This window comes from Dermacentor silvarum, chromosome 3, assembly GCF_013339745.2.
Source record: "Dermacentor silvarum isolate Dsil-2018 chromosome 3, BIME_Dsil_1.4, whole genome shotgun sequence".
Classification (NCBI taxonomy): Eukaryota; Metazoa; Arthropoda; class Arachnida; order Ixodida; family Ixodidae; genus Dermacentor; species Dermacentor silvarum.
The window spans coordinates 135,877,575-135,949,663 of record NC_051156.1 but is presented as its reverse complement, the minus strand read 5'-3'; the positions used below and the strand labels follow the sequence as shown (position 1 = coordinate 135,949,663).

Genomic DNA, 72,089 nt, shown 5'->3' with positions numbered 1-72,089 from the left:
GCAGAATTACGAATTTGTAAACTCCGTGCCTTTATATTTTCGAACACCGATTTTCGGTTTCAATACCGTCATGTCCAACCATGAACACCGATTTTTCGGTCTCAAGAGGAAGCTATAGTTTCCTCAAGAGGAAGCTAAAGAGGAAGCTCAAGAGGAAGATAAAGTTTCCTCTTGAGACCGAAGCGTGAGTACCCGTATCCGATGTTTTTAAATCACGGCATCAGAGCCAAGGTCTTGGACATAACTGCCGCTGATGCAATCACAGGCATCAACTACCGCGGACAGCGTGGTAGGCCCATGTCATCGGTGCTGGTGACCACGTGGCTGCTCTGCTGGTCCTTCCACGGGTCCGAGCAGTCTAGAAGACACCTGCGCCGGTTCGTCGCGGGTCGCTCCCTGACGCCATTGGGATGTGAGTGGCGGTGATAAGCCGCTTCGGTACAGCTCAACGACAACTGTTCTTAGTATAGTGCCACAGTTATGGCAAATTTATTCTTAACGTTATGGCTCTGAATTCTTATTTCTTCTCAAAAACTAAATCAGACCAGTTGTGTATTGATCGTAAGAACCAGCAGCGCCGAAACTGGCTTTCAAGAAATTATTTATTACTTCAACAGACAAAGTATGGACAATGCGTCGGAGACCTCATGCTCCTTTTAATGGATCTTGTTGAAAGCCCGTCGAAAACTTGAAAGCTTCTTCGCTTGACCGGTAGTCGTGGGTGATGGATCGTAATGTTTAATAAGCGCATTTGCGTTTTCGAAACGTGGGCCACGTCTACGCGTTTTACGCGTGCGCACTTCTCAGCAGCAAGAGCTCCGCACACGCCAGTTGTCTCAACTTCGTTGCGTGGTGATGCGCATGGCATAAGTTCTAGGATAAGGCCACTTCACCGGTCACAAACTGTTTCCCTTTACGCGGTAAAAAGACCCGCTAGTTTCTAGCAGTTGCACTTTGCGTTCAGGCATCAAAAGGAGGTGTGCGTTCCGCCTGCAGGGGGCGAGTACTGCGACGGCACCAGGTGGGCTTACAAGACACCGCAGTGCGGAAACGCGACAAAGGCGGACACCGTTGATACGAAAAGTGAGTGAACCTCTGCGCTATAGGTTTGCGGCAACTATGCCGTTGGTACGAAAAATGAACGGAAGTCCGCGCTGCAGTCGAATCCAGATAAATCGAATCAACCTATAACGAATAATTGTACCCGAATGTATCAAACCCTCATATAACGAATTACTGTACAGCCGAGCCCGGATATATCGAAATCACATGTAACGAATTATTCTGTACATGGAACAGCTGTAAAATCCCCTAGAAAATTTCCGTAAAAGAAAGTTTATTTTATTATATCGAATTACCTATATATCGAACTTCTTTGTGATTCCCTTCAGATTCGATATATCCAGGTTCGACTGTATATGCCTGCGTCAACTGCGCATTGACTCGAAATGTGAACGAACGTTTGGGGCAACTATGCCGTGATGTCAAATGTGACTGAACGTCCTCATTACACTTGCTACAACAGCACCATTAATATGAAAAGTATAGCGTGTTCCCCTTGCGGCAACGAAGCCGTTGATTCGAAAAGTGAGCGAACGTCCGCGCTACACTTGTGGAAAGATCTCTGCGTGCTTCCTTTTTTTTTTTCTTTTCTTGCCCACTGTTGTGACTCGAGTCTGACAATTTTGAGATCGGGAGTCTTTACAGGGAATTACTATTATAATACGCATGCCACAGAAGACATAGGACGCTTCAGAGAAATACACAGGGCGACTCATTGTTATTCTTGGGACACAAATGTCGTTAAAAGGATTAACGAAATTAGCTTTTTGACGTTCCTAAGGCTTTTTCCCCGAGTTGCTGTATATTTCAGCTTACGAGATCATTCGTAAAGTTTATAATACGATGCTTATAACTGTAGAAGTCGGAGATCAAAACCTCCGCGCAGAAGATTAAATGTGCAACGGAGCTCTCCGTTGAGAAGCACTTACTAGAGGCTTCAAATACATGCGAGGAGATTTCCTGATTTTGAGTACAGCGCATGGAATCAAGCGTTTTTATATTTCACTTCTAAGCTAGAAAATGAAAGTACGATAAAACTTTGCTAATTTGTGCAGCTTGGTACACATCAGAAACGCGAAGATACGGAGCCAGGATGAGGACGAGCAAAGAGCTGTCGCATAAATTAACTCTGTAGCACACAATGCAATACGTACAATATCCTTCTGTATGCTACATGCTGGATCCGAAATATTGCCACTAAACCCCAACTGCCCTGTGGGCGGCTATAGACGAAGGCCCCCTGATAGTCGACACTAAGTTCAACAACGTCCTTCATTTTGTTCTCGCTAATTCTTCTAGTTTGAGAGTGAATGCACCGTGGAAGACTAACCTTTTCGATGAACGAGAAGCGGAACCAAAGGGCTTGATATTTTGTTAAATCACTGCCATATGAAACCAACAAACAATGAAGCAGTGAAACCTTGGATTCATTGTGTATTGGCCTGATATGGGTCTAACCTTAACAGTAGCGGTTATATGACGTTGTGCTGCTGATCATGAGGTCGTGGGTTCAATGCCGACCGCATACTGGTGGGGGCGAAAGGCAAGAACACCCGTGTACTTTGAATTGGGTGCACGTTAAGGAGCCCCAGATGGTCAGTGTTAATCTGGAGTACCCCACTACAGTGTGCCTCGTAATCAGCCCATGGTTTTGCCCCCGTAAATATTCAGAATTTAAGTAACCTTCTCAGCGCTGATCATTCGAAAACAGTAATGCCCTGGCGTCTTAGCTCTCACTTGAATTACTGAAGGTGAACCTCTACATACGTCATTCATGCATGGAACCTGTTCTCCGTTTCATACATAGCAGGTAACGCTACGGAGGCTAGAGAGACTACTCTCACTGCTGGCATCCGCGATCAAGAAAGAGCGCGTCACATCTGACAGAAATAAATTAAGCACGCGCCATGCAACTCGTTCTCGTACCTTTACATCGCAAATAATGACGTATATATTACATCAGAGATGTAGGAGACGTGAACCTATTTACAACCAAACGAGCGGTGTGACATGTTTCTGCGACCAGCGGCCACGGCGCATCACTTGCGCTCGCGACGAAAAACACAGCACATTACCTACTGGAAGCACAAATACGCACAAGTAATATATGATTTGACTTATACTTGCGTCAACAAGTTTTAATTACTATACATGACATATGTATTGCGTAAAAAATGTTGCAGCTCAAGCAACAACTTAAATGTGCTAACGCGCGGAGTCATACTTACATGGCCGTACTACTTGCGTAGCTTCCACAGCGTTGCCTGATATGTATGAAACGGAGTGTAAGGTGCAAAATACTTGACATAACTAGAGAACGCAAAGAGAGAGAGAGAGAGAGGAGGAGGGAGTAGAAGTGGCTACCTACACCTACTTCCTCCCTCTCTCCCTATACCTTCATCGAAGCCAAGGACGTTATTGAAAAACAGTCGTGTCTATATAGCGACACAGGAGTTGAAAGTTCTTGCTTTCGGTTCGGCTATATGTAATGCAGTGACATTGTAGATACCGGTGACATTAAAAGCGCGAGCACGTTGGCGGAGTGTTCTATCGAGTAATGATGGCACCTTCCGGAATACTCAACTGTGCAGACGAGGCGGGCTGGCCGGCCTTCGAGAGTGCGTGCGGCAGCCCAAGCCAGTCGCCAATCAACATCAACTTCTTGCAGACGAGCTTCAAGAGCTTCGGGCCCATCTCCTTCCTCGGCTACAACGTGCCCTTCCGCTTCGCTATCGAGAACGGAGGACACGCGCGTGAGTACACTAGATCCACGTTTCGGGGAGGAAGGAAGTAACTGCCTTTCCTCCGTGTCCGCTATGGTTAAGCTGCAAGGCTTGACATCACGAAGATACTTTGGCATTGCCGCAGCTTCAGTGCAGACAAATTAATTTTTCGACAATGCCTATACTCTACTTGTCTGAACTTTTTCCGAAAGGAAGGGTAACATTTGGGCAATTTTTTAGAAGCTCCTTGACGTAGACTATACCTTTCCTGTACTACGTGGGCGAAAAAGACAGGAGAAGGAAAATCGTGTTAAAGCTTAAATAAGATATTTGCTGTAGCCATCACGACACCCTAAACGACCCTCAACTGCATTTCGTCGAAGCACAGACTGCTGGCCAACACGTGTACGGATAATTTTACATAAGCACGGATAAACCAGCCTGTTAACCAAATAAATGTGAATCGAAGTGATTGAATTAACGAATGACACAGTGGTGCAATAGTCGGGAAGTTAACCGGTTAACTGCTTAATCCTGCAGTGTGAATGAGCCAGCAACGCAAAAAAAAAAAGAATGAATGCTTCCATCGGCGTCGTTTATTTAAACGTTTGTGTGGCATCTTCAGAAGCTTGCCAGCGTCTACAAAGCCATTTTTTTGTGTTGACCCACAGTGTACATCACGCCACTGTACGCCCACCTCGAGTCCTACGGCGGACCGCTGCCCGCGCGCTACAACCTGTCCAAGGGCATCTTTCATTTCGGCAACGAGACCAGCCCGCGGGGCTCTGAGCACACCATCGACGACCGAAACTTCGCCGCCGAGGTAGATGCACCACGCTTCACTGGCGCTCCCTCACGCAACCATCTTGACACTTAGCATGCAAAACCGTGGACGACACTAGTAAGATCTCACAACTGTAGCACTTCGCGCGTTACGTTGTGAAGTATATAGTATTTTAGCGCGACCCTTTGTATCGAGTTTGTGATAGGTGCTACTTTACCATGAAGAGAAAAATATATTACGCAGGTTACACGCACCGACCGTGAAAGGGAATAGGTGTAAGCCAAGCTTTCGCATCCACTCCACCACCACAGCCAACCATGCGCCGTGGTAACGTGTGCTGTCACCACTCTGCCGCCTGAGGACGTCATCGCTTGAGCCATTCAATAGGCACCGTGCTTTATCCTCATCCTATGGCGTTACGGTTTGCGCCAATCATTAGGCAAGCATTACTACCTCTCACGCCACCCCTCCTACCCTCGGCGCCGCTCCTTTCCCTATCTGCATCGCTTGCACCCTCCTCTCCACAGTCCAATCGCCACAACCGACTGCAGCATCTATACCCTTCGGGCACCGTATAGAAAGTTTCGCCTTAGATGTGAACTTCGCACTATCCCCAGGTAACGTAGAAAAAGTAACCCTCGCAGTAACCCTGTCCACCCAAACTCGTCCGACTGCAGAAAGAAAGGTTCGCTTTAAAGAAATGCTGTCAATGCCATCTATTTACCGACAGATCTATTCTGTCACCTTTCTCCACCAATCATGAAGTCTCCTTTTATATCTACAATCTGCGTCTTAACCTTCCCGCGCGGCGATTTTGAAATCCAGGTATTTCTTGTATCTGCGTGCTTGCCACATTCACTTACGGGCGAAGGAAATCACTTCATTAAAATATGTTCGAACGTTTTATTGCGATAGAAATTATATGGACACTCCAAGCGAATTTCTGCCGTCGCTGTCGTCGTCGCCTTCGCCGTGATGTTCCATATAAAGTCCAAACACGATAACATCGTCGCCGCGCGCCGTACGCTGGATCGTCGGCCAGCCGACGATCGCTGCTCATATCGAGCACGCGAAGGAGGAAGGCGGGGCGGAAGCGGCACGGCGGGGAGGCGAGGGAGAGGGGCGGGGGCCTTCTACTCTGGCGGCTGCTGCTTACGGCGTGGCCGCGCGGGCGCCGTATCCTTAAAGCGATCCACGATATGGACAAAGTGCGCCGAATGCCGGTAGCTGCGTAAGCGCTGTGCTTTCGACGTTTAGTTCACGTTGAAGCGAAAGATAACACGAAAGTCAATTCGCTCGCTGCTGCTGTCGCGCTTCCTCACTCCAGCGTTTTGACAGCAAGTTTCCGCGGTCATTGAGCGAGATGTGTTCATGTTTACCTATGCGTGCTTGACACCGTGATTATAAATTTAGTTAGTAAGCGAATGTTTACAACCTTATAGGGCCGATAAAACTACTATCCTTACTTCGTATAGCTGACTAATAGTTGCTATCACAGTCGATGCTTCGCCTTTCCGGCGAAACTGCGACTTTCTTCTGTCATGCATGCAGCATCGACTAATATTATCTACACTGTCAAGTTCTACCTGATCCATATAGGTATTAGCATGTACGGAATTGCCGAAGGCGCAGACGAAAAAAAAAAATTAAGCCCCTTGACCAAGTACGTTTACTGTACACTATAGCCGAGCAATAGACTACAGCCAGGAATTTTCAGGCGCAATTTTGAATCGACTAGCGCAATACAGGGGTAATCGGAGATCGCAGGGAGAGACCTTCGTCCTGCAGTGAACATAAATATAGGCTGATGATGATGATGATGATGATGATGATGATGATGATGATATCCGAACTGTTAATGAAATCTTGAAATGCAATGTCCAACCACAACGCACCAAAATTTTTTTCTTTGGATGATTGTTTTCGTAGAAGGAAGAAACAGAGCCATTAAACATCAATTTCATACTGTTGCAGACGCCTTTATGCCCAACAGCTAATTAGAGCGCAGTGGATTAGTTGAATAATAGTTTTGCGTGCTTTGGAACTCAGTAACGAACACAGCGCACTTACCAACGGATCGAATGTCGATGTTTATATGGCCGGTAACTCTGGCAAACTACTGATTTAAGTGATGTTACCATAATGAATTAAACAAAAAATATTTTACACATCAGTAACCTCGCTGCAATATCTATTACGCATATTTTTACCGCGCTCTTAAACATGTTGTGTGGAACAAAAGTGCAAAGATGGCTTTTGCTCATGGTGTCTAATTTTCAGCTCCAACTCCTGGTGTCCTCAGAGAAGCCCACGCCCACTGAATGCATCCGGCGGGGACAGGGGCTGGCCATTTTCGTCATACTGTTTGAGGTGAGCTACACTGCCTAATCGTGCCCGCTCGCTGTGTGATTCGCTATCCCGATTTGGTGAGCATTTATACGCTTCACTACAGCAAAGAGCAAACAAGTCCCAAACGCAAATCGCATTTGTGTAGCTGGTAGAAGGAGGCAGATTTGTGCGACAATGCTCAGGCACAACCCGGGGTGCAGCAAAGCGGATTTCGAGCTTTGAAGGAGGACGAAGTGGCAGGCATTTTCCCGGCAAAGTGACGCTTCAATTTGGCTTTTTGCTGCTCGAACGAGCGTTTTAAAGGATTCGGGGCTACTTAGTAAATTCCCACTGAAACTTCAATGTAGAGAGTTCTTATATTCACCGATAATGTACGTTTATATATTCTGTTGAGCCCTATCAGATAGAACGTGTTCCATCAAGGGGTACAATCACCTTCTACAATGGAGCTTGATTTGAAACAAGGGCTTACTCTTGCCAAAGCAATGGCCGGCACTTTGTTCTATAGTGCGTATGATCGGCCCTGGCAACACTTTGCTACCACCGTCGAATTTCTCGTGCCGTAGGTGAAGATATAGAGTGAAATGTATGGAAGGATGAGAATCAAGTAGCGTGCGAGAACGCCGGTGAAAATTTAGCCGGTCTGGACAAACCATTGCAAAGGCAGCTAGGCGAAGGGGGCTCACACGTACGGTATACCACTGAGCATGCTGTAACTGTTAAGGCCAAACGACACGTATACTCTTACCAGCGCGCGACAGCTAGCGCCTTGCGTTTGCCGTGCCTCGCGAGGAATGGCGGTTTGAACCTACAAGACGCGCGCCAGCGCTCGCCCACTTGTCTCACTATTTTCGCCTTCGTTAGACCTTGGGTTAGACATGGTTGCTTATTTTGTGAGGCAGCAACAGAGCACCGATATTTGTCTGGAGACATATATCTGTGCTCGCGTCGCGCTTCGACGTGTACGATCTAGGCTGCACCATCTGCGCATGCGTGTGGCTTGTCGGCGCGAGCTATCGCGCGCCGGCACGCGTATGCGTGTAGTTTGGCCTTTGCATCCACACCTGCAGGGCCCGTCGCGGTGCCCCAGTGGCTATGACGTTCAGCTGCTGAGCGTGATGTAGCGTGCTCGATTCCTGGCAGCAGTGCCCGAGTTTTAATAAGATCGTCTATACGTAGATTAGGTGCACGCTAAAGAACGCCAGTTGGTCGGAATTATTCCGTTGCCCGAACTATACGGGGTTGCGGTCTTCTCTCTTATCCCTGCGTTGCTTTGGCGCGTAAAATATCCTCCCGATTCGATTTTGACGTATCTGCAGAAGCAGGAGCAAAACAACCCGTTTCTGGACACGCTCGTCAACGCCTCGGAGCACATGACGTTCCGCGGCAACAAGACAGAGGTGATGATGCCCCTGGCCTACCTGCTGCCCAACACGACGCAACACTACTACATCTATCTGGGCTCGCTCAGCTTCCCGCCGTGCACCAGCGACGCCTTCGTCGTGGTCTTCAGGAGTACCGTGGCCATCGGGGAGCAGCAGGCGAGCGTCTATTTCACTTTTTGTGGTGCTGCGTGTACTGGAGGAGGGCATCGTAATCTTTATTACGATGAGGATCAGTTGATGAAGCGTTATCCTAGATCTGTACAAAAGAAAAACAATTCAGAGCGCATTGTGCCGTCCGCGATTCACCCATCGCCGCGGCAATCTTACCGTTTTCGCCATAAGGGGCCGACCAGTGAAAGCCGGTCAATGAAGAACACAGGCTCGGATTAGCGGACACATTACTTTGAGACCAGCTTCTTAATTTTTTTTTGAACGCGGCAACATGGCTAGGTGCGCTATATCGGGCACACGCAAGAAAAAAAAAATTATTATCACGGTTACGACTTGAATAAATTCCACCGTGTGGAAATTAAACGAATATTCTACTGTAACGTTGAATAAAACTTGTATAGCTGAGAATACGTCTCCTAAATTTTGCCCTTGTCCCTTCGAAATACGTTTCTCGTACGGTTCTCAAATCCGCCGCTAACAACGCTCGCGTGCGACAAGATACAATAAATGTTGGTACGCGAAGATGGTATCTGGGCCGTGTGTTGTACCGCTGACAAACTTCGAAACTGCCGACGAACGGATTAGTGTCGCTGGGAGTGTTTAGCCACATATAGCAAGTTTTTACTTTTCACAGCGTGCCTCTCTCTCCCAGTTGCTCTTCCGAGGAGTGGTCATGTTTGGCGCAAGGTGAATACACCTGGTAGCGAAGCTTCCATAGAAGCCCATACGTTTAAAACATGGTGGCTTATCGGCGGTTCATGGAGCTTAGCGCCATCTATGTGAGGTGGGAACACTTCCGGTGGAAGAAAAAATAATTTGACGTCATATCCGTTAAAAACAGAAGTGAAGTCATTTTGTTCTCCTAGGCGCGAAATTTGTTTTCGGAGGCCTACCATTACAGCTGTATATTCAAATTAACCAAGTTGCGCATTAACACCTGCTCAAGCCACAAATGCCATTACTTGTCAGTTTTTTGTCCTCATTAGTGTAACTGTACTTGCGAAACGATGTGGACCCACTCGGCAAAGCTTTCGAAGGAAATTAATCATGCGTTACGCGAGCGGGAATCTCGCATTTGCGTAGTTTTTCTGCCGTGTACTTTAGGCTGCGGCGGATGTGGTTTCACTGCAGCCTCCACTGCACACGTCACTCTCGCGTGGCTGTGGAGAGCAGCATGTACAGCGAATCGCTCGGTTAACAGAAGTAGAAATAAGCATGGAATGCCCCTCCTTCGTTGCTGGCCAAGATGACACCTCGTCCACCTTACAACAGCCTTTATATGGACGACATCAGCCATTCGCGTTACATCGACTTCTTTCGTCGATTTATCATATGTACCGAGGTTAACACACTTCTCTAGAAAGCGCGAACCACGTTTTCAGGACTGCGCTGGTACAAGTGGAGGTACAAGTGGAGCGGGTGAAACATCGGCGAAAAAAAAAAAGGAAAAAAAAACTGACGAATTGAACAATTTTACTCTATATAGATGTTTTATGTCGCACAGTGCTAGCAAAAATATTAGCGGCCAGACCTTGGAGTGTCGCCCTATCGCGAGCGACATCACGGTTAGGACGCCGCTCACTCTGGCTAGTCCGGCTGCCGCGCACGGTCATTCGCTTCGGGCATGCTGGATGTTTAGAGCGCTCCAGCCGCACTTCCTGAATGATGCTTCGGTTGCTTTCTGCAGTCACGCCTAAACCGCAGTTTCATTTTCCAAGTCGCGTGACTCTAGAAAATGTGCGACTTGGGATATCGCAAGCCATGTAGAGTTAAAGTGTCTACTGGTGTGACAATGCAGAGGTGCGCCGTGGCATAAATTAACGTAAAAAGCATGTCCGCAAACTCAGCATTTAATTTCCCAATTTCCCAATTTCCCGATTAATGACCTTTTAAACTTTGTTCCAGCGGGCTTATCGCAATTGGGAAAGTGAAGCGAGCTCTCTGTACGAGTCATGTCAACTTTTGCATTTGGAAAACATTCACCGATGATTACGATACTCCCTAATGCGAAATTTGAGCGCAGTTCTATACATGTTTTCATTTCACGATATACAGAGGCAAAGAATTTGAGAGAGACATGTCGCAGAGTCGGCGATCGTCGAAAGTCTCATCTGCGGTGTGAGCGCGTCGGCTTTTATACATGACTCGTCGAAGGTTCCAGTGTAATCGCCGGCGCCTGCGTGGCTTCCCGAAAGTGACAACAGCTAACGGATACTACTATCGATAGCATTCGAGAAACTTCTGATACATGCAGGCACGTCGTGCGGCGAGAGATAACGTTTACCGTTTGTTAGCCGGTGAAAAGCAGTGACCGAAGAAAGATAAAAAAGTCATCACTCTGGCGCCGTCTCGTAGCGGTCGTCGCCAATTGCGCGGCACTACGCGTTTCTTCTCACGCTTTCGCCATACCCTCGTCCTCCGCTTTCCGCCCCATGCTTTCCTCCTCGCGCACTCTTTTTTTTTTCCAGAGCGCGCAAAACCGTGACTGGGAGGCTGCAGCGAGAGCGAAGCCGCTTACCCTCGAGACGACATTTTGCTTACGTCACCCGTCAGCGGGCAGCCAGCGCGCGGAGGCTCTGGGCTCCTCGTTTAAAAGTTCATTAATGAAGTTTGTTTTAACTGGCGACTAATTACCACGTATCACCCGTCAGCCCGTGGTAACCACCACTGACGGCATGTCTCCGAAGGAACCGTCCTTTTATTTCAATCAATCAATCAATCAATCAAACATTTATTTATTTTTTCAAAGTAGGATTACACAAGAAGGATATGCAGAAGAGGGTCCCAAGGTCACAAGACCATACCGGGCCCTCTGTACATGATTATTGGATACAAATTGTGAAATTAGCAGAGAAATATAAAATTAACCGAACCAACAGAAGAAACGTGTACATGGGTTACAAAAGTATTACATTGATAAAAGACAGTAATACAAAAGTTTATATATACATAAATCTGTTTTGTGATGACAGAAATATTGATAGAGAAATACAAATTCACACTAACGCTGAAAATATGCAAGGAAAGTGATCATGAACAGTAACAGTGCATCGGTATCATGTAAAATATTTACAAAGCTGAATTACAAGAGAGAGAAAAAAAAGAACAGAATACATGCAATAAAGAATTCATAACATAATTATTTGTTTAAAATATGGCTTTCAAGTGTTTTTTTAATGCAGTAAGAAATGACGATGTTTTGTTGGGGTAGGAAAGAGAATTCCACATTTTAATAGCGCAGAATGAGGCTGTCATTTTACCGTAACTAGAAGTTTAGGCAGCAAGAAATTATTTTTCTGAGCAAAACGAATAGGGTTAATATTCTTCAAAGAATCCAAGGAAATAAAATTGTGTATGAGATCCTTATTAATCAACCTGAAAGGCATAGTAATTAAGTTGAGTGCGAAGAAATCAGTAGTTGTCCGTAATTTATTCTCCATAAACAGCCAAAACGGCTATTTTTAAATACTGTGGTACTTAAAGTCATTGTAGAAACATCAGGTGTACCGTTATATCTCATTACTTCAGTGGGAAACTGCAACGTCACATATTTATCAAAAGTAAACCTGGCCGCTCTGCTTCAATTCATTCGTGATCTTGAATAGTAGGCTTACTACAAGGGTATCATACTATGAGTTGAAATACAGCGCTTTATCCACTTATGCTGTTTCAACCAGCTCCAAACGCAATCCTTAATGTCAAACTATATGCCACCTCCCTACACAAATTTAGTTTGGGTTCTAATACATAAAAAGACAAGAATAAGTTTGATATATATTCTAAATTCGTAGGCCTGCAATCAAGAAAGGATAAAGAAAGCCGTGACGAGTGCTATTAGGGGCTCTATAGCAGCGTGCTGATGCGAACGCGGTCACAGGTTGGATTGTTAGTATCGATGGTCTTGATGTCAAGTTCTAAGTGATGCTCTAAGTTGACCCGGAGCGCTCTACAGCTATACGTCCCTCGCAACTCGGACATATAGTCTGGGACGTAAAAAGAAGACAAAAAAAAAGAACAATGAACCAGCACTGTTTCCTTTCTACGCTCCGTGTGCCGGCGTATAACACGTTTTCTTGTGTTCTGCGTTCGCGTGCAGCTGTCAAGACTGAGGAACAACCTGTACACCTACACAGGCGGCTGCAAGTACAGGATCGCGGGAAACCTGCGCCAGCTGCAGCCTTTGGGGAACCGCGTCGTCTATCGCTCGTTCAAATTCACCCCTTTCGCGACCAGATCGACGGCATCATCGGCGAGGCCACTGATAATTGTAGTGGCGGTGGCATCCGCACCGTTCACCATTGGCCTCGGCCTGGTATAGGTCTCGAGTCGACGGAAAGGACGTGCGAAAAGTTCAATTGACCTTTTTTTTTTTATCGTCGCCGTGAGCTCGAGCTCGCATAGGCGACTGTGTAAACTACGAACAAAAGAAAATAAAACTGAAATAATGCGCCTCCATCCCAGAATTATTGGAGGTAATCAAGCGAACTGCAAGCGGAATTAAGTATGATTCCCGTTTCATGTTTGGCTTAACTGGCCCTTTATAAACCAAGGCGAATACCATGCTCAACCTCGTATAAAAGCTAATCTAAAAAGAATTGAAAACTGGACAGAGCGCTATTTTTACTACGCAGAAGTCGTGGCGGAAGGTTTTTACGCTGTCGTACTGCAAAAAAAAAAAATAATAATAACAAAACACGTTCGTTCTCTCTCTCTTTATGCAGGAAGACTAATCTCTCTAGGTTCAAGCAAAATCAAGTCCAGTTGAAATTTACGTAATGCGTAATGAGAAGCATTACAGAGATGTCAAGTGGATTTGATTTTGTTTTTGTTTTTCCTTTAGTATAGAAGACTCTTCTATAGCGTAAAACTCGGCAAGTGCGCCTCATCATCATCAATTCATCATTCATCACTACACTTTCATTGCTCTTGTCTCTTTCCCAGTGCAGTGTAGCAGGCTATGGAGCGCACCATCTCTGCTTTTCATGTAAATAAAATTTTCTAGTACGTGATCGATTACACTACGGTGGGGGTTATTCGAATGACGCGCTACTAGCGAGAGGCGAGATAAATCTCGTCGCCCACCACCTGCTACAAATTGCTTGAACTGGCGAACCCAAATGAAAGAAAAAAAAAGAAAGAAAAAAACTCGCGATTCAAAATACTGTTTATTCGGCTAAGCTTATCATCATCATCATCATCATCATCATCATCAGCTTACATTTATGTCCACTGCAGGACGAAGGCCTCTCTCAGCGATCTCCAATTACCCTTGTCTTGCGCTAGCTGATTCTAATGGTCCACCTGTTATCGATCCTACGCATTACGTGGCCTGCCCAGCTCCATTTCTTCCGCCTAATGTCAACTAGAATATCGGCTATCCCCGTTTGCTCTCTGATCCACACCGCTCTCTTCCTGTCTCTTAACGTTAGGCCTAACATTTCTCGTTCCATCGCTCTTTGTGCGGTCCTTAACTTGTTCTCGAGCTTCTTTGTTAACCTCCAAGTTTCTGCACCATATGTTAGCACCGGTAGAATGCAATGATTGTACACTTATTTTCTCTTCAACGACAGGATTTGGCAATGCCTGCCGTAGCTTATATAATGCCCAAATCATGGCGTCCACTGCGTCAGAGCGAAGGTACAAACTGTTGTACTTTCGGGTGTAGGCCTAGTGACTAGTGTACGCCGATATATTTTATTGCGTTTAAAAAGTGTTTTGTAGTTTGTTGTCCATAGGTGACGCAACAGTCGGCAGACTCTCATCCCCTTTTCTCCCGCCTCTCCCCTCCATTGTTCCCTAATGCGTCCGGATTTTGAAACATGGGGAATTTTCCCATACTGGGAGTTTCGCTACTGGTACGAGTGGAGAGGTCGTGGCACCTTAAGTTAGAGCGAGAAACAAATGTCCCGTGCGCCAAATTTCCCGCGCTCCAAATAAGCCTTTCTTTATTGCATGGTAACTCTTTACAATTGCCTGACTGGGGAGCTTAAATTTAAAGCTTAAATTTAAAGCAATTTAATGTTTACATCCATCCATCCATTTGCTGAGTAAAAGATCCGTCGACAGCGTCGTTGAGTGTGTCGTTGAGTGTCACAGGCATTCCTGTATGGCTTGAAACTACAAGTAATTTCCCCTATGCTGTCCTTCGTGTCGTTATCTTTTTACGAAATATATATAATTCGGACAATCCACAAAAGGACTGCTCGACATAGCAGACTTCGTTAGGTTGCCGTAAACGCTTTATTCATAACTATGAGCAAGGTTACTGTAAACACTTCATGGTAAAATGTCAAGCTGGCGATCAAGGTCTCCAGTGACGCCTTGCAACGATCGGAATTGCTTTGAACGTGCCCCAGGCTTGTAGCTCACTTAAAGCCGCGTTGCTGCTTTGCTTCCTGGCACCACACATATATTATTTTATAAAGTCGAGACAACAATGTAAGAGCTAGTATGAAAGGCCGAACAGACAATGCGACGTAAGTTTAACAACATTAGACACTTCAGAGAGATTTTGAGGAGGAGAGACAAGTACACGCTGCAATCACTTTCTTGAGCTGCTGATGTTCTAGCAAACTCCTGGGAAAGAAATTGTGGAGCATGGTATTTTTCTTCTGCCGCGAATTTTACTGGATTTATTTGCGTAGTCTAGTACAAAATTGATCCTTCAAAAAATTCGTGCATACATCTATATTACGCGCACTGAACAGAGTTCCAGTTGAGAAGAAGAGAGACACCATCTTTGCCCTCTTGCTCGGAGCTGTGTCACTTGACGGGTCATGAACGGGTGCTTCCTACTTGTGTTGGCCTGGCTACTGCCGACTTGACGTTCACCAGCCTTCCAAGGCAGAACGCCACGGATCGTTCTGGCGCCCAGGTTGAATGGACATGCACACAGTGTCGTCTGTATCCCAATGCGCAACGTCCAGAAAAGCACGCATCGACACAAAGGTCCTTGGCAGTCCGTATCATAACACATCGAGGCGTGAGCTATGAGTGAAAAACACAAATACAGTTTGGCACTAATAGCCATCCCGAACAGTGCAATGCGCAACGAGGTACTAGAAGAGGAAGAGTCAATCAGCACAAAAGAGCATTTGTCGCTACAACGTATACGGTAAAAAATAAAGATGAAGCATAGCAAAACATCCAGAAGCGTGAATATAAATAAATGATTAAAAAAAACGCAAGTTACTGCGCCTCGAAAAATAAAATAAGTAAAAGATAAACGGGAGAAAATAGAACAAAATACGTTGAACATTAGACGGGGGTTTCAGAACAATTTAGTATCTATGAGGGAGGCGTTGTTGAGAGCCAACGTTATGTGCCTCGCTGCATGTGAGTCGCCCTGGAACACGATGAGGCCGATGGTGTTCATAAGGACGAATATGGCGACCACGGAGGTGCACTTGAGGAACACGCCGTAGGCCACCTGGACAGAGACACCACAGTGATATATCTTTGTCCCTTGCTTGAATCGAGATATTGCTTGCACAAAAGAGAAGGAAAGAAAAGAAAAAGATTAGTCACGTTTTGAGAGTGCAGCTCGAGTACACTGCGACTCTATGTAAGTTAGTGCGATCATTCCGAATGTACCCCTCCCACAAAAGATTTCAGAACATGGGATCCAAGCAAAATCACAATTTCATCGCAGCCTGGGCACACGTCCTCGAACCGTAAGGTAGAGTTGATACTTCTCCGTACAATCATCACATTCCTGACATACTTTTCCCACTCTGTGGTGAGTGAGGTCGCGAGAAAATTTAACTTAGTCTCATGTTCCGTGTTCCGAAAACTTCTGAGGTCGGCTGTACAGTGTGGATCCTTGTTAAAGCGAAGACGTGAATATTAGACTATGCTGATTTTTTATAAAAATGTGTATGAAAGTAACGAGCGTGGCCTCTTCGCAAGGGAGTGCCTAGCAGGGCGGACATATTTTGCCGCTACTAACGCGAGTACAAGAAGACTAACAAAAATTTGTTAACTGTTTGTATCACAGCCAAATGTTTATATGGCAAATTTCGAGGCAGTCACATTATAAGGCACCATCATTGTCTTAAAATTTTGAAAAATCACATAATTCAAGATATTCATCATCGAATTTGAACGCTCAATCCAGGCAACATCGAAACCGAGCGTGCCCCGCTGCTATGTCAGACGGTAACGTACTGAGAAATGTATGGCGAAGTTTGATTGACAGCATGTCGCTGCAAATACTGAAACGGCACATCGTGGCTGACGATTCCCAAGCAAAACGTGCCGCAACAGTATCTGCCGCGAGTGGCTATGACGTTCAGCTTCAAACTTAGTCGCGCTTTTCGTCACGGGGCGAATCTGATATCTATGTGATATTTATCTAATATGATAGCGCGTGGCGGCATGGACAGCACGCCATGCGCTCCTGCATGGCGTGCTGGATTTCGATATTCTCTGGATGTAGGTGCATTAAAATATGACTGGCCTTAAAGTTCGCCATATAAGCAGCTTCCCTCAAGGGTCTGATAACAAAGTTATTGTATTATTTTTTTATTGATCTACTGAAATCAACGTTATTTGCGGCGAAGTTTGTCCGCCTCGCCTAGGAACTACTCTGTATAGACGCCACGTTCGCTATACTTTCATAGCCTCTTTATAAAAATTATTATAGGTAAAAAAAAAGAACACCCTGTATATGTTTCGATGTCATAGAATACTGCAAAGCGTTACGACGGACATTCAAAGTTAGCCCCGAAACTTTCGCCCATGGACAACAAAGTCGTGTCTGGCAGTCATTGCGCAGAATGTCCAGAACTGGGTATACAATACCCATCCTAGGTGCTTGCAAGTTTAATCTATCAACGACAGACGAGTTACGTAGTCGTTTGGTGTGTTCCATTCCGCGGACTCGCATAGTGGGTGCAGATCGACGCTATCAAAAACGTGGATAAAAACAAGATTGAGCGCTTTTGAGTGAAGTGCCAGAAATACCGCGGACTATGTGCCACACAGCTGCTTGGAGAGGCGACATTAACAACCGCTCTGTGGGTTCAGGAAAGTACGTCATCGACACGCTCACCATCTGTGCGCATTTGGTGTGTAGGTACTCGCGCATGACGAGCAGCGGCAGCGACACGGGCAGCATCACGTTGATGGAGGCGGCCAGGCTCACCGGTACCACGTAGAAGGACACCGGTGTCTCCGTCACCACCGCCTGCGGATTCGCAATCGTAGATGCATTTTCAAACCTTCCGCTGTCAAAGTACAATTCAAAACGTTGCTACTATAGCTGCTTTCTGTTCGTTTCTCCTTTTGTTTTTTAATGTCTTGTTATAGGAATCGCAAATCTAACGGGGTGAAACCATTTCTCTTATTTTAGCCTTTTAACGCACAAAGAACACAGGGACAGTGAAATAGACGTAGACAAAATCGCTAACTTTCAACAATCAGTTATTTTCAGGAGCATCAAACGTGGATATAGGAGACAGACAACCAGATCGCGCAAGCGCATTTGTACAAGTTGACAACTCAAACAAGTACAGGACGAACAATTCTGGGGTTTTACGTGCTAAAACCAGGATATGATTATGAACATGTATACTTATTGGTGAGTGCGAGAACAACTGAGGACACAGGTGTAGAAGGACACCGGACGACTCTGTGTCCTCAGTTGTTTTCGCGCTGACCAATAAGTATGCATCCTTTCTAACTCGGCCATCTTTCTACCTTGCTACGATTATGAGGCACGCCATAGCTGGGGGCTCCGGATTAATTTTGGCCACATGGGGTTCATTAACGTCCACCCAATGCATGGTACACGCGCGTTTGGTTCACGTCTGCTTCAATATCTTTGTGCTTTTTGTGCGCTGAAAGGCTGAAATGTAACACCAACCTGTCCAAACTTACATTCTTTCATTTTTCTGAGCACCGCAGAAACATTCAATGTATTTTTATTCCCTCAAAACATTCGATTCGGTTAGCTTATATTAGCGCCAGTTGGGCTCCCTCTACACGACACGCCGAAAGACATGCTTCGAATTTTTCCAGCGTAAGTTTGAATTTTGTCGCACAACCACGTGAAGCCAGGCAACAGAAGATGAAGCCAAGGAAAACTTGTAGGAAATTCGCTGTTCTTTTAACTGAAATGATAAAACAATAAGGCAACGGGAAATGAAAGTGGACGAAAAGACAACTTGACGCCGGTGGAAGCCGAACCCACACCGTCCGCATTTCGCGAGCTGTGCTCTTTCAATTGGGCTACCCCGTCCACGTTTTTTGGCTTCACGTGGTTGCAAATAAAACCCTTTGGTTACGTTTATTATCTTTTATTTAAATAGAAATTATAGTGGCACTGCAAGTGGGTAAACCCACAGGTACAACAGTTAGCGCTGAACCTAACCTATAGCCTAATCTAAAGAAATATCTCGCAGGTATGTTGTTGCCTGACACATAAGTGCGACGTCATATGACATTCCACCACATAGATCAGCAGTGAGGAGGCCATGCTCTTACCACCCGGACAACCGTGGTCGCCATGGATCGGGCGAGCGAGTCTCCAAGAACGATCTCGGACAAGATGGCAGCCACGCTGACCAAGATGAACTGGCAGGTCTTGGTCGACCGCTGGGACCAGAAGTGGTCGTCCAACTTTGCCAGACCCACCTCTACCAGCCTGTACTCCTGTCAGGTTACACATGCACTATGTTACACATATGTATAACGTACGTAACGCAATTGCGTTATAGCGTAATTATCCCCACCGTCAGTAATACCATAGGTGATACGTATGCTTTTCCTGGGGAGGGAGCAACTAGTCAAAGTCCCGTTTCCGAGCATTATAGCTATTCATATACTTAATTTTGCTGGAAAATAAAGTCGTTATTGTAACCCTAAAAACCTGTTTTGTATTGTAACTGGCAGATCAATGGAGGTGCCGCCTGGTAGCAATAAACAGTGAAGGACAGGCCTGGTGTTGGGTCTGGGGACACATTCTGCTCTCAACCATCAACCTCTGCGGTCACTTCATCATAAGAAAACCCTCGAATAGATATCGGTTTGTCGGTGTCGTGACTCAGTTACGGCACAGAGTTTGAAAACAAAAAAAGCCAAGGTTCTAACTTAACGGATATTAATTATTTTTCGTTCCTTGTTATACTTCGGGAAACGTTAGCAGGCTCTACGATTCTCTCGCGAACCCAAAGCTTTTGGAATAGAGTATCACACAGAGTCAAACGCGCAAATCAGTTCTGCGGAAAGTACAGTACCAGGACGAGTGTTTCTTCAATTGCGAAGTGTTCTTTCTGGTATACCTGTTTCGGCTTCCTCTGTAGCTTCGTGATATACTCAGTTGCATAACAATTCTTTGTTTCCATGAAACTTCACCAACCAGGCGAATTTCAGCGGGACTGATTTGTCATATTCAGCGTGCCTATGTTTCGAGTTGTTGATTAACTCAACCGCGCTCTGACATCTGTTAGCCTCCTGTTTAGCTGAGATGGCAGAGCGGCCGCACGGGAAATGCGCTGGTGACGGGCTCGCTTTCCGGACCAGGAGGAATTTTTCAACCGGCAACAAGCAAGACAAAGTATACGCAGCCGTAATTACACGCGAAAACGGAGGCCCTATCTCGTGCTGCAGCGTCAGACATTTAGGAGCAACGGAGGCGGAAGAAGTCGCCATTGCGCTGGCTTTGACTCAAAAGAATGTGAGAGTTATTGTTAGCGATTCCAAATCTGCAATCAGAAATTTTGATGCGGGCAGGATCTCCGCCGCAGCTGTACACATATTAGTCGTCGGACAGCCCCCGGCGGAGCAGGTTTCGCTAATCTGGACACCGGCTCATCAGGGTTTGCGAGGGAACGAGAAGGCGCACGCATTGGCCCGAGGTCTCACTTTCCGGGATTCCAGCGCTGTCTCGACAACACCCCCAAGCGAGGAACCCCTACAGACCACTGACGATCTGAGCACTTTTCAAGAAATTCTTAACCATTATAAGCTGGGGCGTAAGACTTACCCGAGAGCGGATAAGAACCTTACCAAAAGCGAGGAAGTTATGTGGAGGAAACTGCAAACAGGGGTATTTCCGAACCCACAACTGTTGAGCAAATGGCATCCCTCGGTGTATAGCCCTCAGTGTACGCATTGTAATGGTATAGCGGACTTAGTCCACATGGTTTGGACCTGTCCTAACTTTGATGAGCCAGATAGATGCAGAGAATCCTGGGAGTCCTTGCTACTCAACGAAGAAGAAAATGCACAACGGCAAGTCATCGGTCTCGCCCTGACCGCCGCCGCGTCCCAAGGGATCCCGGTCGACGGTTAGGGAGGATGAGTGTGGGTTTAGGCTGAAGCCTCTACCCCGTCATCTAGTTGACGGGTGCAAATAAAGTCTCTTCTCTCTCTCTCTCTCAACCGGAAAGCCTTGTTTCTAAGCCACTTGATTAGGGGGCCTTCCTTGTTTCTCCTTTCAAAAGACAAACTGGATAAGCGTCAATATGCTGTTTACGTTTCTCTGACGTCACGTGTACTCCTTCTTCGCAGCGTCCGAAAGAGTTTGGGGAATGAAAGCGTCTCTCAGCGATTTCTATTTACCCCTGTCCTGCGCATCGGCGAGTTCCGTCCTATACCGCCAAATATATGCGCGCTTTCACTGGGGAGGAGACAACTAGTGACAGTCCAATTGCCGAGTTTTATAGCAGTCCCTATACTCGATGTTGCAACATCATCTAATCTACTGCGGCCCCAGACTGCGCTTTTCTTTCCATTGTCATCCATTATGTTACTCTGCTGTGCACTGCATCACCTGTCCACCTCAAGGGTGGACGGCTGATTCTTACCGCTCAGCTCAAGGGTGCAACTGGAAAGTACAACCCGATGGCGCAAATAAACACGGACACTTATGAACGAAAGTATATGACAACAATGTTAATATTTGGACGAATTGGTATACTAATCTATGGAAGTCGATTTCTAGAGCGCAGCTCTTAGGCTCCCGTTCCTGCGGCGAGCGTCGGTGTCGGCGTAACCGGGCGAAGGATGAAAGAGAGCGGCAGCGAAGAGAGCGCGAGGAGGAAAACGGAGGGTATTGCGAAAGCGTGAGAAGAATAGCGTAGTGCTGCGGTGAAGATGGCTACGAGATGGCGCTAGAGTAGCGCTCATCGTGTGTTCACCGATGACGCCACCGATACCATATATGGAAACAAAGCGCTGCATGAGAGGAGGTCTGTCTGCGGCGGCTGCTGCGAATCACGCCCACGCGTCACCCACGCGCTGTCTCTCGCAATCTCCCGATTGGCGGGGTAGTCGCGCCACACTTCGCTCCGTTTGCAACGTGCCGCACGAGACAGATTGTCCGCGCCAGTCAATATATCGCGGAATGAAAACACCTATAGAGCGGCGCTCAAACTTCGCATTAGGGAGTATCGTAATCGTCAGTGAATTTTTGTTTCGTCATTGTTCGTCGCGCAAGCCTCTTTTTACCATGAAAAGCATACGAACAACGGGGTGACCGAAAAGCTGCATTTATACGTTGGGCCGAAGCAACAAACTCAAATTCACGAGTGTATACTGGAAAGTTTGTAATGCTTGGGCTGCAGTCCTCGATTTCAAGTTAGAATCATAGGCGGAGAATGAAACTGTATTTATGCGGCGATATCCCCTGGTTCGCATATATACCTTTCTTTTCTCAGGGCAGTACCTGCAAAGTGTGTGCTAGCGTTCGACCAGTAACTTCGCGACATTTTGGCGTGCGAATGTTTGCTGTATGTACCCTTCCAACTGCGTAAATGGTTTCTCTTTGGAGTAGCTAACGCCAGCCTTCGTCGCAGTGGTCACTGTACATAACTATGTTGAAAGAAGCGCTATTCCCCAACAGGCGTTGTACCTCAATTGCCCTGGTCAGCGCCACAACAGCGCCCACCATCAGGATGACGTTCCACGGCATGCGGGAGCACAGTTCGCGCCAGCAGAGCATGCGATGCGTCCAGCAACGACGCAGCGAATATGCCGGCGAAACGCTCAGGCCCAGCAGCGCGAGACCCAGCAACGGGCCTTCCATGTGCCTGCGTGTATGCAACGTCACTTACTAGACTACGTCAGTGATATTGTGTTAGAAGGGCACTTCTGTCACTAACCAGACGCTAACGAATTAATTTACGATCTGTAGCCTTCAATAGCCTTATGCACGGCCGCATTCGTACTTGGCTTACGTAGTAAACTATACGACACAACAGCTTGTGAGCCGCAAATGAGTCAGCAAATAATGAATTTATGGCGGCCTTGCAGGTTGTCTCATTATTAAAGTGAACCGCCGCCGTAAAGCGGGAATAGAGAGGTGGAAAGTGAGAATAAAATAAATAGGAGGAGATATAATTGCTACAGCCACGCTAAAATAAGAACATCGAAATTTTGTCCTAAGGGCGAAGCACTGAACGCGACAGCAAGGTATTACAGGAAGTAACCCTTGTAGTTTTATGGGAACCATAAATTGTATTAAATATTCCCTTACTATAGACGCATGGTGCCAGGATTGTAGCTGAAAGTGGCCTATAACAGGCTTGTACTTCCGCCATTAAAGTCATCGATGCTAATCGAGCGCCTGAACTCTTGTCTGCGGCCAGCACATATTCGCCTATCTCCTCAAGGCAGCACAGAAAAGCCTATTTCGTCAGATGCACGTTGCTACGGACCGACATTAATTGGGGCCACCCACCTTTCCGGATGGCGGATACCATAAGCGCAGGAGGCGACGGGAACTCCCACAATCCAGTAGAACACAAGGGCTTCCCACATGCTGCAAGGGTAGACACAACGGGGTGTTGTTCGCGCTGCCGCTTACACTCGTACGTAGAAAAAAAAAAAACAGAAAGAAAGAAAGAAAAAAAAAGAAAAAAGAAACGTAACAAAGACGCCACAGGAAGATGGAATCTTGAAATGATACAGTTGACGAATTCTCGATGGAAACTGATTAAATGCTAAATAGCTAAAAAGAAATATGAAACCACCTATACTCCATCTCACAAGTCCTTTGCAGTGCTGCAGAAGGCACGGGTACGAGCCGTACACAGGCAATATCCTTCCGCAGTGGAATATAGTTCTGTGCGTAAGTCTTATTAATGGCAAGGTTAAGAGTGTTTTCTTTTTGTTTGGTAGATGATACGTTACAGCGACACGTGACGTGTTAGTACCTTTGCGCATGCACCTCGCGTACCGCGATTCAGTAGCCGCTGAGCAGACGACGCGGCGCGGATGAACACTTCTCGAGGGGAATTTCACCTTCCTATTGGCTAAGGAGTCCCGCACTTTCCACAGTGCTGCAAACTACTTGTGATATGGTGTGTAGCCTAGTCGCTTAGAACACTTTCTACGTTTCTGCGATGACTGCTTATTAGTACAGGAAAAATCCTAATTTAGTTATGGAGTTCGCGTCCTAAATGCGTCAGCGTCTAAAGGTGGTGGATTTTTTTTCGTTCTTTCTTTTTTTCGTCTTCGCATCTTTGTCTGTGAAGAAAATTCGCACAAATGACTCGTCCAGTTGTTTAATTTCGAAGCAAGATGTAATTTCATTAGTTCATAGAAAATTAGCTAGCCTCAACTGGGTGATGTATCCAGCCAGCGTTTGCGTTCGTCTTTCTTGCTAGTCTTCTTTCCGCTGGTGACCACTCTTATATTGTTATAAACAAATAAGGAAGTCTCGCCCCGAAACCAACGTTTCCAAACGGAGAGTCGTCTTCGTCAAATTTCGCTTCGTTCACTCGCTTTTAAAGGAGTGCTGATTTGACATTCTCGACTTTCTTGTGCTTATGCGTTAAATGAAGTCGGAGCAATAGCGCAAACTTTAGACAAGGACATAAGAGGCGAGACAACACAAGCGCTAACTCTCAACAAATGTTTATGTGAAGCGAAACATACCTATATACATGCATAAATGACAGTGAGTTCGCATGATCACAAAACTTTTTTAAAATCGGCATGAAGAAAAGCAAGTTATTTTCCAGATAACCCGACAGATGGGTGTGCTGACACATAGTGTGCCCAGTCTGTATCATCTCGGCCTGAATTACTTCTCTTAATAGCTTTCCTTATTCTTGACTACCACATGAGCTACCCTGAAAATATGGCTCACAAGTGCACGGGCTGCAGCTCATGGCAAGAACACCGCCATTCGACCTGCGCACATTATAACGTTGTGTTCTCTGAGACGGTCGTTTAGGCATCTAGCGGAGCGGACTGCCCGATGTGGTATTTGCCGCAGCTTACCGGGATTCTGTATACGGCATAGTCAACGTAATCAACAAACTTAAATTTATGCTTCTTTGAGCAACCTTTCGGCTTCTTATTTAGGTATGCTTCTTTCGCAGAGACCTTCGACCTCCAAATCCAACTGCATGGCGAGACTCAAAGTGCCCTAAACAATGTACTGTAATAGCTTTCTACGAAACTAGTTTTTGTTTCTTTCACAGGAAGTGTATGAGTCGTGACGTCATGACGCATAAGGTGGTAACGTGGAAGCAGGACTTCGCGATGTCTTGGAACATGCCACGGTTCACTAAGTCGTCTGCAATGCTGCTACATCGGAGCCCCCACAACAACTATTAGCAGCATACAAGCGGACCGAGCGAGCCAGAGCAAGCGCCAACATGTCGCGATGTCCTGGTCCCACGTGGCCAGCTTCTGCGTCATGAAGTCCCCACAATCACCCTCTGGGAAACTAAACAGACACTGGCTGTGGAAAGGCTATTATGTTAAATTATTTATGCCACCCCAAAAACTGTCCAGTATTTTCCTTTTGGCGGGGGGGGGGGGGGGGGGGGGGGGGGGTCGAGGTCCCTGACCTTCATTTCACATTAAAAAAATATATAGTGTATTTTTCTTTTCCAGAAAACTCACGTGTGCCGCTTCATGTTTCGATGACGGATGCGGGCACTCTTGGACATGTCGTCGTGCGTTTGCTCGTCGATATCGTCATCGCTGTGGTGGAAGAGGGGAGAAGCGAGCTTGTTAAAAGGGTGCTCTAAAAAGCAACACGAGAAACTTGTTCACGCAGTTGGTAATTAAATCTTTCAAAAACTGTGTTTCATTCACAGAATAGCGGAAGGTTGTTTGTTGCACGAGAAAGTGAAAACAGCCTTGTTATTTTCACGCTAGTATATTTAAGCACTGCGCAATAATTCTGTGTGGAAAACTGCAAATAAAAAAAAAACATTTTGCGGCTTATCCTGAGTACGTGTTCCTTGCAAATGGTGCAAAGTAGAGACTATCTCGGAAAATATTATTGTTTGAATGCTGTCTAACCTTAATTCTGCAGCATGTCCCCTAACTCATTAATTAGGTAACGATTATTAACAAAGACTTTGATGTCATCCACTGCTATGAAACTCGGTCAGCCAATTTAATCGTTTTGTCTCGAATTAGCTAAATTTAAGTAAATCATAAATGTGTCGACGCAGGGGCACGGCCGTACACGTAAGCAGGATACACCGCAAGGAAAAAAGACCTTTTCGACGGCATACATATCGCTTTACAGAGGTCACGATTCGGACTTGTTAAGACGACATAAATAAAAGTCCAGCAGCTCCACGAATGCTTTTCCAACTTTTGATATACTTCGCTTTAGCTCGAACTGCAGCAAACCGTTCGGAATATTTACCAACGTATGAACAGATATGTACACCCGTGAGCAATAGTATACGGACCAGGGATCGCGCGGAAAAGCTAATTTTCTCCTCTGCCTGTGAATGCAACTTAAAATCAAAGGCTGCAGTTCAAACTTGGCATTGCGAATTTTTTAGTCCACTCATCAGTTTCCGTTTATGCGTGTAAATTACGAAGAAATTCTGTTTTTTCGACGACCCTATGGTCCGTATACTTTTGTCCACAGGTGTAGTGCTCCAAAATGAAGAAAATGTTCAATGCTAAAGATAGCGAGAAAAAAAAGCTGATAATTTCATAACGACGTCAAAAATTGGGCTTGTTAGTACATCATCTTGAAATTTGAACAGCGCCAAACAAACTGCGTTCCTGTGCGTACTTTTCTTCTGTCAGCTGTGCGGTTCAACAAGAATTAATGTAGACTGAAATTCTGCCTCTCTCAGAACATCATGTTATATTCTCCGACAAGGTGATTTTAGCAGTGGAAATGAAGGCCAGCTCATTCCTGAAGCTCGTGTCGCAACTCAACTAATAACTTTGCTTTATTTTTCTCGCAGTTCTGTCATTCTTGTGCAGAAAACGTGCACAAATGTCTCTTTTCTCGAACACAGTGTGGTAATTTTCTTTTTAATGTAACAAACTAGCTAACCTCAGCAAGGCGACATTGCAATCTGTGGCATTACGATAAACTGGGACCAGCCGGAGGTTTAAGAGGCCAGCAACAGTCTGGCTTTCGTATTCACATCATTCACGGTACCCGAAGACTGGCCTATCTGTGTAGGCCTCGGTAGAAGTTCCAGTGAATTGGCGACTGTTGGGCATTGAGTGCAGTGTGTGAGACACTGAGTGTAATAGTCCATTCCATTCCGCCTCCCTTATTTCAGCCTTCATTCTTTAGAAAAAAGGAAGAATGCCAGGACAAAGGCGAAAAGCCGCTGTTCGGATGCGCAAAGGATTAATATTTGTATGCGCAAAAAGAAGAAAAATTAGCAATGACAGGAAGCACTGCTCTGATAAGGGATACAAGGGAATCGATATCTTGTTATTCACAACCGCACGATGTAACAGGTGATGAAGCCAGAGAGAGCATAGGGGAAGCTAATCGCTATGCTCGACTGAGATGTTGAAACAATAAGGTAAAGGGAAATGAAAGTGGGCGAAAATAAAAAACAACTTGACGCAGGTTGGGAACGAAACCCACATCTTCCGCATTAAGGGTGCGGACCTTCACCAGCCTAGGGGGCTGGTGACTGCTTGTCACGGGAAGCGTGACTGCTTGTCACGCTTCCTGGTAACTTCCTCTTTTTTGTGTGGTATCATATGTGCAACGCTTTCTTTCCTTTTCTTTTTTTACGTGAAACGTTTTTAAAAAATTGTCGCAGTTTCGCCCGAAAGGCGAAGCATCGATTGCGATAGCAAATTAGTAGAGACCTATTCGGAGTAGGGGCAGTAGTTTTATCGGCTGCATAAACTTGGACACATTCGCTTACTAACTGAATTAACAATCGTGGTGTCAGCGCGCACAAGCAAACATGAATAGATCACACTGAATGACCGCAGACAACGACTGTCAAAAGGCTGGACGCAAGCGCAGCCGCCGCAACGGGCAGGGCGAAGGTTCGTGCGGTCTATCGCTTCAACGGAAACTGAGCGGCGAATGCACAGCACATACAAAGGTCAGAGCAGTGTGGAGATAGAGACGGTGCGGGCGACCGCCACCACCGGGCAAAGTGCAGAGGAGTTGTGCAGAGAAGTTGTTGGCAGAGAAGAAGCTGCCCCCTCCCTCCCTCCCGCACTGCCTTCCCGCTTTCTTGCTTTCGCGTGGGAGATTGAGTGGCCAGTTCCCCTTGCGCCCGGCTGCAAGATAAGCATTTGGTGAAGCAGCACAGCGTCGCCCCGCCCCCCCTCCCTCCCTCCCTCCCATACCCCCACAACCTTTCGCGCGACGGTCGCGTTTGCTTTCCGCCGTGCGTTCGCTCTCCGTGATAGCGCGCGTCCTCCGCGCGCTTTCACTCGCGCATACGGCGCGCGGCGACGATTTTATCGCCCTTGGACTTTATACGGAACCTCACGGCGACGGCGACGACGCCGACGGCAGAAATACGGTTTAAGTGTCCATATAATTGCTATCGCAATAAAACGGTAATGGTCAGAGGGGGTCGCTTGCTAAAACCGCTGTGACGAAAACTTGTTATAGCACTGTTGCTCATATCTTGGTAACCATACTATACCCACGCCCCTTGTACACTTTGGTATCGTTGTGCAGAGGAAAGAAGCCATTACTAAGTCATGCATGTGGCGCGTGCGTGAATGACGCCGTTGTTGCGTCACACATGACGTATTCGGAGCTAAAGTGGACTCCTCGCTCGGCGCTCAGAGAGGCCTATCTCGGCAGTACTTTTGTCGATCCGAGCGGCAGCGGTCGCACTTCAGAGAGCTCACTTAGCCGTAATGGGTGTAGCCAATCAAAATCAAACCTGTACTCATCAGGAATTAAAAGGCCCACAAGTGTGCAATTTTGTACAAATATTTCACGCTTGCGCGGTCATGGCGCCCCCTGTTCGACGCGCAGGGTCTAGAAATGGCGTGAAGAGACTCGGCCAGCTCAAGACAAAGGGATGCCAATTCGCGCCCACCACTTTTGACCATGGCAGGCCGAATAGGGAGCGTGAACGGTTGCAAGATTATACTGTGGGACGCCCGCTAGCCGTTTCATAATTTAAGCATTCTATCTTTTTAGCACACGAATAGAAGCCATGCGCTCTACCTTGGTATCGTTGTGTAGAGGAAAGATGCCATTACTCGGCCATTCTCGTGTCACATGCGCAGATGGTGCCAATGTCGCGCCATGCATGACACAACAGAAGCAAACATTTGGAGGACGCTTAAGCTTCGCCTTTAAGAGTGGATCGCGATAGCATTCAAAGATCCCTGACTGCTTGTCACGCTTCCCGGTAACCGCAGCTTTCTTGTCTTTTCTCCACCTTCGCCTCCGCGGCAGCGGCTCGCGGAGGCGATCGCGCCATCTGGGTGGTGTTGTTGCAAGGACCCGAGAGGGGCACGCCGCTTTATGGATGGTAGACACGCTGGAAAAGGAGCTTGTGTTTCAGTTTCCGCGTAACAGAATTGAGTTTTCTCTTATATTCAAATTACACTCCGACGCTATCATGTCTGTAGGTTTTGTTTTAAGTAGTACTTTACGATTTTTCTGGCGCATTTTACTTTGAGAAATTTAATTGGTTCAGTATCGCCTCTGCGACACGCGGAGGGCCTGCGCTGGTTGTGGTTCGGAATTATTTTTCGCCGAGCGACGGTCGGCGCCGGACGCCAACACCGGATTTTTTTTTTTTTTTTGCGACACGGGGCCCTCAACGCTATCGCCTTAAAATTTTGCCTCACCCGTAGCGTTCAGCGAGGCGCAGTCCGGCAGTGCATTTGTTCATCCGAACAGGAATGGTCGCGTTTGAGAGAACTCGGTATGCCATAGTAGGTATTAACGCGAAATCGTTAAGGGTCCTGTGTCGCGGAAAATGTGGTGTCGGTGTCCGGTGTCGGCGGAAATTTCGGTATATATTTGGGTAGATGTATATGCCACGCCTTGCTGATGACATGCAGTATATGCGGGTTATAGAACCTTTCTGTGTTTACAAACAGAGCTCCCCGGTCAAGTGCTTTGTATCAACAAAACTTACAATAGCCTATAACTCTACAGAACTCGCCTTCTTGCACCAGTTTTGCTGCAGAGTAAGAATTTTCGATAAGTGAGTTTTACTGCTAGGTACAACTAGAAAGCTTAATACATGAGCTTGACGCATGAGGCACTTTCCTTGTATTTGAACGCATCAAGAACATCTGCTTATAGTATATTATGAGATAATATACTTCTTTTTTCTTGATTAACTTGATTGTCAAAAAATCGTGACTGGAAGTTTTCTGGTGTCATGGATGCACTGCTGCCAGCGGATAAAAGGGCTCTATATTGCCACACCATTCTATCACTAAAGTTGCTCACACCTTGTCTTACATTCTAGGCAAAGTTATTCGTCGGAATTTTGAAAATTACAGCCCACAAACAAATGTCATGAAACAAAACACCGACAGCACATACCTTTTATATTAAATCTTCTGAGACTAAAATATCAAAAGTGCGAAACAATAACAAAAACCTCAAAATGATGCAAGTTCTTTGGCGCGGCTGTTCACAACCTCCGGGATCGACCCACGCAAGAGGCCGCGTTTCTATCAGAAAGCACATCTTTGTGCATATGCATTCGCCACCAGCGTTTCCCGGTAAGGATTACGGTTACATAAACCGCAGTTACCGAAAAGCGTGAGAAGCAGTCAGGATCTTTGAGTGCTATCACGTTCCATTTTTAAAGGCGAAGCTTAAGCGTCTTTCAAGTTTTATTCATCAAACTCAAACTGGCGTTTATCAGGGATTATAAGGCCTACAGACGGGCAATATGTTGCAATATTTCCCCGCTTACTCGGTTCTGTCTCCAATATTATCTGTCCCAAGATCTGCCCCAACAGTAACACCCGCAGCTTAACCGATTATTCCTGCTCATTGGGCTTTGAAGGCTGGTGCTCACCAGCTGGCGAGGCTGGCACAGTAGATGGCCGTCCAGCAGGTGATGCAGCAAATCAACGCGATGGGCAGTGACACGGCCATCCAGCTCCAGAAGTTGACCGGGCATTCGTCGTCTTGGCTGGAACGAAAAGGACGTCGAGCATTTGACGCGCGCGAAATAAAGTAAAAACAAATAGACAAGAGCCATATTTACTGCCGAAAAAAAATTGCTTGTTTTTTTTTCCAGAAAAGTAGCGTGATGAATCGTGTTTCGCAAAGCCATGGGCCGATATAATGCCAAAATTTATTTCGCTCGATTTCATTTTGTTCCTATCATCCACCGTTCTCGAGCAGCCGATCCTCCTGATAACCAAGCTGGAGTAGCACTCGGTCTCTTGACCAAACACGAAAAGGAGTAGTGTTAGAACAGAGAAACAGAATATCCCGGCACATAACACCGCCGCTACACAGCCCCTGCGCCACCACGGCAGTCAGTTTGTGGGCGGTGAACCAATATATAGGACGGCATTCTCGGGTAATCACTTTCGGAGATGGTTTCACATTCTCGATATTTCGCGAGACTCAGCACTGCAGGGCTTGCTATTCTGGACATTGTAGAATTTCTCCGCATTGTCGAATTGTAGGTCAACTCTGATTGGCCCAGAGGGCTGCTACGCCCCCTCTGATTGGCCTAAAATGCTGCCATTACAGAATTTGACAACATGGCGCAATTCAACAATGTCTAGAACAGCACCCCTGAGCACGTCCATGCATACGGCCGACAGCGCTCTTGGCGCTATGTGAAGATAGCGATCTTGGTAGAGCGCTTGAAACACTGTCAGCCATCTGGTGCCGCGACCCGCGAAATCTCAGACAGTGATCGCCCGAGAATACCGCCCCTGGTGCCGCATGAACTGCAAACAAAGGTCGCACTAGAATCTCTATAGGCTGTACTGGCCCTCTCACGTGCATACGAAAAGAATGCTTTTCGGTCAGTTGGCGATTGCAATTTATTGCCACGTGCCTTTCAGGCTTTCTATCCCTAACCTCCGAGTAACGATCCGTATCGCGTTTAAACACTCGCACAAACCTACCAGGATGCCGCTGCTGTTGCAGAGCTGGGCCGCGATCATGTAACGATGCCTTTTCCGATGCTATTCCTTTTCGCTGTTTTTGCGCTTTAGCAGTAGTCAGAGCGACGCTCTGCCCGCGTTATCAATGGGATCAGCTGGCCGTGAATGGTGGAATAGAATCGAGCGGAACCCATAACTACAGAATTGTAACCCTGCAAACACAACGGCACGTGGCAAAATGACTGCATTTTATGAGTGAGAATGAACGTGCTGCTTCGCTCAGTAAAAGGTACAAACGCCCTGGGTCGATAGGAAACGAAATGGGGGCAACAGTACTAAAGTGCCTCGTGTACGAATAGTTTGTGCTGCCTTTCACCGTGCACGTTTTAGCGAGACAAAGGTAACGACAAGTTAGAAGCATGTAGGAGAAGCGCTGCCCTGCAAAAAAGAAAAAAAAAAAGAATGAAGTCTATATACTGCCTACAGACTACATGTGAACTGTTTCCCTGGTCTAGAAGGTCGTAGAATTCTCTCTATATATATTCTAAAAGCTTCACGCATGCAAAAGATGTCCCATACTATTCATTTTAGTCATCTGGAAGTCGACAAAATTCTAGTCTCGTTGCTTTCAGAAAGCCTCTAAACAATCGACCATTCTTATAAACGGCAAGGGAACATTTCTGCACTGGCTGCAGTGTCGGTGACTTAGCGAGAATGTTGCTAAATTTCGCGAGTTTTCAGTCATACTAAATGGGCCCTGAACCACCCTCGAGCTTAGATAAAATAAGCATTCCGCGGATTGAACACGGAGCTGTAAACATCTCAGGCAAATTGTGTAGGTGTGCTCGACGCGTTCAGCTCGTAAGCAGACCCTAAAATTAGGTTACCTCCCTTTCAAACAGAGGTCACCTTCTCATACGTTTCGGAGCCTTCGGCGGTATATGACGGGATCTAGCATAGTGGCATTGACTACAGCCATTGGCGATGGAAGTGAGCAGGATATTTGGATGAGTGCGCTTCCGCCTAACGATATTGTGCGTAACAGTTAACAAAGTTAACGAAACGAGTAAAACCAGCGTTTCAAGTTCTGCTTTAGGAATGACTAAACATCGCCTGCTCAAGTTCGGCCGCGTTCGCCCGCGTTGGAAAGAAACTGTCATGGTTTTCTGGACAGCACAGGGCACAGACGCGCCTTTACTGCGATCTCAGAGGACATGTTTTGGCCAAACTGTTTCGGAGAAGTGCAACCAGGGCGCATGGAGAACGCATGCGCTGATACAAGAGAGAGCGCAACGCGATACGACACGCGCGCTTTGCCCGCAAGAAAGCGTCCCTCGACCGTCCTCTTCAGCTATACGGCGGCGGACTTCATGGACGCTTACAAAAATAATGATGATAATGCGCGTCGTAGCATTTGCGTCGTTTAAACACAGTGTTAGCGAAGCGATCGCCAAAGAGTCACGAGCCTTACGATCTTAACAATCTTTGGCCCGGCGGCAGATTTTCCTAACGACCTAGTCAACCTCGAGCCATCAGGCACGCTATTCCGAGTATTATTCTTCTTTCTGGGGTTTTACGTGCGAAAACCAGTTCTGATTATGAGACACGCCGTAGTGGAGGGCTCCGGATTAATTTTGACCACCTGGGATTCGTTAACGTGCACTACAACGCAAGAACACAGGCATTTTTGCATTTCGCCTCGATCGAAATGCGGTCGCCGAGTATATATTTCGGCCTCGTTTGCTTGAAGTCGTTGCGGCTGTAACCATCAAAAATGTTTACCATCAGCCATTTTCAGAAACACACGTCCCTCATAAAAGCGCACACTTGTATTTATTCCACAAATGGCAAATATCTACAAGGATTGCACAGCAACTTTGGTTCTCCACAAGAAAAGTAGAAAGTTAGCTATCAAGAAAGGGATCAGGCAAGGACACGCCATCTCTCCAATGCTATTCACTGCATGCTTAGAAGAGCATGAACGGGAGGGGTAGGAAGGGGGGCTTGGAAGGGGGGCTTGGAAGGCCACATAATGCTACAGAAAGTTTGTGGAGCGGGGGGGGGGGGGGGGAGAGCACGGGGGGGAGGGCATGTGCCCAGTGTGCCACTTCTTGGCTATGCCACTGATCTGTTCATCTTCATATACGTATTAGTTTTGTACGCACTGTAAATAAACGTTCTCCAAACAATGACCAGACTCATCTGAACAACCTGCAACCGCTACGCTTCCGATTGTCGTCAAAGCAAAATTTCAAAAGAGCGAGCACTGAAGAAAACCTCCGAACAAACTACAAACTGCACTCGCCACAAATTACAGGTCCATCACGGAGCCACTTACTGCAAACGTTCCTTCCGTAGAGGAGAAAGAGCTCCTCGACTGTTCCTACGGCGAGGATTGTATTACGAACCCGTTGGGAACGGTCAAGTTAAATCGACATGGAACCCCACATCCACCAGGCATGTCAGATCCGGGGGGACGAGAAACGATAAGCTACCCTTCAAAATCTATAGGGAATACTTCCCATGTGGTTGCCACTCATGTATTTCGGCCTGAATGATTGTGGGTTTCTTACCAGCCGAGGGTGGCGAGCAGGGTCTTCCGCGTAGACACCGTGTTGAAGTTAACGAGGTTACCAAAGATGGCGGTGTACGCGGCTCCGGCAATAAAAGCCGGGCGGGCAGAGTTGGTGAGGCTGCACAAGTAAAAAAATGAAAAATAAAGTAAGCGCGTAAGTGGCGGGTCATCGAGCGAACGGACTTACGCTCGTACTCTTAATGATGACGTCTGCTGCTCCGCTCCGGTGAAATCTGGAAAGGGCAAGATTCGATTCTCAGAAGAGGGTCCTCAGTATAAACGAGAGTGAGTGCCGGTGAACGTGAGTACGAACGAAAGCAAGTGAGGGTGATGTTTAGTGGATCTGAGTACATAAACGCGAGTGACTGTCAGCGAGTGTGAGTGGACGTGTGTATGAGTGAGCGCCGGCGATATGGAGTAAACACGAGCATGAGTGTTAGTAGAAAGAGAGAGAGGCGGGGTGGGGAAGGCAGGGAGGTAAACCCGAAAATATTCTGGTTTGCTACCCTGCACTGGGGGAAGGGTAAGGGTAAGGGGAAATGAAAGGCGGAAAGAATAGGGGAGAGAAAAATCGTACCGGTAGTGGGAATTTGGTATGAACGGCGAGTGAGTGTTGGTGTGCATGAGTAGGCGTGAAGTGGAACGTGAGTGAGTGCCGACGAGTGCTTACAGAAACTTGAGACCCTATCTGCGGGTGCCCTCGAGTCGCTCAGGGGAGTCGGCGGTGCGAGGAGGTTCCTCCGCTCCGTCACGTTGTCCAGCGAGGCCCGCGATAACTGCGGCTTCCTGCCAAGCACGCTGTCGCGGCGACTGGCCAGGCTGGGCTGTAGCGATGGGTTTCGTTTCTTGAGCACTCCGCGCACTTCCTGTGGCCTCGGCTCAGGGTCTTGCTGCTGCTCCGCTCCAAGTTCTAGATTATTGGCCTCCGGCATTGCCTCGGGTATGACGACGCATTTCGTCGTCGTAGTGGATTCGATCTTCGGCTCAGGCTTCGGCTCGGCAGCGGTCGCCCTTTGCGTCGCCTTCGCCGAGCGCTGTGAGCCGTGCTTTTTCTGCGCCGATGGCGTCGAGTGACTAGCAGTTTGATGCTCACGTGGTAGCTGGGTTTCATCGGCTGGTGGCGTATGAACTTGGCTTCGGGCCTGCATGGAATTGGCGCGGGAAATTACGATGCCCGGCGGCACATGAAAACCTAAAAACACATTTGACGAGATCTGCGGTACATTCAGCAGATGCACGAGATAAGACCGAAAACGGTTGTTATGTCGTAGCTGAACTAATGACACACAGACAGGGAATAAAGTTTTTCGCATAGTGAAATTCATAACAATAATCTTGGGTTTGCTTTATTTATAGACCTCAAAATCCATTCGACACAATGAACCATGATCGATTTATAGATAAGCAAGACAGTTATGGATTTCAAGGAACAGTTTTAGTCTGTTAAGGACTACCTTAAAGACCGCTACAAATTGGACGCGTACAAGACTGTTTCGTTTCGTTTCGCAGTTGAAAACACGTGTTACACGTGGGTCAGTTCTTCGGCCCCTGCTGTTAATTTTTACCATATGTTTATGGCTTAGCTAGCCTACAAATTACCTCCAGAACATTTATGTACGCTGGCGATAACACTTAAGCATTACCCGGTACACATTATAATGTGGGAGCCAGTGTACTACAGGTGAACGTTTTTCGCATACCCTACAAGAGGCTGACATCACGCACACCTCTTATTTTGCATGGTAGTGATCAATGCTAAAAATTCAGCACATGTTTATTTACCCACGGGCAAATTTTCATGACACTGTAAACTAGAATCTTCACTTGTAATATGTGGCGAGGCGTCTTTGCGCGGTTTCATTTTATTGAGATAGCTTGCGCTCTATTTGTCACGAAGGAGTAGGAAAATTAGCTTACAACAGTATCGAACATACCGCATCACAGATGGATTCTTCCACTTCTTACAAGTTAAACATTTCATGCAGTATAAAAAAATATTCGTTATATAGAAATAAGCTCCACAATACGGATGTTGAAATCCATAATGAGTAACTTTGACATGGTGTACATTAAAAAACAACACATATTTGATGTCATCAGTAAACAATTCTTAGAACAATTAATTAATGAAGAATCCCTGTCCTCAACAATAAGGTTGATAAAGCCACGCCCTCCCAATATAACGAATGAATGAACGAAATATTCATTATTTTAATACATAATTAGTCTCCATCCCGCATAATTAGGGTTCATAAGAACAACTCGCCTCCGCCTGCTCCTCTAATGAATGACTGAATATATAAATAGATAAATTATGGTCCCTAATATTAAGGTTGATAATTTCCCACCTCCTTCTTTGCTAAGAATTCTAGACATGCTACTGCTTTTGCAGAGAGGCACTTTCGTGCGAAACATTACTGAACGAAAAAATGTACGTGAGAGGAAAGTGACAACTGGCAACATCAACTGAAAAAAAAAAAACATATACATAGTAATCTTACACATCTCTCGTAGATCAGCGTCTTGCAACAGGGTGTGAAATTGGGCGAGTGGGTTTCGGAAAAGGTATGGCGAGGCAGAGAAAAAGAAGCACTCGTCAGCGCTCATCCAGGGTGCTTATCATAATCGCTTATCATAATCCAGGGTACTTATCATAATCGAAGTGCTGCTTATCCCGGCCGCGGCGGCCGCATTTCGATGGAGGCGAAATGCAAAAACGCCCGTGTGCTTGCGTTGTAGTGCACGTTAAAGAACCCCAGGTGGTCAAAATTAATCCGGAGCCCTCCACTACGGCGTGCCTCATAATCAGAACTGGTTTTGGCGCGTAAAACTCCAGAAAGAAGAAGAAGAAGTGCTGCTTATCGTGATAAGCGTGCCGTTTCGTTTGCACCATTTTCAGCGCGCGGTGTTACCTTCAAGTCCTTTGTCTTCGAAAGCGGCGGGGTGCCGGCCTGTTGTCGCCGCCTGTGCCTCGATCGGGACGACTTCGGAGAAGGCGAGTGGTCTGCGACGCTCGTCGAGCTCTTTACCGACGTCGGCGACGGCGAGGAGTTAGTGGCCGTGTTGGACCACGTGGGCTGCAGCGAAACGTTCGCCGGCGACGAATCCGCTGGCAACGCCACAGTTGCGTCGCCTTTCTTCTCGGGGCTCGTCAGAGCACTGCACTGCGCTGTTGAAGGAAAACAGTTCTAGCTTAATTAACTGTCCATGAACTTGTCACCGTTTGCGGTTCGCGTGGCTGCCGGAAACGCCGGCAACGGCATAGCGAAGCTAGTAGCGTCATCTTGCGACACTTTGTCCAATTACAATGCGCTTGAAGAATTTGTGAGTGTTGCTGTGTGAGTGTTCTCGTTGAAGAAAATCATAAAAGTACTACCCGTTAACAATTATGTGTCCCTACCGACTCCTTACACCAGCCGTTAAGTAGAATGCGACCGGTCACTGCAGCATTTAGTGTGTGCGCTCCATGGTTAAGCTCTGTCGCTACCAGCGTTAATGACATACACCTCTCTGGTAACCCAGAATCACTGTGCCCGGAATTCAGCAAACGCCAATCGTTCACGAGCAAGCTAAAACTCTTTATTACATGGTCTGTGGCTAGCGTACGCCCAACGTATCCTTCGATATGTAGTGAGCACCTCGTTATAACGAAATGATCGGTACATGATATAAAGTTTGTTGTAAGCGATATTTCTTTAAAAACAGATTACTTGCAGTACAGCTATAGCAATGTAGCAAGTGCCACTCTAGAACTTCGGAAACTCGTAAAACGGGTTAAATGCATTTTAGGTAGCCTCAGCCTGTTCGCGATTCATTTTTGCACGATAACACTAGTGTCAAAGGTGTCGAAGAACATGATGTGTAGCTATATATGCAGCCCGTTTCAGCGTCACCGAAATTTTGCAGCACGTTTCAGCGTCACTGCAAAATAACAAGTACGCAAGGACGCAAGAAACTCATTCACAAAAATATTTCAATTGAAAAATTACATGTACCAAGAAGAGTATTTTGGGCTGAAATAAAGAGATATAAAAGTAATCCTCAATTTGGGAAAATGAGGATTACCTTTGAGGAAATACCGGCAATAAAATGAGGAAATACCGACAATGGTGAATCCTACATACAGGGTGTTTCATTTTAGCGGCACCAAATTTTAAAAAAATTGCCTGTTGCAGATAGCACAATTCTAATCCTTTATCTAAACTACGCGATGAGGCGGCCATTACTTCAACGAGAAACCAAAACAAAACGCGAAATTGAATAATTAACATAATTATGGTAATTAACTTTTTATTGAATAACATTACAACACATATTTCAATCTATGAATTATAGCCGGTGAGTTCGCAAGGCGTATCCACTTGGAACGAATTCTTAGGACTGAACCAGTTTCGAGATATTAATTTTCGAAGTGTACGACAAAATGCACTGGCGATCCAGTTAACCTTTTAAAAAGAAAACGCTGTTTTATGCATTGAAGTACAAAAGTAACTGGAACACCAATGCATTGCGTCGGACACATTGAAAATTATTATCTCGAAACTAGCGGTGCCCAGAAAATTCGTTCGAAGGGGTTCCACCTTGGAAACTCACTAAGCTACAGTTTGTAGATTAAGATACGTGCCGCAAAATTATTTAAAAAGTTAATTAGCGTAATCATGTTAAGTATTCAATTAGGCATTTAGATTTCGGCATTTAGAATTAGGCATTTAGAATTTCGGCATTAGGCATTTAGAATTAGGCATTTAGATCGAGTAGTTTAGAACAAGCATGAGAATTGTGCTATCTGCCACAGGCACTTTTTAAAAATTTGGTGCAGCTAAAATGAAACACCCTGTATTACGTCACTTTTTCTTCCGGTTTAAAATGGCCGGACAAATTCCTTTAAGGTGGTTACCAAAGGAAAAATGAAGCGCGCGCAGGTAACACCAACAGCTATTAAACTTTATCGCAAAACAAGTCGTCGGGACGGTAAGCGACAGTCTTGAATTATTACACTCAGCAGGCCTTCATGTATATCTCGGCTGTAATCGACGGATGAACTGTAATTGGCAGCGAAGTACTAACTACATACGTTCCCTTTGATAATACTGTTATACGTTGTCGGGGTTTTGATTGCACCGTATCCGCGATCAGGTCAGCTTACTCTCCCTCACCCCAGACCCCATCCTGGACAATCGATAAAAGTTATTCTCCCTCTCTCTCTCGGCGAGACACACGACGACTACTCGCCAAACCCTGGGTAGGTAGGCAAAAAAAAAATCACGTGACATTCCACTGCTGTGAAGGTGGATTACCAACGAAGCAGTTTAGCACCCGACATAAATGCAGAGGTGTCACAGCATTGAGACCAAAGGTACGAGCAAATTTTATTGAGCAAAGGGTACGAGCGGCGATGGCGGTCACCCCGAGGAAAGACACACGCGCGCGCACACTTTTATTTTGATCGGCGGTCTTGATCAGCGGCATACATTCGCGTGGAAGACTACCGCCACTTCGGGGATCCGGAGGAAACTAGACAGGCGCGACGGGACCACGCACGACGCCGGTAGAGAAGGAAGGAAACTAGGCACCCAAGCGCTTGGAACTACGACAAAGAGAGGGCGGTGCGAGCGTACACACGGCCGACGCGGGTCGCACAGCGGCAAATGTTTGAGAAACCCTTATTATCTACCTGAGAGTCTACTGATTTTGAAAATGGTCCCTATTGATAACTAATCTACTGAAAATGCATATCCAAATGATGAGACGTATATGTTTTTGCAGAGAATGAAGCGATTTTACATAAAATTTGGGAGCGGAGTTCTTGCACACACACACACGCAGATCTGTTGACGGAGACGAAAATTGCATATATAACCCTAGCAATAGACAGCTTCGTTGTAAAAGAAACTTTGCTTTATACGTGAAACTTACCCGTCCCGAACGTAGGCGTTGACGGAGAGAGGACGATGGACGCAGGGATAGCGCGTGGCGTCGACGTCTCTTCGCGCCAGTCGTGGGAGCCCCTCGGGGTCGCCGACTGCACCGCTCCTTGCAGGAAGAATTCGCCCATGGGAAGGGTGCTTCGTCGCCCTCCGTTTCCTGTGGTGATACCCGCAGCCCACGTGTCCAAGTCTAGCGGCGTCTCCGGCGATGGCGACGACGGCGGCGGTGGCGGAGCCGGACTGCGCTTGAGGATGGACGACGGCTGGCCGGGCTCCACGCTGAACGAACGGATTCGCCGCACGGGCAGGTAGTACGGCCGCTCGCCGCCGTACATGTCGAATGTGCCGAAGGAAGTCTTGCGCACGCCCATCCGCGCCTGCAAGTTTGCCGGGGGAAGAATTACGCGCGCTTATATTATACTCCTCCTCCCGTCATCCCTCTGTCAGCATTCATCTGGGAATAGCGAATATGCGAAATTATGCAATTGCGCTTCTCCACACACATTGTGCGATCTTAACCAAGATTGGCGGACCTCATAGAATTGTAAATAAGGTGTCAACGTGCTTGCCGGTGATATCCTTCCTTCCTGCCGCCTTGCGTCCATGGCCACCACCTATGCTTTCAAAAAGCGCGTCTCACATTTAAATGTACGGGAACGCAGCCATCTTGGTAAGGGCAAGTTAGATGTGTCGGAAAGCCTGCTTACGGAATTTTGCATGTCCCCTATATAACATCGTCATCATCATCATCTTCTTCTTCTGCTTAAAGTGAACTTGAGGACGAAAGCCCCCTTCCAGACGCATACTATCATTTCCCCTGGAAATGCCTCAGCCTGTTGCTCCGATATGTGCACATTTCGTATATAATCTCATTTCTCGTTCTAATCCATTCTGTTCCAAGCCTCACTGGAATTCTTCGATTTGCGTTCGTTCTTTTACTTTAATATACAACCGTTTACTGTTTTAGGCATTAGATTACCTGCTCAATTTTAAGCTGTTCCCTCTCAATTGCAATTCGAATGCTGTTCTGGATCTGTGTACCGCTTATTTTGCTATCTTCTGATATGGCAATTTTTCTTTTTTCTTTTCGCTATAAACGTTCTTTTGTTTAAAACTGCTGCTGTTTCATGGACCTGCCAATATTGCCACGCGTCAGCGACATCCGTGTTGGATAACTTCTATGTCCCCATATATACCGCGCGTTCTTTGACAAATAGTATTCAGTGTGGTCACGAGAAAGAAATTTACAGAAGAATAAAATTGGGTTGGAGTGCATACGGCAGGCATTGACAAATCTTGACTGGGAGCTTGCCACTGTCGTTGAAAAGAAAAGTGCACAATCATTCCATTCTACCGATGCTGACATACGGGGCAGGAACTTGGAGGTTAACAAAGAAGCTCGAGAACAAGTTAAGGACCGCACAAAGAGCGATGGAACGAAAAATCTTAACACTAACGTTAAGAGACAGGAAGAGAGCGGTGTGGATCAGAGAACAAGCGGGCATAGCCGATATTCTAGTTGACATTAGGCAGAATAAATGGAGCTGGGCAGGCCATGTAATGCGTGGGATGGATAACCGGTGGACCATTAGGGTTACAGAATGGATACCAAGAGAAGGGAAGCGCAGTCGAGGTCGGCAGAAAACCAGATGGAATGATGAAGTTAGGAAATTTGCAGGCGCAAATTGGAATACGCTAGCGCAAGACTGGGGTAATTGGAGATCGCAGGGAGAGGCCTTCGTCCTGCAGTGGACATAAAATATAGGCTGATGATGATGATGATGATTCAGTGTGGTAGCGGCGCTTGCGTTTGCACCTCTTTCCACTAACCACACAGCTATATCTTTCCGCACTTCGGTGCACAGCGCCGCTTTAACGCCACGAACGTATACCAACGCGCTCGCATCACTTGTGCTATTTTAACAGCAGAGTACATAGCGAAGGCACTAATAAGAGGGTGCTGCTTCTTACTCTGCCGTCTCCTCGCCTGGTGTCCGGCGCTTGTAACGTCGGCGTGGGCGGGTGCATCCTGTACTGCCTGATGACCGAGCTGCCGGCGGACGCCTCGCTGGCGAGCGTGATGTCGCTCACCACGGACACGCTGCGAGCCCTCCGGGCGAAGGCCGGTAAGCTGCTGCGGCGAAACCATCGTGACCGCCTGCCTTCTTCGAAGTAGTTCTGCGTCGAGCTCGACTGGATGCGCACGCTGCTGCGCTGGTCGGCATTGCCCACGATCTCGTTGTGCACGGTGGTGACGAAGCGGTCGATGAACACGGTACTGAAGACCACGATCAGGTTGCTGGGAAGCAGCAGGCTGAGCGCGAACACCAGGAACTGCAGGTACAGGAAGAGCGGCTGCATCCGCAGGGCGAAGCGCTGCAGCGTGTACAGGCAGAGCCGGAAGAACACGGTCGTCTCGTCGCCCAAGATGGCGATGGCGAACAGGAGGAACGCCGCCAGCACGTGGGGCTGCGTAGATATTGTCGAATGACAACTGATTAGCTTTTCGAGGATCTTCATTTTCACTTGCAGCGTTTAGCTTGGTGATCAGGCAGGAGGGCAGTCGTCCCAGGTTCAGTATGTCTGGGCGCGGCGCTGCCTCCTCACCACGGTATACCTTCCCGGGGTTTGGTTTGGGTCGCTCGGTCACGCCAGTCACCCGCAAAAAGGCCGAGTCCAAACCGCTTGGAATTCCTCGGAAGGCACTCTTAGTATAACTGGTTCCATCCAATCGTGCTGCCACCGAAAGGGGCGCACCCTCATAAGTCTCTTTTCGGTGTGTGTTCAGGTGTTCCTGTTTGTTCATTGGAAAAGCCAATAAAACCTTCATAGGTAAGCCCAGATGATTTCACTATTGTCGTCAAGAGAAATACGTGCTGCTGCGAGAGAAATTTGGTACAGAGGTAAAGAAAAAAAAAGCAGTCCCCGCAAAGTGACAAAATAAAGCAGCCCGGGCTCCTTGCCCGGGCATGCTTGTGTTCTCAAACATAGGTCAGGCGGCATCGCCACTCGTCTTTGTGCTTTCGCCTTCTTTTCAGCTTAACAAGCAGCCATTCACACTAAAATTCGCCTATTTAGTTATTTTTTATTAACAGCTCCACTGTTAAGAACAACAAACTAAATAGGCGAGTTTTAGCCGGCCGTAATGTGTGCCGCCTGCCATGCGTTGCCTAGCAACCACCTCGCGGAGCGTCGCGCGCTGTGCTCGGGAGAGAAAAAGAAAATGAGAGCGAGAGAGAGAGAGAGAAACAAATTGTAGCAGTACAACGAGGCAACGCGCAGACGTGCTGCGGACGCCAACCGTGCTTCTCAGTTTCCCCGATTAGCGCCGAACGCTCGCGGTGTCCGTGGCTGCAGCAGGCGCCTCTGGCGGCGGCTCGGGCAAGCTCCCACCAGCTGCGCGCTATGCGCATGCGCCGTGACGTCACCCCGGCGTGACTAAAGCCCCTTGATCTAACATCAAGGGGCTTTAGGCGTGACGTTTGCTGCGCGCCGCCCGTACACTGTTCATAGTAATCGCTCCACTTCCCCTACGTGTGCTCTGACTGCAAGTGCTTCGCGATGCGTTCCCCGATGCCACGGAGTCACGGACCACGAGGAAATGCTTATACACTTCGTATAACTTATCATCACTTGGCATTACTTCGTATAACTTAGCATCGCTTCGTATAGCCAGGACCAGCTAGGAACCGATCAGCTGCGCTGTGTCTTTAGCCTTGCGCCACTAGTGCAAGCTACCAAGATTTAAAAAAAATGTATTACTCAAATCTAGCCTCCTTGGTGAAGCATGTGGGTTGAGCTACAGGCCTGTTTTTCTGAGCGAGAGTTTTACGACTTCTGCGCGAGCCACCGTTCAATTGCGAATTAAGAAAAGGGCTGTTCTACGCATATTCTGGAACGACATGTTGTATATATATATATATATATATATATATATATATATATATGTATATATATTGTATATACATATTATGCAAGATCCTCACGTAGTCAAAATTAATCCAAAGCTCTGTGCTACGGCGTTCTTCGCATCGGCCGTGCTATTTGAATACGTTATTCACCCAATTAACCTACTCATTACAAGCGGTTCTGACAGCTAGCGACTGGGAAAGCCCCCCGAGAAAGCACGATAGAACTATGCGTCAGGTGTCGGTTTTAATATGCTAGCCACTACTGGCACGTGCTGGGAGGAGCACCGGCACCCGTATGTGAGCTTTCGCAGCTGCTTTGATGCGTGTCAATGCTTCTACTGCTAAGCTAATTACAGCTAGCGATGTAAATGGATCCAAAATAACGAAACACTAGAGGTATGCAAAAACGGTTCCGGGCACAACCGCCTATTATACTGACGCCCATGTATTCAGCGGCCAGCTTGTCCGGTGTGGAGAGTTCACCGAGCGGCAGGATTACGATGGGCAGCATGGCGGCGACGGTCGCCGGTAGCAGGCGGCCCATTAGCCCCACCACGGTCAGCAGGACGCAGTAGATGCACGTGCCGGCCTGCGGGTGTATCAAGGATGCCAGGGCTTGAAATCGACGGTTTGGTAAAAGCTCAGATGGTCGAGGATGATCATGGCGGTGTCGTGTAAAAACACCCGGACCCCGCAGCCACATAGAAAGACAACAAGCTTAAAAGAAACAACAAAAATACTTCTCGGCTCAGGTGCGAGGCAAGATGTTTTTAGTTTTTCTCGTTCTTCTAAACTAGCACAGTGTTTTATGGCTCCCATGCGGGTGGCATAACTTCCGTATGGGAGCCGAAGGTTTTTGCTCGCGGGCGGATTAGGTGAATGAGTGAATGTATTCTTGTTCCTGCAGCGGTTTCGTAGACGGATATCCGAAGCGCTGTGCTAGTCTCGGTATACCTACTAAAGTAGCACGCCTATAGTATACCAATTTGATTTAATTACGCCGTTACGTGTACAATAATGTATTAGGTAAACGAATAATTAATAATTTTATTTAGCTAAGTGATGAACCATGTGATTACCGAACGCTCTTAGGTGCCCGTTGGCAGTAATTGTGTATCACTAAGACATAAAAAAATCACAGCATATCCACGGGGTGAATGATGATGAGTGGGCGAAGCTCCGGAGGGAATCATCGGATCTCCCGCTTAAGGGGACGCTAGCACAAACGCGTTAGAAACGTGCAGTACTCTCTAGTAAGGGGGAGCGGCCACAGCGTCTTACGCAGCCATTTACACATGCCGGAACGTGCACCGCGTTTGCCGACGCCATCACATGACTGCTGAGAGAGTATACCCCCCGTATTCATAAACGCTCCTCGACTTGAATTTTGGCGCTGAGCCGTGCTCCCTCAAGGGCTGCAGAAGATAGCGTCAACCTTTCCCTTTCCTCAAGAACCACTTATCATCATCACTTGAACTTGACTTGCCACCGCATTGGGCAGCGCGTTCGAAACGCGTTGAAGGTAAGGCGGAGAGGCCACAGCGTCTTACACCAGCTTCTTACACGGGCCGTAACGCGCTAGCACAAACGCGTTAGAAACGCGCTAGAAACGCGGCCTTTCGTTAATGTTGGGTATTTATTGCCATCGTGGTGCGTGTGTCCATGTCCGCTTCGTGGCGTAGTGGGCTAACGCCGCGCGCTCGGAAGCGAGGGGTCCCTGGTTCGATTCCGCGCTACGGACACAACTTGGGATTTTTTTTTTCTCAGACTGGTTACACACTACTACTATTACGACGGGGACGGAACGGGTGCCGCTATAAGGAGCTTCGCCCCTAAAAACAGGTACTCCCGTTTTTAAGCGATACGCAAGGCTGGCGTTTTGCTGCTGCGCACGATGTCGTGGGCTCGATTACCGACCACGGTGGCCACATTTTTTTTTTTTTTTGGGGGGGGGGGGGGGGAATGCACATGCGCTCGGGTACTTTGATATACGAGTATGTGCATGTTAAAGAAACCCAAGTGGTCAACATTAATCTGGAGACTTCCACTGCGACATTTCTCCCTGTGTTGCTTTGGGGCGTTAAACCCCACGAATGAATGAATTAATGAATGAATGAATGAATTAATTAATGAACGAATCAATCGATCAATCCATGAATCAAGCAATACATGCATATGGTGCCACAACCCTACCTTGTCGCCGAAAACAAAGGGCAGCAGGTAGATGGGCATGAGAAACTCGAGGCACTCCTGGAAGCTGCGTTCCTTTCGCTGTATGTCCCCGTCTTGCGTCGTCGAGTTCCGCTTGCTCGAGTCGGCTGCGATTGCACCGAAGCTGTAGAGCTGCTTGGTTCACTAGCGTCGTCTCTTACAACCGCAGTATTGCTTCCGGTAAATGTCACTCACTCACTCACTCACTCACTCACTCACTCACTCACTCACTCACTCACTCACTCACTCACTCACTCACTCACTCACTCACTCACTCACTCACTCACTCACTCACTCACTCACTCACTCACTCACTCACTCACTCACTCACTCACTCACTCACTCAGTAATAAAGCATCTGGGTATTGCAACCAATGCATTGCTCGCGATGTAAGAGCTTAGGATGGCGCACCTCATGTCAGGGTAACTGGCTTATTCATTGCAATGCCTGCATTTATGCCAAGGTGGCGCTTTTAATGAGGTGGTGACCATTCTTGGGACTACATTGGACAGAGTAAGCGAATATGCTTTTTTGTGCCTAAGATGTGCGTGAAGCGAATAGTAATAACTAAGGTTTCACGCACGCCGGATTTTTGCCATTGCTTCCTACTAAACTTACTATAGGGAAAACTCGGGCGCTGTAATTGTACAGTTACCACGAAGACGATGAGTTGTACATGTATCCTTTTAGCCTTCGTGCTCGCGCCTTGGGACGTTATTAACGTGCTATTTGGTACGCTTTATTCTTCAAAATTGCCAAAGCGATACAGGTTTCTAAACGCAACAAGCGATATAAGACTGCGCTCACATGAAAAATCGCTGAGAATTTTGGCCTTCATAACGCAATATTTTGTTGGAGGTTGTCAATTTTTGAAATCCACGAAGTCGTTTGAAACCAAAACGATTAAGTTTAGTGGCGCTAATGCACTAACCGTCTTCCTATGCAGGCTGTACCATATAATAGTATTCGTTGCAGCCGTAGGCACTACGATCAGAATAAAGAGACACTAAAGGCAAATACTAAGTGAACCTGGAGCGTTTAAATACTATTCCAGAAATCTCGCAACGCTTGTTTCGTGCCAAGAAAAGACTTAGTTTAAGAGAAAATTGAATTTGATGGGTCCGAATACCTTTATCGCTGTCCAATTATCCCGCCACCCAACCGGGGAGTGGTGACGTTGCTTACGCTATCACCGCCCTTTGCTACCGTTGGTGAGTAAAACGGCGCCCGACTGACGACGGTATGGTTTTTCGCGCAAAACACCAACGCGCGCCTATGATGACCGTTCGGGCATCCCGCGACATTGCATGGAAGCGCACTTCTCTGCTGCTTGCAGTTGGTGCGAGTTTCGCGAGCCAGCAAAACCAGCGCAGCACTATATGCGATAACGAAACTATTGAAACGCGAAAGCGCGGGTGGCGTAGAGTCGAGCGGAAACGAAACCTTTCGACCGCCCGCGTTGTTGTTAAGGGCAACGTCATTGAGTTCTTTTTTCTGAAAATGAAATAGAACTGGACAAGCAGCATTTTCGTTCGTCTCATAATGCCATACAATGATGTTTTGATAACGAGTGCTTGATTACTATAGAAAGAAATTTAACCGAGGAGTGTCTTCCTCATCGGGCAAGTACTTGAATATCCCGGAGAAGTCTTTAATCGTGTCCTGCGTTTACCTCAATTTTTTTTTATTACTAAGGCTCTGTTCGCGATAACATTGACGCATTAAAGATTCTCGAGCACAAATCTATCACTTTAGCTTGACCTAATATTTGCCGTTAGTGCCCCTTTAACAATTTTTTTTTTTTTGCCGCAAACTGAGTTATTCCCTCCACGCTACACACTGGCTAAAAGTGTCGTGGTGAGTAAAAATGGCTGTTAGTGCCCACCTCTCTCCTCCAGAGTAATCAAACCATGTTCATTTTGCATGGGAGGCGCATAGTACCGCAATGCATTCACTGATGATGATTATTATTGTTGTTGTTGTTGTTGTTGTTGTTGTTGTTGTTGTTGTTGTTGTTGTCGTTGTTGTTGTCGTTGTCGTCGTCGTCGTCGTCGTCGTCGTTGTTGTCGTTGTTGTTGTTGTTGTTGTTTTATATTTGTAATTCGGGACAAACAACTGTAGGGACAACGCGGAAACATAATGCAGCACATGCATGCTCTTATCGTATGCGATAGGTGCCTCGACCATTCAGCAAACTGGAGCTTTGCGATTCTGTCCCACTCGCGGCCCTGAGAGGAGCTGCGGCATTGTCCATGCCACCTGTCATTGTGAACAGCCATGCACTTAAGTCTCACAATGTCGAAACACGCTAAAATTTATAAAGGCTCATTAAGCGTTTACGTCACTATACCGACCATATGCTTGCCGGTTAGGATGTTCTCGAGTTTTTCTGTCACAGTTATCAACGTCGTTGTGTGGCGATATAGAGGTAAATGCATTTACCAGTCAGCACCTCTTTGAGGTCCCGGATCCACGATTTAAACCGCGTTTGCCACATTGCAAGGCGTTGTTCATGCGCTCACTCGACACGTCCTGCCTCTTCGAGAAGTGATGTGCATATGACCGTCAGTAGCACTGTATATATACATGTATATACGGTGGTCCGAAGCAGACGACCATCAATTGCACTGTATATATATATATATATATATATATATATATATATATATATATACAGGGTGTTTCAGCGAACACTTTCAAAAATTCTTAAAGGTTGCCTGTGGCAGATTGTTGGTGGGTATGTGCCAAACTGCATGCTTAGAAGTATTCAAGCTCTTAGACTGGGAGGGATTAGGAGTGAGGATCGACGGCGAATATCTCAGCAACCTTCGGTTTGCAGGTGACATTGTCCTGTTGAACAACAATGGAGAGGAATTACAACAAATGATTGAGGACCTTCATCGAGAAAGTGCAAGAATTGGGTTGAAGATGAATATGCAGAAGACAAAGATAATGTTCAATAGCCTGGCAAGGGAACAAGAATTCAGGATCGCCAGTCAGCCTCTAGAGTCTGTAAAGGAATATGTTTATCTAGGTCAATTACTCACAGGAGACCCTGATCATGAGAAAGAAATTTACAGAAGAATAAAATTGGGTTGGAGTGCATACGGCAGGCATTGCCAAATCCTGACTGAGAGCTTACCACTGTCGTTGAAAAGAAAAGTGTACAATCATTGCATTCTACCGGTGCTAACATACGGGGCAGAAACTTGGAGGTTAACAAAGAAGCTCGAGAACAAGTTAAGGACCACACAAAGAGCGATGGAACGAAAAATCTTAGGAGTAACGTTAAGAGACAGAAGAGAGCGGTGTGGATCAGAGAACAAGCGGGGGTAGACGATATTCTAGTTGACATTAAGCGGAAGAAATGGAGCTGGGCAGGCCATGTAATGCGTAGGATGGATAACCGGTGGACCATTAGGGTTACAGAATGGATACCAAGAGAAGGGAAGCGCAGTCGAGGACGACAGAAAGTCAGGTGGGATGATGAGGTTAGGAAATTCGCAGGCGCAAGTTGGAATACGCTAGCGCAAGACAGGGGTAATTGGAGATCGCAGGGAGAGGCCTTCGTCCTGTAGTGGACATAAATATAGGCTGATGATGATGATGATGATGATGATGATGTGCCAAACAGGTTACGATCATCATTATTATCATCATCAACTTTTATTAAAACCCAGCAATCTCGCGCGGTGGGCGGTTTACTCGGTCCAGGACCACGGTGGATCTTGCTGCCGTCGTCGCCCAGTCTACCAGCCGGAGCTGGTCCTCGGAGAGAGCTTAATGGAAAATGAGGATATCTGAAAGACTACATGCCATGATTCTACATGCCATGACTACATGCACAATTCTAGTTCTTTAGCTGGTCTACTCGAAGAGGCGGACATTACTTACACAAGAAATTGAAATGCATAATCGAATAACTAACAGAAATTCACTAATTACGTTTTAACTAATTACTTGACGGCCCATATTGCAATTTACAAATTGTAGCCATGGAGTTCGCAAGGCGGATCCACTTGGAACAAATTCTCAGGAGGACACCAGTTTCGAGATATTAATTCCCGAACTTTAAGGAGAAATGAATTGGCGTTCCAGTTAGGTTCTTAACAAAACGTCGCTTTTTGCATTGAGGCACAAAATTAATTGGAACGCCAATGCATTTCTCCGCAAAGTTCGGGAATTAATATCTCGAAACTGGTGTCATGCTGAGAAATATTTCTAAGTGGATCCGCCTTGCGAACTCCACGGCTAAATTTCTAAATTGCAATATGGACCATCAGGTAGTTAGTTAAAAACTTAATTACTGAATTCTTGCGAATTAGTCGATTATGCATTTGAATTTTATGTGCAAGTAATGTCCGCCTCTTTGAGTAGACCAGCGCATTAACTAGAATATGACTATCTGCCACAGGCAAGCTTAAATAAATTTTGAAAGTGTTCGCTGAAACACCCTGTATATATATATATATATATATATATATATATATATATATATAAACGCATAGACACGCTCTTCACGCAAACTCTTTGATCCCGTCTGTACCTCTGCCGCGTGACCGGATTCTCGCATTTCTCACACATACGCCTTGTTCTACGTATACACTCCTGGTACTGACGCATTAAAACATAGTACTTATAGCTCTCTGTCGGCGTGAGACATCGTTTCACAAGCGGTATTTTATATCATAACACTCGGTGCCGTTGTTTGTGGCGTGTCCTCGCGGCACACGAGCGGCTCATTTCTCCACGCACTAAAACTTTATATGGAACAGCACGGCGACGACGATAAAGTACTCCTGGGCTCTCTGTATTGCTACAGCAATACGAGAATAGCAAGCACATCCAAGAAAGTAAGCAGTCCAGCCATTATTGACAGTAGCACCTTGCAATAGAAGTTTATCGCGACTAATCAGTGTGGGACAGTACCAAACGCGAAGTCGCTCACCTGGAATGTACCGCTCGCTGCTCGGTGGCATCGACGTCGGGTTGACGCCCGTCGTCGTCATGGCCGCCGTGCGCCGAGGCCGTGAGCAGTGAAAGAGAGACGTGCGGCGCCAGGCCTGAGCACTCCTTGAAAGCGTAGCCGAGGGAGTGGCGGTTTGCTGCTTCGCTGGTCACTAGCTGTTCCGAAGGGCTCGAGGCAGAAGGGCGCGGCCGTCACTTCTGCTTCTGGGTCAGCGCGCGATTGCTGATGCTGCCTGAAGGCACGTGATGTGTATAGGTGGCTCTTGCCATGAATCGGGTGGTTACCGCAAAAAAGAAAAAAAAATGACGGTGAATTATTGAGTAGAGAAGCAGGAATAAACCGTGAGTGGGTATGTGCGAAACAGGTTAAGATCATCATTATTATCATCATCATCAACTTTTATTAAAACTCAGAAATCTCGCGCGGTGGGCGGTGTACTCGGTCCAGGACCACGGTGGATCTTGCTGCCGTCGTCGCCCAGTCTACCAGCCGAGCTGGTCCTCGGAGAGAGCTTAATGGAAGTTGAAGATATCTGAAAGACTACATGCCATGATTAGTACTTCGTAATGGGTGATTAGGATGACACGCAGAGGGGACTAAAAACAGACAAGGAGGAGGAGGAATAAACTTTTATTGTGGAACCAGCACTTTATGATGGCCGGGCCTTAGCCTCGATCCCACGAGGGGACGTCGAGAGCTTGCCTCGCCGCCACCTCACGGGCGTGCTGGGTCGCCCAGGTTTGGTCGTCGAGGGCGGAGCTCCGCAGAGCCTCACGCAACTTCGATGACAGGATCGTGGTGTTAATTTGTGTGTACTGTGCTGGGCACTCCCACAGCATATGCGGAAGCGTAGCCGGGTGAGTGCCACAGCACCGGCAGTTGGGGGTACTGTAAACTTCAGGGAATATAATGTGGAGGCGGGCGGGTGAAGGGTACGTATTTGTTTGTAGCAGACGCAGGGTGGTAGCCTGCGCCCGGCTGAACTTGGGGTGAGGTGAGGGGAAGGTTCGGCGACTAAGGTAAAATGCCTTAACGAGATCGTTATAAGTAGTCAGATTGTCCCTGGTGTCCAACTCGTCTCCAGTGTCTCCGGCGCGGTTGACTAGGCCTCGCGCAATGGAGTGGGTGACCTCGTTGAGGTTGGGGAGGTGTGGGTGGACAGGGCCCGCATGGGCCGGGATCCATGTCAGGGAGATCATGCTGTCTTTAGAGTGTGGTGCCTGGCGGAGGATACGAAGAGCTTGAGGAGAAATACGGCCTTTGCTGAAGTTAGTGACGGCTGAGCGAGAGCCACACACGATGGTGTGACAGGTGGGATCTAGAGTGGCCAGGGCGATGGCCACTTCTTCAGGCGTTTCGGCAGTGGGGGTAGTGATGCTGGAGGCGTGGCGTAGGACTCCATCGCGTGTGGCGACGGCCACAAATCGTGTGCCATGGGAATATTGGGCTGCATCAACAAATGTGATGCCAGGTACATGACAAAGAATGATACATTTCTGTTGCCGAAAAGGACTCCTATATTAGGAAGCCAGGTACATGACAAAGAATGATACATTTCCGTTGCCGAAAAGGACTCCTATATTAGGAAGCCAGGTACATGACAAAGAATGATACATTTCTGTTGCCGAAAAGGGCTCCTATATTAGGAAGCGGGTAAACAGCAAAATACGAAGACGCAGAGGAATTAAGAGACAAAATAACATGAGAATGTCTATGATCGAGTTTCACTAAGTACTTACTGGCGTAATTAAAACAGCAGGGTTTTTTTTCGCTTGTATTTCGTTCCCATTGCTGTTGCAGTGACGCAGAAAATTAATATTGTGTATCTTTCCGCGTATTTCGAGTCCGCTAACCACGCAGTGGTACAGCACCAACAATGACAAAGCATGTGCTCAGTATCGTCAAGTATATCGCTAACACTTGGGGCACAGCGGCGAACCGAGTTGCCATAACTAAGTTACCCGAACAATAACCTTCTAGTGTAGGTCACGCGAAAGTCTCGTCTGTGAAGAACACCATCAGCTTGCTTGCCCAGTCCTGAGTTCGCGTCATATTTGGCATTGTTAAGGTCGCCTTTTGCGCAGTACACCCTACCGTCTCTGCAGCTCGTTAAGTAGCGTCGAGGGTTTCAGGTTGCTGAGAGAAGTGCCTCTCATACTCTTCATGCTACCGCGGCCCTCACTGGTTGTAGCTGAGTAGGACACTGCACAGGTTGCAGCGAGGGATGCAGGTTCAAATATCGGAGACGTCTAGAAGCGAGGTGGGAAAGCTGGGAGTATTTATGTGACGGCCAGATGTACTCATCCAGCAGTCACGTGGACAAAACAAAGAGGAGAGAGAAGTGACACAAAACAAAACACGAGACAAAACGAGAAAGAAACCGCGAAACTGCAGCCTCGTGATGGAGCGTTTTCAGGATGCTGAATGTCCCGTAGTTGAAAGAACAGCAACTCTATAACAGGTATGCGAATCTATGGGAGCGGCCGTTGTCCAAATTTTAAAAGTAATGGCCGGTATAGTATAAGGATCCCTTTCTTATTATCGCCCAATCGCCCAACGTAGGCAGGGTGCCACTCGGTAAACTGACGAAGCGTGAAAAGAAATAGCAGTAGAATGGAATCGTTACACTATTCTGGCCCATAACTCGATTGAATGCGCAGCCGTGGCTCCCACGCGACGCCACAACTGTGTGCTCGCAGGCGCGTCGGAAGAAGGCGCGTTTGCTCTACATATATGGTGATTGTAAAGGAGGAAAGAGACGCCTACTTCTGTAGCCCTTAAGGGAGCACATCGCAGAATGCGCGTTTGTTCTCCGCCGTGCGTTCACTCCCCGTGAAAGCGCGCGCCCCTCGCACCCTTTCACTCGCACATACAGCGTTCGGCGGCGCGCGGCGACTATTTCATCTCCATTGACGTCATACGGAACCTCACGGCGACGGCGACGGCGACGGCAGAAATCTGCTTTTGAGTGTCCATATAATTGCTATCGCAATAATATAGCATTTTATTTTGCATCCAAGATTTTCAAATACCCAGTGGCTTTAGTGTTGCCATACACCAAAAGAACATTTTCCCAGAAACCGTGAGGTAACATTACTTCCTTTAAAAATGTACAGCCACCTCAAGAGCAAATGGTTTTACAGTTATTTTGTGCTCAGCCAGTAATGTACAGAGCCTTCTTTTGAATGTCCAGGAGTCTTCATATTTAGTACACGTTCACCACAAGGTACTTCTGCTTTTCTTATGACCGGAAGCAAAGTTTGGACTGTGTGCAGCCTTCTCAATCCCCGGGGCACCCACAAGCTTTTCCCGTCATCCGTCCAGCAATATTGATCTGTTAAATCTCGGACTTGATTCTCCGAGAAACACGTGTTCAGAACCAAGAACTCCTTAAGATTCTACACAGCACGTGTCATCTCGTCCGCCGCATGGTATGTGAAATGCGTACTGAGCTCGAGCCGAGTGTGGCCTCTGCCAGACTTGTCCCGAATATCTACCAACATGTGCAACTGGCTCATATCATCTGTTGCCTCTCCGGAAAAGTTAATCTCAATGCGAAAAAGCTTTGGAAGCGTGTAGAGCATCTTGAGCAGCATGTCGTCGCTGGAGACACCGTAAACTGCTATACTTTCTAGTTCCTTGCAGTCATGCAGCATATGTTTAGGGTATTCTGGGTGAGCGTTCTGTCACTGATGATGACGAGTACCGCAGCCGTGGCCTAGTGGTAGAACGCCCGCCTCGGCTGCGGGAGGCTGTGGGTTCGATTCCCACCGCCGCCGGGAACCCACTGGTTCAAAAGGGTACAAGCGTACCCCGGCCTGGCGTTCGGCTTCCTTCAGGGGTGATACGCTTGGGAAAGGAGCCTGCGCCCTGAATTGGGGTGATACGCTTGGGAAAGGAGCCTGCGCCCTGAATTCCCGTCGAAACCAACGTGAGCACGGAAAAAAGTGGTGTCTGGGCCGCTCCCATGGCGGTCATTTCCCATGTGGCGCCCCAAGCACCTATTGAGGTGGGGGCACCTTCGGGTTGAGGTCAAACACCCCTTTCCAAGCGTTCAGGTCCCATAATGGCCGAGCACCAGGCCGGGAGCGCGCTTGTACCTATTTTACCGGTAGGTACCCGGCGGCAGCACTTGCCATACACCAAAGCTTCTCTCCGCTTCGACTCGTCACTCTGCACGAGGTGGCCGATCTGCTGCTCATTCAGCTGGAGTTGTTGCCCGTCGAGGCGTTCCAGCTCTCGAGACGTCCTGAACCTGGAGTCAGACCACTCCGTGAGACAAGACCATCGGGTGCCGCAGTCGCCGTGACTGACAGGATCCGGAGCTTAATTTTGTGGAAAGCCTCAAGAGCCTGAGCCACTGTCACATTGTTGCCGTTCTGAACGCTGTTGATCTTAAGCGTCTGTATTGTCGGGCATGCCTTAGACCTGTGCACCAATTCGTTTGTCGAGATCCGAGTTAACGAGAGACGTGTCAGATGCTTCAGGGATCTGAGGCACTCCCGTGTGCCTGTATGGCGAATGTATTTCGAGTTGAATTCAAGACGCTCAAGCAGGAAGCAGCTGGCGCATACCTGCTGGAGAAGGTCGTCCTCGATTCGCACCTCTTTTGAAGTCGAAATCACTATGACACTGTTATGCCATCGACGGCGACCCGGGCGGCGGCGGAGGCAGCGTCGTAGAACAAGGGGGATCGCGCCGCAGACCCTTGGCCGAAGACATGAAAGTAAGGTCAAGTGAACAGTAGAAAAACCCCTCGTACAATCCCCGTTCAATCATGGTGACACCATTCTATCAGGTGACGCCAGCAGCACTTCGTCACTGCCGCTCTGGGGCGTCTCAGTCGGCGAAGAACAAACGCCCGTTCTGTGCCGTGCTCCCTGAAGGGCTGCAGAATTAAGCGTCTCTTTCCTCCTTTACAATCCCCATATATATATATATATATATATATATATATATATATATATATATAGAGAGAGAGAGAGAGAGAGAGAGAGAGAGAGCAAACGCGACTTATTCCGTCGCGCGAAAGGCCGTGGGGGGACGGTAGGGAGGGAGGAGAGGCGACGTTTAGATGCGGCACTAAATGCGTATTTATATAAAAACGTTGCGAGGCGAAAAGGTGGTAAAGACTTCCGACGCTGCTTGACAAGTTTCCCGTTCTCATCAAGTCGAAAACCTCCGAGCCACCTCCAGAGGCCCTGGCAACAGTCGCCAACGCCGCGCGCGTTCGGTGCGAACGCGGGCAAAACGGCGACGGCGTCGACACCAGTTCTGCGCGTTGCTGGTGCTGCTGCATGTCCAAGTTTATACAGCTGATAAAACTACTACTGCGTATTCTCTACTAAGTTACTATCGCAATTGATGCTTCACCTTTCGGGTGAAACTGCGACACTTTTTAGTGTTCGGCGTGGTGGGGAATAGGTTCTCCTAAGTCCTCTATAGTGGTTTAGAATGGCCGAGTAGTCGCACGGGACGGGAACGGGTTCCTCAGGGGCGGAGTTGGAGGGTGCTCGGCTCGTGTACCCTCGAGCTACCCTATCCGCCGCCTGGTTTCCCTCCAGCCTCATGTGACCCGGGGTCCATATGATCCGATGCTTAATGGTGTGTGTATGTACTGAGATGCTCGCCAGTGTCTGTCACGCTCAGGATGATACTGAGGGTAGTCTGGCTAATGCGCCCTTGTAGGTAGTTGCGGCAAGCCGCTTGGGAGTCCGTCAGAACTGTGAACGATCGTCTCTGTTTGTACCCGTAGGCAAGAGCGAGCGCAATGGTTGTTTATTAGGCTTCGGTGATGTTGTGGCATCGTATGGAGGTGCTGGTCAGCCCTTGGGGTTCGTGGACGTAGTGGACGCGTCGCAGCAGCAGCGTTCAAAGTAGGGCTAGCGCCCGGGTAGCGTCTGAGCCGTTTTAAGTCCGAAGAAGTGGTCGCAGGAAGTAGGGACGCTTTTCCGTAGTAGCGTCTGAAGTCCGTAATGTAAGTCGCCGCAGAAGTATATAGCAGGGGTTCTTCATAAACAGCGTGGGCAGCAACTTGGACGCGTCGCAGCATCAGTATAGTACAAGTAGAACAGGGATGCGTCACAGTAGCAGCAAAGTCCCTGGCGTCCATTGCAGAAGCAGAATCCGAAGTAGTAGTATCGCAGCAGTGGTGAGGTTCGCAAATAGTGCCCCCAGCAGTAGAAGTCTTTTCACTTCGTCGCCAATTGTTATGTCGTCGACGGCGGCCCAGGCGGCGGCGGAGGCGCCGTAGTAGAACAAGGGGGATCGCGCCGCATGTCGTTGGCCGACGACATAGAAGTAAGGACAAGTGAACAGTCGAAGAACCCCTCGTACAATCCCCGTTTAATCATGACGACACCTGTATAAATAGGCATGTCACCAGGTGATGGCAGCAGCGCTTGGTCACTGGCGCTCTGGGGCGTCCTAGTCGGCGGATGCATGGACATCACAGAGAAATTTTAACGTCTCGAGAGCGCGGATGTCATTAGACAGCAGCATGCCCTCACCGCGCAAGAAGACGGTGCCAAGAGACTCGCAGTTTTAAAGAATGGCCGGCATGTGTTGGTGCGACAGCGCGCAGCAAGAAATCAGCAGCTCTTTCATCAGTTTGAAGTGCGCTGAGCAAGAAGCAATTACTTGAATAAAGATGTCATCACAGACGTCGAGCTTGCGTGTCAGCGTGGGTCTGTCTAAAACAGCGCGTGTATGCCTCGCGCTCTCCGTTTTCCACAGGTTTTACGCACATCGGTCCAGTGGCAAAGGTCGATGGCTGACTTCTCCCATCGCTCAGAGACGGAAGCCTCTATTTTCTGAAGCCAGCTTTTCGGAAGATAGCCGAATACGTTCAAGGTTACCTCCACTGGAAGGTCGTCGAATCTCATCGTAATTGCGCTGATGATGATGATGATGATGATGATGATGATGATGATGATGATGATGATGATGATGATGATGATGATGATGATGATGATGATGATGATATCCTCAACACATGGCTCGTACCCACTCCGGGGGATTGGCCAAGAATTGGGCACCTGAACTTTTAGATATGGTTTCTGAAACTACAGTTACTGTGCAATTTAGTAATCAGAAGAAGAAGATTAATTTTCTTAAACTGCTTAGACGTTCTTGTTCCTTCAACCTATTTAACTTATGGTACGTACCAACGAGGGGGGGGGGGGGGAGGAATTGGAGTTCTTCACGATGATGACGATGATGATTATTTCTTGTACAATGGCACAAACCTTCTCTAGGCGATATGCCATGATCCGGGTATAGTAATATAATAAGCGAGGAAAACTGTGTACACGTAGCTACGAAAGAAACCGATAACAAAATAAAATAAGATAGTGTGTAATGAGGTAGTCAGTCTTACCAGAGGAGGCGTTGGTCTTACATAGGCTCACGGGTCTATGTTGCGTGCAAAGAAGCAGCAGCACTGCCTCGAGGTCCGAGGACACATGCCTCAGTTCAAGGCGTGCGTCATGACAGATTTAGCGCTTGTCTGTTCGACCTGTATTCGTTTCGTCCTCCTCTCTCTCGCGCTGTTTTTTTCTTCAAGCCACGTCAGAGGTTTAGCGAGCTCTTCAAGTCATTTCCTAGTGTTGTAAAACGTTCGCGCGTAAAAAATGTGTGCCAAGTCTTCGAGAACACAGGACGTGTAGTACATTGGAGTACTAATCTGCCTAATTTTATTTTTAAGTTCTCCTTGGTGAAAGTGAGATTGGGCCGAATGTGACACAAATGCATACCATCGAGTCTGCCGAGAAAGACCCGCGCTGCCGTTAACTGTCTCTCCAAAATGAACGCTCGGAGCGCCACGCAACAGTACACGGAATGGCCGTAGCTTGTATGCTTCTTTGCCTTCTGGTAATGGCTCCTACTTAATATGGTGGATTGGCCAAGACTCAGATTGAATTGGAAGATGATTAGCAATTCCAGGAAAGCAACTGAATCAATTAGGGAAGAATCCAAGGAATATAAAATACCGTAAGCAGTCGGAAATTTAAAACAGCGTCGCACGAACCAAGGTCGTCTCTGGACCTATCCTCGAGGCAGTTAAAGCTACTAGGAAGGATTGGATGTTACCCGCTCTGCACCATGTCAGGCAGCCCTGCGCACAACATGCCCTTTAGGGCAAACTTAACGTTGCCGATACCATGTAGTCAGGTTCGGTGTGGTGATGATTGGTCCACTGGCCATGTTGAAATGTAATAGGGGTGACACAACGCGCAGAAAATAACTGTACAGAAGAGATTGGCGATCGAAACTAACTTTATTCAGAGCGGACAGGGAACTTTTTAAGCGAATCTTTATAGGCTCACGAGTGTCGGCGGTGGTGGTGTCACGCTGAAAAGTTGGCCTATCCTGGCGATAGTGCAGAAAGGGTCCAAGCTCAATGGCACATACCCCTGTCATGTGGGCCGATCCTGGTGATAGTGAAGAGAGAGCCGAAGCTCAAAGTCACATACCCCTGTGGGCTCGGGGACCTGTCGCGCCCTTGAACTACCCTTGGCATACATGGGACCCAAAGAGACAAAATCACCAGCCCTTCCCCTGTCGAGAAAATGGGAGTAAGCGAAGCTTGTCGTCCGATTCTAGCGTGAGGGCTTCCCAAGCCCAGGCGAAACGTCAGCGAAGAGCCGCCGACCCTGAGTTCAGGGCAAACGTAGCGGAACGAACGCCTGCGACGGTGTCGTCTTGCCACAAGCTTCGCTTACGCCATTTTCTCGACAGGGGAAGGGCTCTGAATGTTTATATAGGGAAGTTGCCAGAGTGCGCACACATTTGCTCAGCGCGATCAGACCACCGAGACGAAATTGACAATGTATGCTTATTCTAACATATATACAGTGCTTCACAGGGTCAAAAACGTATCGCTCATAAAATGTGTTCTTTAGAAAAATGTGCATTTCATTTATTTCATGGTGCAGGCGCTCACAACCCCAACTAAGCCCACGGACTCGCTTTAAATAAAGAAGGTTTCTAATAAAGTGCTGTCTCTCCAGCAGAAATCGGCTGGTGTGCGAACGACAAGTGGGCCCATTCAGTAGTCCCCGACAAGCACTGCCCTTGATAGTGCGACGGTACCTACAGCTTTCGAACGACGGCTTTTCGCACTGATGATGGAATTTTCGCACTTGCTCGCATTCGCTGATTACGGGACACCTGTTGCTCATTCGCAGTCCACTATTCCTATATGAAAAACGTTGAACTGATTGTAAAACATATATTTTTTTACGCGACGACCAGCGTCTTTACAAACGCTGGCCTATACAGGTTTGCGATATTAACATTTAGACTTCTATGTCGCTACGGTGTGTGGCACCGGGTGTGCACGCTAAAGACGTCCCGGCGAGGCTGGAAGACGCGAGGGTTTCACTGGCGGAGCAGCGTCGGCGTCGGGGGAACGTCGGAGAACACCTCGATGGGTTCGGAGTCCGAGTAGATGCGCATGTCGGCGCCGCTGAAGTCCACCACCTTGCGCTCGTGCGAGAAGCCGAGGAAGACGTCGGCGAGCGATGCCTCGCACACCACGTAGTCCTCCTAAGTTGCAGCTCATCGTTGATCTTCTCCATGCGCACGAACACGTCGCTCCACGGGATGGCCGTGTCCTTGACGGTGTACTGCAGCATGTCCTGCGCGTAACTTAGCCCTTTAAGACGCTCCGCACACAACTGTGTACGCCAAAAAAGTGCGTCAACAGCAATAGCATTGATGACAATAATGGTACTTAGAATGTGTCGCATACATCTTGAAACTGTTGTGATTGGAATCGTGTTGCAAGTGCGAATAACGGGCTCGAAATGGTGCAGTAAAACGAGTGGTAAGGTTGTGCGTACTTGCTCGGTACTAGTATGTCGTTGTGTTTAGTGGGCGTACTCCCTTCATTCTTTTGCACAGTGTGTTGCATCAGGCATAATTTTCAAGTGCCTGGATGGGTGCTTTTCAAGCCTGCTTGAAATAGTGGGCGTTCTCATATGTAATGTTCCTATAGGGAGTTTTCGCATGGACTCCATGCTCTGTAAACTTGACAAAACTCATCAAAGAATTGAAAATTCAGCAGCTGTGCGCTTTTTACGATTCTGAATATGCAAGAAATGCGGTGAAAGTAAGTTTTCAGTCAACAGAATTCATTGGCGTCTTAAAGGCTTAGAGTAACTAGCCATGCATGTATAGGCTGCGATACGGACCCAGTGGTTGTTGTACACTGGTTACAGTGGATACAGTGGTTTTGGATAGGTGAACGACGTTGAATGTCGTTGTAAAAAACAGTGCACTTATCCAGTACGATGGAGCCATGTCTCTCGGGCGAGTTCCGAAGAGGAATTTGTGAACAGTTCCACAAACAAACGCTATCGGCAATTGTTGGGCGTATACGTGTGGTCATTTTTCAGTTTTCTGGAATTAAAAAAAAATCGCCTGTTGCAGATAACGTAATTCTAGACCTTGAGCTGGATTATACATAGAGGCGGACATTACTTTCACGAGAAGTTTAAACACATATGCAACTAATTAAGAAATCACTAATTATTTTCATTGATCACTTTACCGCACATATTGCAGTTGCAGAATTGTAGGCAGTGAATTAGCAAGGAGTATCCACTTGGAATGAACTTGCAGAATGATACCAGTTTGAAGATATGCGCCATCAAAATCGCCGTAAAAATGCACTGTTGTTCCACTCACGTTTTTTTTTTTTTTTTAACAAAACGCTCTTTTAAGGATTGACGCATAAAAGTATCTCGAACGCTGATGTATTTCGTTCCCCACATTGTGAAATAATTTCTCGAAAATGGTGCAATCCTGGAGATTCAGTTCGAGTGGATACGTCTTGCAAGCTCACAGGCTACAATTCGTAATTTTCAATATGTGCCGTAAGACAATTAATTAAGAAGATTAATTTAGTGATTTTCTTATATTAGTTTAATATGTATTTTGATTTCTTGTGCTAGTAATGCGCCTCATTGAAATAATCAAGCTCAAGGAAAAGAATTATGCTATCTGTCACAAGTTATTTTTAAAAGCTCCTCAAAACTGAAAAACCATATCACTCCGCCTGCGTGATGGCTGTTGTGAAAACAATCTTGCTATTTTAGCTAAATTAGACAAGGTAGTGGGTTTTTAACTTGATGAGTGGTCAACATTTGCGCCAGGGGAAGCAGATATTTTAGACTATATAACGCGATCATTTCATTTGCCCGTATTTAGATTATTCCCAAGAATAGTTAGTGGATAAAAAAATTGTGTAGTTTCAACTGAATGAAAATACCGTGAAGTCTCTACTTTTGAGAGACGTTGCAATGAAGCGACACTTAATAGAGCTCTATCGGTATTATGAATATTATGAAGCGTAGAGCATATTTTTTTTCTTTAACGCCTTTCAGTGAGCACTTCATCCAGATTCAAGACAGCGCCTTAGACCTGTACCTGCGGTCTAAAATTTGCGTATATTACCGGGTGCTGGTATAATTGAATATCTCAGGCCTTGAAAATGTCCGTTTGCTATAATTTATATCTTTTTGTATTGTTGAACATCTTTGTCCTTACACGCAGCAGCACGAAGATTCTCAAACTGTAGCGTCTCTGCCTGCTGACGACATCTTAACGAATCACATAGCCAGCATTGAAAAAAAAATAATAAAGGCGCATCCGTTGTCGTTCAGAAAGACGTCACGTTAATGTCGAAGCTCCAGCAGTGGGCGGCGGTGATGATGGGGTGATAAATGAGAGTGGCGTCTGGTCTGTGCGTCTGGCCAGTCTGTTGGCAAAATGCCCATCAGAAGGCGTACAGATTACTGATTCTGACAATCCCTGATAATCCCTGTGCAAGTTTGACAACGCGCACTGCCAGGCAGGATAGGCCTGACGCCACGAGCAGGGACATATCTTACGTCCCGTTCCACTACTCTGCCCGTCTCGGCTGTTGCGATGGAACTACAATGCGTTCCCGAACAACGCATCACCCAACCCGCTTGCGGTTATAGTCAAAATCACTTGAACGCGCCTTGAACTAGCCTAAAACGTCATTCACTTTTGTTAGGAGAAGATTATCTGACAATATATTTAAGATTATGAAGAACACATCAACAAGCCTAAAATTCGAAGCACACGCTCGTCGTAGAGTTAGATTTAGAAAATCATGTCTAAATTTGCGACATGAAACGCAATAACCTGAATAATTAGGTTTTGTTGTTATAACTGTTTATAAGCGTCGTGTGATTCATGTCTCTAGAGTGCAAGTCTTTCACTTAGCCTTTTTGGATTAGTTCATCATGTGCCGACTGGCCAAATTCTTAGCCTTTTTGAGTGGCATGGCACTTCTGTTCGTAAAAAAATTATTTTTAAATATTCGTGAAGATTATGTCACAGCAGATAATTACAATGATAACTCTGAGCGATTATGTTCAATATCGCGTTACAACATGTCCCCTCCAGAACGACTACATCTGTTGTACGTCTTCACGCACTCAGGGGCGCAATCGGAGATCTTTGTTCGTTTCGCGTTCTGCTCAGTTGCTGCAACGTCACAAAGTGGCAGTATGCAAAATTTGTGACAACGGCAGGGAGAGAGCACCCAATCAGCAAGAGGTGAACTCGAGCTCGTCGTTTCTGGTGACGTCGAAATGACGACCCGTTCCTGCCAATCATTTTGATTACGAGCACGTCGTCTGCTATAGGAGCAGAACGCGACGAGAGACGTGAAGGTCGAGCGGTCATCCGCTCGTTCCGAGACCGGCTTCGCAAGGCACGTCGGGTGGATTGGATTGGATCCGAACGTGTTTCGAACAAAGATTTCCAATCGCGCCCCAGGTGTATCCATCTGCGACACTACGTTAACGCTATGCTGAAACTCTGATAGCGTTTCATTGGAGCGCGCCGTTCACACCAAAGTGCATGCGCGTAGACAATGTGTCCAGGCTGCGCCCGGATGTTCTATAGACTGCTCTTCCTTCCGCACCTGACCCCTTTGTAAAGCGTATTCTGGTACACGCCTACGCTAGCGCTGCAGCTATGCTAAATGTACCTATGTTTCAACGGCGTGTGTGCCAATAGCGACAAGGTGCGCGCACTCTACGTCTTCACGCACCATCCGGATGTCTGAGAGCTATCTCCTTTTTTCATCTGCTTCCTTTATTTGGCGTACTGCGGTATACATCTACGCTATAGTATTACGTTATACTAAAACACTCTATTAGTGTTTTGGTGGAGCGCGCCGCCAGCGTCAACGGGTCACCGTGTTCACGCACCATCCGGATGTCAGAGATGAGCGAAGAGGGGAACTGCTCCTTCATGACGCGGTTGACGGTCTTAATGTAGTCTCCCTCCTGCACCTTGTCCTTCGTAAGGCGCACGGTGACGGTGAAGCGCTGCTTGCAGCCCTCCTTCAGCAGGCTCGTCTCGCCGATCACCTGGAACTCGCCGCTCTCCAGTACAGCAACCCGGTCGCAGAACGAGTCACACTCGCGGAGGCTGCACACGGCGCGCCGTCGGTCAACAGGTGCTCCTGCTGACTCCATTTTATAAGGGAGCAGTGTACTCGGTCAATAAGTGAAAACTGAGCGTACGAACAGGACAAGGAAGACCCTGGTCCCGTTCACGTACACTGTTTTTATTGCGAGAGCAATTAAGCGGGTTCACGTACACTCCAAGGGGATTTCTGCCGTCGGCGTCGCCGTCGCCGTGAGGTTCCGTATAAAGTCCAAGAGCTATAAAATCGTCGCCGCGCGCTGTCTGCTGTATGCGCGCGTGAAAGCACACGAGGGACGCGCGCTTTCACTGGGAGCGAACGAACGGCGTAGAGCAAACGCGACGTCTTCGGTTCCGCGAAAGGCGTGGGGGGATGGGAGGGAGGGAGGGCGAAGTTGCGTTGAGGCACCAAATGCGTATCTTGCGACTGGGCGCAAGGGGAACTGGAATCTCGCAGGCGAAAGGTGTAAAGCGGGAAGGCAGCGCGGGAGAGATGGGGTGCGGCTTCTGCTCTGCGAACAACTGCGTACTTGTACTTTGCGCGGCGGCGGGCTGTCGCGCGCACCGTATCTTGAAAGCGATCTGCAACACGGCTCCTGCATTTGTGTGCTGTGCTTTCGCCACTCAGTTTCCGTTGAAGCGATAGACCGCACGAGCCTTCGCTCGCTGCTGCTGGCGCGCTTGCTCAGCTCGCGTGTCGTACACATCTTGCGCATTTGCAGGAACCGGTGTTTTAACTAAGACTAGGTGCGTCTTTTCGCAATGATGAATAACGGTGCATTCTCGTAGCGCGAACACGGGTATTTTAAAGCTTGGCTTCAAGTTAACTGAAACACGCTGTCCTATAGGTTAGGCTAGGTTGGGTTAGAGTAGGAACAACGCTGGTCGGGGGCGTAAGGAGCTGCCATGCATACCAGTGTGAGGCGAAGACCATGCTCGTTTGAGCGCAGCTGTGCATCTTCTCGATGCAGCGGAAGAGGCGTCCCCGCGACATCGGGTCTATTTCGCGCGTGCACTCGTTGAGGATGACCAACTTGGGGCTCCCCACCAAAGCGAGCCCCACGGACAGCTTGCGCTTGTCGCATGGCCTGCGAATGACCGTATTTGACTTCACAAGGTATTTCTCACAGTATAACTTCGTTTACCGCAAAATTACACTTGCACGAACATAGGTGCTGGATACAAGACTCATGTTGCTCTTTTGTAAAACAAGAAAATCTAGAAGTACTAAACATACAGACAATTGGCAAACCAGTTCCGCGGAGGTCCGAGAAGTGGGGACCGGTTGATGAAACAATGAACAAAAAAAATGTCATTCAGCCGACAGTAGTTTCAAAGGAAACCCGTGAGAGGTTCTAAGAAAGAATTTACATATTTGAAGAAAATTTTGTTCTAGTCCGGGGATCGAACTAGGAATCAACGCGTTTCTGTATGGGTGTCCTTTGTAGCCTCATGGTGATTTCGGGTGGATCACAATTTCATCCGTTTCCAACAGCCAGACGAGAAGTCCACCTTCTGCCTCCAACATCAGAAAACTTCGCAGTACTATTGTTGCAAGCAAGAAATGCACCATCTCGAAATAACTGCAACGTTTGATGACCTTGGCATATAATAACCATGGGCTCGTTCTTTCGGTACTCGAATGCTCGCCGCAGTGGTGGTCTGGTGGATGCTGCCACCAAGCTCGATTTCGCCTTTCTCTTGAGTCTTACCTTAGTCGTTAGCACCCATATAGTTCATAGTAACAGATCATTCGGTAATCCCATACATCGTGACTGTTCATGCCTATTTGCTTATGGAGGTAGGGTATGGGGACTATTAGTTAATACATGGAGTTTTATGGCAACGACTTATTTTGTTAATGAGAAAGGCGAGGCTCGAAATTAATTTTGACCACTGTGCAATTGGTCAGAATCAATTGCTGAAAGGAGTGAACCTGAGTTTGTCGACCCTTTCGTCGCGTACGTTCCGGAGTCCCACTTTTCCCTCGATGAAGGACACTTCTTCTTCGATCGCGGTGCTGGGCAGACCACGCAGCCGAGCAATCAGCTGCAGCATCTCGTGGCTTGTGAGTCTCGTTACCATCGGGTTATTCTTTGGACAGTAGCCAATCTGCCGCTGGTACTGCGAATCAGTGGGGAGAACATGTAACGGGGCGTCGTGCCCTCATGGTTATATGGCTGATAGTGGTTCGCTATTCGAAAAGAGCAAACAAATCCCGTGTAAGTACAGCACGTGTTTATGCTAACCTTGTTTCCTTAGTGGGCTCTCTAAACACAGGACTGCGAAATACTTTGCGCAGAACTGCTTGAATTGAAGTATGTTTCGTCTTATACTTTGCCTCACAAGACGGCCTGTCGTACATGACGCGTAACAGGAAGTACCAGACTAAATATTTTTATCATTTTCGGGCTCACCCAGGGGGCTGAGAGCATCACTACACGACAAAAGGTGTTCTGCAAAAAAAAAAAAAAAATGTCGTCCTCCGACACGTTCATACCTAGGAATTTGGGACAACGGGATTACTTTGCATGTTCCCCAACCTAACTAGGCCCCATTTTTTTTCGCCTTTGTAGTGTTCATTGTATCTCTTTATTACCTCCTGTGTGAAAACTGCGCTTCGATTCATTTCATTATTTGTCGAGAAACTTGTTTTCCCTTGTTAGTTCGAAGCTGGCAACCAAGTACAGGATAATCGAAACTGTAAATAGACAACCAGGAGTCATCAGAAAGAAAGTGAGAGAAATAGAGACCGTGAATTGGATACAAAGAATGGAAACAAAAAAGGACAATGGAGATTTACAAGAATGAGAAGAAAGAAATTAGAAGGGAAAATCTGTGCCATAACACAAAGGGCAATGCCTTGCTATTTGAGGCTCGAGCCGGTTGCCTAAGGACTAAAACATACCGGAGCAAATATTCGGAACTAGATGAGACATGTGTATGCTGCAGTAAAGATCCAGAGACCACTCAGCACATCCTAATTAAATGCGACGGGATCCACCCAGCGAGTACCGTAGGTAACGTGCAACTCCCAGAAGCACTTGGGTTTAAAGTGGAAGGAAACATCAACAGATCAGCCGCAGAGATAAGCAAGAGACGATTACTGTACTGGTGGAAAAAAAAAGCAGCGAAAAGATGGATACGACCTGATCTCTTAAAATCATAGGTAGCGGACAAGGTAAATTTTTGAAAAAGAAAAAGAATAATGAGAGGTATACAACAATGCTAGATAAAGAACATGTATAGTATACCTGATTAAATCAAGCAGGCTAAGTGACTATTTGTCGCCGCCCCGTTTCAAAGGAGATGCCAATAAATTATCATCATCATCATCTGTAAACCTCAAGTTGCTGAGATACTCACCGTTAATCCTCACTCCTAAGCCTTCCCAGTCTAACAGTTTGAATACTACTTCTAAGCACGTAGTGAATGTCATTGGAGATATTGTGTCTCCTTGGCCGACCCCTGTGTTAGTCGGTATTTTTCCACTTTTCTTGTGGAGAATTAAGGTAGCTGTGAAGCTTTTATATACCGGTTGTTTCAGCGAACACTTTCAAAAATTCTTAAAGGTTCCCTGTAGCCGATAGCACAATTCTAGTTCGTCAGCTGGTCTACTCGAGGAGGCGGACATTACTTGCACAAGAAATTGAAATCCATAATCGACTAATTAACAAAAATTCACTAATTGGGTTTTAAACTAATTACCTGATGACCCATATTGCAATTTACAAATTGTAGCCGTGGACTTCGCAAGGCGGAAAAATGCATTGGCATGCCAATATATATATATATATATATATATATATATATATATATATATATGCATTGAAGCACGAAAGTAACTGGCGCGCCAATGCATTTCTCCGCAAAGGTCGGTACTTCATATCTCTAAACTGGTATCATCCCGAGAATTCGTTCCAAGTGTATCCGCCTTGCGAACACCATAGCTACAATTTGTAAATTGCAATATGGGCCATCAGGTAATTAGTTCAAAACTTAATTAGTACATTTCTGTTAATTGGTCGATTATGCATTTCAATTTCTTGTGCAGGTATAATGTCCGCCTCTTCGAGTAGACCAGCTCATTAACCAGAATTGTGCTATCTGCCACAGGCAAACTTTAAACAATTTTGAAAGTGTTCGCTGAAACACCCTGTATATGTAAAGGCACTTGTAGATTTGGGACGCACGTACGAAAAAAAAAGTTTTAATTCCTGCATTTCAAGCGGGGTCCGTTGCGGCCAGTCCGGGACCTGTCATTCCCTGGTGAAGGCCGGTTCCCGGCCGAAATATATTATATATATATATATATATATATATATATATATATATATAATGTCAGCCTATATTTATGTCCACTGCAGGACGAAGGCCTCTCCCTGCAATATCCAATTACCCTGTCTTGCGCTAGCTGGTTCCAACTTGCGCCTGCAAGTTTTCTAACTTCATTACCTCACCTGGTTTTCTGCCGTCCTTGACTGCGCTTCCCTTCTCTTGGTATCCATTCTGTAACCCTAATGGTCCACCGGTTATCCATCCTACGCATTACATGGCCTGCTCATCTCCACTTTTTCCTCTTAATGTCAATTAGAATATCGGCTATCCCTGTTTGCTCTCTGATCCACACCGCTCTCTTCCTGTCTCTTAACTTTAGTTCTAAGATTTTTCGTTTCATCGCTCTTTGTGCGGTCCTTAACTTGTTCTCGAGCTTCTTTGTTAACCTCCAAGTTTCTGCCCCGTATGTTAGCACCGGTAAATTGCAATGATTGTACACTTTTCTTTTCAATGACAGTGGTAAGCTCCCAGTCAGGATTTCGTAATGCCTGCCGTATGCACTCCAACCCAATTTTATTCTTCTGTAAATTTCCTTGTCATGATCAGGGTCCCCTGTGAGTAATTGACCAAGATAAACGTACTTCTTTACAGACTTTACAGGCTGACTGGCGATCCTGAATTCTTGTTCCTTTGCCAGGCTTTTGAACAATAACTTTTTGTCTTCTGCATATTAATCTTCGACCCCACACTTACACTTTCTCAGTTAAGGCCCTCAATCACTGTTGTAATTCGTCCCCATTGTTGCTGAATAGGACAATGTCATTTGCAAACCGAAGGTTGCTGAGATATTCTCCGTTAATCCTCATGCGTAAGCCTTCCCAGTCTAGAATACTTTTTTGAAGAGTGAATACTTTTTTTAAGCATGCAGTAAATATCATTGGAGAGATTGTGTCTCTTTGCCTGACCCCTTTGTTGATAGGTAATTTTCTACTTTTGGAGAACCAAGGTAGCTGTGGCTGACTTCAGGAAGGGGTTTGCTGATACCACGTTTCCGTACTTTTTACACGCTGCAGTCTTTGAAATATAATCTTCCGGTAATCCTCAATAAATACGGACATATAGCAAAGCCCACACAGAATTAGTGCGTCAGCTCTTTTCTTATATTATACCTACCACTATTGTCGTGAAGCTACATACATTAGTAATTCTTTTTATTGCGATAGCAATTATATGGACACTTCAACCGATTTCTGCGTCGCGGCGTCGCCGTCGCCGTGCAGGTTCCGTATAGATTCCAAGGGCGATAAAATCGTCACAGCGCACCCGTATGCGCGAAGCGAAAGACGCGCGTGGGAACGCGCGCATAAGCACGTGAGTGGGCCGAAGGCACGGCGGAAAGCAAACGCGACCGTCCCGCGAAAAGGCCCGGTTGGGGTTATCGGGAGGGAGGGAGGCGGGTCGGCGCTGTGCTCCGGGGCCCAAAGGCGTATCTTACCACTCAATCTCCCACGCGAAAGCAAGAAAACGGGAAGAGGGGGGGGGGGGGGGCAGCTTCTCCTCTGCCAACAACTTCTCTGCCCGACTGTCGCCCGCACCGTCTCTTATCTCCACACGGCTCTGACCTTTGTATGGGCTGTGCATTTGCCGCTCAGTTTCCGTTGAAGCGATAGACCGCGCGAACTTGCGCTTGCTGTCAGCGTTTTGACAGTCGTTGGCTGTGGTCATTCAGTGTGATCTATTCATGTTTGCTTGTGCGCGCTGACACCACGATTGTTAATTCAGTTAGTAAGCCAATGTGTCCAAGTTTATGCAGCCGATAAAACTACTATCCTACTCCGAATAGCACTCTACTAATTCGCTATCGCAATCGATGCTTCGCCTTTCGGCGAAACTGCGAAATTTTTTTTATCACAAGCTAAATCCTCCGTGTCTGCTTGTATTTCACGTTGGTGTGTTTAGAGTGTATAATATTTTCCTGATGTATGATATTGTATGTGTGTATGCATATGTGAAATGTGAAATGAGTATATATATATATAATATATATATATATATATAATCATGAAAGTCGAATATATAAAGGGGGAATATACCATATATATATATATATATATATATATATGTATTTTCCCCTTTTTTATTATATTCGACTTTTATATATTTTTGTGCATTTTTTTCTTTGGTATATAAATAATTTTTTATAGCAATATATCTAGTATTGTGTATTCTTATTCTGATGAACTATTAGTTTCTGTTACGTATGTTTTTGTTTAACGGTTCGACATGCATGTCGAAGTCAAGCCCTGCCTTGAATATGGTGCCGGGCCTCTGTTAAGCTGCAGACCGCAGCTTTTAGCCCTGTCAGCCAGCAAATTTGTTGTGGAAATAAAGAATTTGACTTTTAAAAATTTGTTTCTACGATGGATCATATCCATGTCATCAATCAGTAATTGAGAAATCTATGGAGTAGAATCAAACAAACAAACACACACCACAAACACACACACACACACACAAACACACATATATATATATATAATATATATATATATATATATATATTATATATATATATATATATATCATCAGCCTATATTTATGTCCACTGCGCAGGACGAATGCCCCTCTCTGCGATCTCCAAATGCCCCTGTCTTGCGCTAGCCGATTCCAACTTGCGCCAGCAAATTTCTAACTTCATCACCCCATCCAGTTTGGGTGATATATATAGGTGGGGTAATGTATATATATATATTATATATCTATAATATTATATATATATATATATATATTCACTGCACTTCTTTCAGTAACTTGCTCGAGCGACCAGTCACGCGGCAATTCTGCGTGTACTCGCGGGCCCTTTCACGCTCGGGAAACACATTTACGTGGCACGTATTGCGGAACAGAAAGCTGTATCGGGAGTTTGTCATGTTGTTCTACAGTTTTCTCATTGACACTTTGATAATTAGGGCAGTACTTCTCGAGTTAGATAATTTACAATTAGC

General features: G+C 46.9%; 2 protein-coding genes across 2 annotated transcripts in view; one reads left to right on the top strand and one right to left on the bottom strand.

Moving 5' to 3' along the window:
* LOC119444029 (carbonic anhydrase 12-like) overlaps positions 1–12,792 on the top strand; it is a 17,115-nt gene extending 4,323 nt beyond the window's left edge. The window contains exons 2-8 of the mRNA XM_049664750.1: positions 266–412; positions 997–1,083; positions 3,654–3,815; positions 4,457–4,608; positions 6,850–6,939; positions 8,238–8,561; positions 12,571–12,792. Coding sequence (XP_049520707.1) covers positions 266–412; positions 997–1,083; positions 3,654–3,815; positions 4,457–4,608; positions 6,850–6,939; positions 8,238–8,561; positions 12,571–12,792 — 1,184 coding nt within the window. The remainder of the gene's footprint in view (positions 1–265; positions 413–996; positions 1,084–3,653; positions 3,816–4,456; positions 4,609–6,849; positions 6,940–8,237; positions 8,562–12,570) is intronic.
* A 42,743-nt stretch (positions 12,793–55,535) lies between these two features.
* On the bottom strand, positions 55,536–66,926 carry LOC119444815 (glucosylceramide transporter ABCA12). The gene is made up of 5 exons (XM_037709156.2): positions 66,743–66,926; positions 65,721–65,894; positions 64,587–64,809; positions 60,871–60,974; positions 55,536–55,761 (listed from the first exon to the last, which is right to left on the bottom strand). The coding sequence occupies exons 1-5, from the start codon at positions 66,889–66,891 to the stop codon at positions 55,536–55,538; spliced, it is 876 nt and encodes a 291-aa protein (XP_037565084.1). The 5' UTR covers positions 66,892–66,926.
* Between the last annotated feature and the right edge of the window lie 5,163 nt (positions 66,927–72,089).

Bases quoted from the DNA above. Each gene is read 5' to 3' on its own strand.
- LOC119444815 (XM_037709156.2), bottom strand. From the start codon at position 66,891: ATGGTAACGAGACTCACAAGCCACGAGATGCTGCAGCTGATTGCTCGG. The intron at 65,895-66,742 runs GTTCACTCCTTT...GGTCATTCGCAG, and splicing joins GAAAGGGTCGACAAACTCAG to GCCATGCGACAAGCGCAAGC. The intron at 64,810-65,720 runs GTATGCATGGCA...CGCCGTGTGCAG, and splicing joins ATGGTCTTCGCCTCACACTG to CCTCCGCGAGTGTGACTCGT.